The 72,089-nt window shown below is 39.8% G+C and overlaps 1 long non-coding RNA gene and 1 pseudogene across 2 annotated transcripts; both read right to left on the reverse strand.

Moving 5' to 3' along the window:
* Window positions 1-27,195: 27,195 nt before the first annotated feature.
* LOC127492701 (U2 spliceosomal RNA) lies at window positions 27,196-27,306 on the reverse strand (annotated as a pseudogene).
* A 1,552-nt stretch (window positions 27,307-28,858) lies between these two features.
* Window positions 28,859-56,076, reverse strand: LOC108177211 (uncharacterized). 2 transcript variants are annotated; one of them, XR_001794015.4, is made up of 3 exons: window positions 52,475-56,076; window positions 52,096-52,316; window positions 28,859-29,353 (listed from the first exon to the last, which is right to left on the reverse strand). It is a non-coding gene; the product is annotated as an uncharacterized LOC108177211 (long non-coding RNA). The 2 variants fall into 2 exon arrangements; XR_001794014.4 differs by lacking the exon at window positions 28,859-29,353 and adding an exon at window positions 42,044-42,308.
* Between the last annotated feature and the right edge of the window lie 16,013 nt (window positions 56,077-72,089).

Genomic DNA, 72,089 nt, shown 5'->3' on the forward strand with positions numbered 1-72,089 from the left:
TTGATAAAGAAAATAGATATTAAATTTGCCAACCACAAAACATGAAACTATGTGAGATGACTTTCCTTTGCTGGATTGTGTTCACCAAATCACAATGTATATATACATTTATCAAAATATCTTTTTGTACATCATAAATAATTTTTCTTTAATTGCATCAATTAATCACACTAGTAAGACTGGCTTTAAAAAAAAAAAGCAAGGGAAAAAAGAATGTGATTTGAGAAATGACTGTCTGAAGGAACCATAAATCATATAAGAAATCTGAAAGACAGACAATTGAGTAAATCTAAAAACAGGAAAAAAATAACGTGTATACTTGCCAAGCCAAAACTAACGCTTTTTATTAAACAAGAGAATTTACATACTGTATGGAATGTGTCATAGGGAATATAGCCTCCCCTTATTATCCTCAGTTGTAATTATATAATCATTGCTGAATTTCAATTTACCTTTGATTTAGTAGGTATTCCAGGCAGCAAACGTAAAATATGTAATGAATAAAGTTGCAATGTTTTCTAGCCCAATTACTGTGCATTACCTAAAATTTAGGAGATCAACACAGCTGTTTTCTACCTACTCCACAGTTTCTTTTTCTTTATTAGAGAAAAATTAGAGAACTGACTTTTGGATTATCACAGAAAGTGTTAACTGATAGCTAAAGAGAAAACCAATTCAAACTTCAAAATTATTATGACATTTCCAAGTTGATATCCAACCAAAATTTCAATGTCCAGTTCAATTATCAGTTGCATTTGTAAGTGAAATGTGATCACAGAAGACGAGTGGTGACAGAGCAGAAGTGAAATATTACCTTATTAAGGATCAGTTTTATTGATTCACAGTCTTTTATAACTAGTGTGATCTCTATGGGAAAATTACTGCAAAATGGTTGTAAACATATCCTGTGGACATACTTATTCGCTTCAAATGATAGAAATGGAATTCTTAAGTCCTGTGTTAGATACTGCTTGGTTTTAAGCTCTCGCAGCAGGTGAGGCTCAAACGACCACCCAGTGCAGAGCCATCTGCAGCTACATGTCTGAAGTCAACCCTGACCCCAGGACAAAGGGATTGGAAGAGCACAAGTTCATACTTGCAGAGAATTTATCAAGCCAATTTTGCTGCCTGCCTTTAATTTTATCTCTGGTTTTACTTTCTTGCCAGATTAAGTCACAGTGTTATCGCAATTCTTGACAATAAATGACTTTTTTATTTCTTGTGTTTCAGCCCTTATCTTGGCAGCCTGAATGACCTTCTGCCTTACTGTCAGTGATCTCCTTCCTAGAAAATGAGATTCTCCCCCTAAGCCCAGGTTAATGACCGCTGCCTCCATATGCCATTAACCTTGGAGATACTGTGTGTCTAACAGACTATTTCCTCTTTCTGAATTCCCACTACATTGTACTTTCCTGCCAGCATCATCCGTGCAGTTTGGATAACTTCCCATTGTCCACTGCCAGAATTTTGAAATCATATTATGACTACTGAAATAGATCTTATTACCATCTACAGCCAGATTATTCATCAATTCATTCAATCATTCATCCATCATTTTAGCCATGCACAGATTCATTTATTTATCCTTATATCTGTCAAAGATTTTAAAAATGCATCTTTGTGCTGGAATTTTGTTGGAATATTGAGGAGCATGAACTGAAGATAGTACAGAAACAGTTTATGAATATTGGAACAGTGTTAAACGTTTTTAAAGATGGGAGCACCATTAATAGAGGCAGAATAAAAGCAAATTAATTTAAGGAAAATAATGAAATCTATTTGAAATATTAAGTATCTAGAATGACCCTAGACCCTTGTTATGGTAGATAGTATCCAGGGACCAGCAGTATTGCCCTTGATTGGGATGTAGAATTTCACACTTTCCTTTATTGATGTACTTAATAAGAGTCTGAATTTCAACAAGACCCCCACGTGATTATTATACTTTTTTTTTTTGACAGGTAGAGTTAGTGAGAGAGAGAGAGACAGAGAGAAAGGTCTTCCATTGGTTCACCCTCCAATGGCCGCTGCGGCGGGCGCACCGTGCTGATCCGATGGCAGGAGCCAGGTGCTTTCTCCTGGTCTCCCATGAGGGTGCAGGGCCCAAGCACTTGGGCCATCCTCCACTGCACTCCCGGGCCACAGCAGAGAGCTGGCCTGGAAGAGGGGCAACCGGGACAGAATCCGGCACCCGACCGGGACTAGAACCCGGTGTGCCAGCGCCGCAAGGCAGAGGATTAGCCTAGTGAGCCCAGGCACCGGCCACTATTATACTTTTGAAAACTTGAGGGCTACTGTTTTTCTAAACCATTTGCATTAAAACGTTCAATAAATATCTTCAAATACTGGCCTCCAACTCAGAGACAAGAAAATGGAAGTAATGAACGCATTGATGTATGTGTGTTAGGCGAGCCAAAGCCAGTGTGTGAAGTGAGAGAAGAGCGTTGCAGACAAAACCCTAAGGCTGTCTCTTTCCTTCTGCCGCTGGGTCTTATTTCCTAAGGCAAAGGCCGGAGAACAGAATGCTGTAAAGTCAATGGTGAAGAAAACCGAGGCGGGCACCAAATCGGGTTGGAATCAAACTCGGTGTGAGAAACAGAACCAAAACCCCGACAGAAGATCTAAAAATAGCAGGCTGGTGTGCAGAACCCTTCCAGTGCTTTTCACCAACTGCCAAGAACAAAAACAGGCTTTTTCGAGCTAGGAGAAATAGATATTGTCTGAATTAGAGGGCCTGGATTTGAGAAGATATTTCACTTAGACACCTTCCTTTGCAGGTGTCTCCAATATATTTTAATACACTTAAATGAATTTTATTATGCTTGTATTCTCTCTTCGGTTGAGTGCCTCTGCTAATTGTTAACAATTGCATGATCTGGTCATTAATATAACTAATGACTATCGATATGTGGAATGAAATTTTTTTGACAGGCAGAGTGGACAGTGAGAGAGAGAGACAGAGAGAAAGGTCTTCCTTCCATTGATTCACCCTCCAATGGCCGCTGCGGCCGGCGCACCGTGCTGATCCGATGGCAGGAGCCAGGTGCTTCTCCTGGTCTCCCATGGGGTACAGGGCCCTAGTACTTGGGCCATCCTCCACTGCACTCCCTGGCCACAGCAGAGAGCTGGCCTGAAAGTGGGGCAACCGGGACAGAATCTGGCACCCCGACCGGGACTAGAACCTGGTGTGCCAGCGCCGCAGGCGGAGGATTAGCCTAGTGAGCCGCTGCGCCGGCTGTATAATAAAAATTAATATAATCTCTGCCTGGTTATAGTCATATTCATTTGCAAGTAGCTGAAGGTACATTTCTCACATTGCATAGATGCGTTCGTCCCTTCTATTTTGAAAACAATATATATATTAGCATTTGGGAATGGGGCTCAGAAAAAAATATGCATTTTCTTTAATATTAAGCAGGGAAACAGAGATTACACAAAGACTTTTATCTCCTGAATGCCAGTTTTCTAAAAACTTCCCATAAGGGGAAAGTGGTTCCTGTCAGTTACTGTGATTTTGAATGATAGTTCAAATTTATGAAATCATAACAAGGGGAGAATAAATCATGCCCTTTGTGTAAGTTTTCTACTGTAAAACATAAAGTTGTGCAGCTTTCTCCTATCATGTATAAAATCTATGAAATCCGAGCTGAGAACAAGTGAAAATATTGCTTGTCTCAAGAATATTTCGCTTGGATATCAAATCTTTCTTTTTTGAGAGTTCTATACAATCAGAGGATCGGGAGACAATTTTTAGTTTATGTTTAACCAAAAATAAGCAGTGATAGACTCAGGCAGAGAGACCTGCACTATCAGCATGTTTGTCAAAGAGATCGACAGTCATAAATCTCAAGTGTCAAAATGAGATGGATTGAACATCAACCAAGCCATCACATGATGGCATAGCACGGCAGAGTCACATGGAAAACAAACAATGCTGGAGCCCAGGGGAGATGCTCAGCTGATCGCTGACCAACCTCCCTAATCCCTCAAGAGGTCCTTCCCTTATGTTGCAAAAATCTTCCCTTTGGCTTTAGTTCTTTTTGTTTTTGAAGTCATTCTGCTTTTGTCCCCCTAGATGAAACATGCCCTTATAACAGCAATGCCCTATGGACTCAGCAGAAAGAGGGGCGTGTGGTTTGCTCTCTCTGCTTCTTGTTCCTCACAATATTCTTTTCTAGGGTATCCATGCTGTACTTCTGTATGACTTTCTTGTACCCCTCAAACAATAACTCCCTGTACCTTCCTCCCTCCTCCATTCTACTTTCCGGTGGCATGGATTTAATTACTAAGTATTTGTCTTTTTGTGACTGGTTTATTTCATTTAGCATCATATCCGTAAGGTTCATGCAGCTCAGAGCATATGTCAAGATTTCCTTCCTGCTTAATGTGAAATAATATTTTATCATAAGTACATATCATATTTGATTTGTCTGTTTATGCATCTATGGACACAGGCTGCTTCCACCTTTTTATTGTGAATAACGTTGCGATAAACACGGGTACCAAGACCCTGATTTTACATCCTTTAGGCAAATACTCAGAAAAGAACTGACTGATGAATCCCATAGTAATTTCACTTCTAATTTTTGAGCAACCACTATACTGTTTTGAATTGAGATTGAATAATTTTCAATTCATACTAATAGTGTACAGCATTTCACTTTTTCCAAACCCTCATTCACACTTGTGATTTTCTGTTTTTTGTTTGTTCATTAATTTTGTTATAGTGGTTATCCTAATGAGTATGAGATGATATCTATTTGTGGCTTTGAATTACATTCTCTGAATGATTATTAATATTTAGAAACTTTTCATGTGCTGATTGACCATAGATACATATTCTTTGGTGAAATGTCTATCCAACTCTTTTGCCCATTTTTAAATTGGAATATCAATATTTTGGTTGTTGAACTGTAGATATTCCTTATGTATTCTGCATGTTCTCTCTTTCTCTCTTTTTTTAAAGATTTATTTATTTTCCTTGAAAGACATCAGAATTACACAGAGAGAGAAGGAGAGGTAGAGAGAGAGAGGTCTTCCATCCACTGGTTCACTCCCCAATTGGCCGCAATGGCTAGAGCTGCACTGGTCTGAAGCCAGGAGCCAGGGGCTTCTTTCAGGTCTCCCAAGTTGGTGCATGGGCCCAGGGGCTTGGGTCATCTTTCACTGCTTTCCCAGGCTATAGCAGAGAGCTGGCTAAGAACTGGAACAGCTGGGTCTTGAACTGGCACCCGTATAGGATGCTGGCACTGCAAGTGGTGGCTTCACCAGGTACACCACAGCGCTGGCGCCCTGCATGTTCTCTCTTGTTTTTAACTCCTGTTGTTAAGAATTTTTCCTTATATTATCTAATAAATACACAATAACCATTTTCATACATACAGCACCTTCTGTTATTTCAATGGTCATATGACTGTTACATATTTGCCTTATAATTAGTCAACCCTTGTCAACCTTGCTACCCAGTTTCTTTGCTGATTCTCAGAGAAGTCTGTAAAATCTCTCCAAGCCAGAAATAAACAAAGGTTTAACACATTATAGCTTACTCTAATGCAGTCACTCAAAATGAATATTGAATTAAATGTGATACTCACCAGAAATTAATTTTAATGTAATGATTAAAATGCATCACTGAAAGAGAAAATCAAAATGGTAGAGGCCATTTTTACTTTTTTAAAAGATTTATTTATTTACTTGAAAGAGTGATAGAGAGGGAGAGACAAAGAAAAAGAGATTTTCCACCCACTGGTTCACTCCCCAAACACCTACAACAGCCAGAGGTGGGCCAGGTCAAAACCAGGAGCCAGGAGTTCCATCCAGCTCTCCCATGTGGGTGGGCCATCATCTGTGGCCTTCCCAGGAGCATTAGCAGGGTGCTGGATCAGAAGCAGAGCAGCTGGACTTGAATCAGCACACTGATAGGGGATGCCAGCGCTGTGTGTGGTGGCTTATCCCACTGCACCTCAACACTGGCCCCATAGGCTGTTCTTCTTTGCCTGTTGTGTTATTTCTGTTACAAAATTATTTCATCCAGGTTTGGTAATTTCATCAGGTTTGGTAATTCGAAGTGATATTTTGTTTTCAAAAAGTGTTAGATACACATGTGCATCATAATTGTTACCTGAAGAGGATGAAAGACGAGCCTAATTAACTATCTCAACTAGATTTCCTTGTTCCTTAAACAACAGACTGAGCAACCAAAATATATCCTCACATATACTATCAAGAAAAAGCAATAACTGCCTTTTCTTTTTCTGATAATAGTTGCAATGATAATAATAACAAAAATAATAAAATCCAAATACAGTTGTGGTCAAATCAGACCAGAATCCAGCAGAGCTACCCCCTTTTCAGGGCCAGAACTCTACATCACATCCATTGATGCTATCTCATTTAGGTAGGATTCTTGTTTGGGCAGTAACCACTTTATACTTGATACTGATGAACTCACTGGCAATTAAGATTTTGTATTTGTATGCCACATTTTCCCATCTTGTACTAATACAATTGGTTTTCCGTATTCAAGTATAGATCCTAGTATTTATTTCTACTTAATGTCATCTAATTAGATTAGTGAAATATTGCACTCTGCCACAATCATTTTGGATCATAGATTCTGTCACCTATCATACCACTAAATCTTCAGTTTGCCATTGTATTTAAATTTGGAAAAGATGGCTCCTTTTTCTTTGTCCCACTCACTGACCAGAATGCTCCACCAAGAGAGCCACAGGCAAGCTGGTGTTAATTAGCTCCATTTTGGAAAGAGTCATCTAAGTGTTGCTTTTCAATCTAACTGCTGTTGTATTTGGCCACGTTCCCTCTCTCTTGACCTTAAGAACATCATGAGAAATCTTCTTAAATTGCTGCTGAGGGCCAGATATGTCATGCTTAATACATTTCTCTGACCATCTGTTCAATAATCCCATCAAGTAAAGAAATGAACTATATCTACCATGACTTGTTCTAAGTACATACTTGCTGATTCCTCATAATCACTTCTTTCTTATGTGCTCAAAACCCATCCTTTTAATAATGTTCCCTAAAATCTTGTTGAGATAAAGCCCTTGTCATTGGTCTATTTTGTGCAGCATGCTGTCTTTCTCTGCTTGACAACAAGAACTTTTGCTAGCTAGCAGCCACAATAAAGGAGACAATGAAGAGAATTTAGTAACACTCAAGACTTAATGGAGAAAATTAGCATTCATATGATACAATATAAAATTATATTGAAGATGAAAACAAAAATTAGCTGGTTATGAGCCAGGGAAAGGAGCTTATCCTTTCATCAAAAGAATGAGTAGAGACTGATGACAAGCAAAGGAGAGAGAGAAGGAAAACCATAAATGTATGCAAAGTGAAAAGACTGCTCATCTAGTATTGGCAAGATCCAAAATGAGAGACAGAGAACCCAAGGTGTTAGAGTCGCACTTTATTATGGTACAAGAGGGAAATTTATTATATTCTCACCAAATCCCACCAGAATGGAAGAAAGATCCAAGACAAGAGATAAGCAAAACCACAGTTCACAACACACTCTTGACAATTCACGCGCGTGTGATAAGTCTTAAGAGGGCTAAGAGAACCGAGATGGTGGAGAAAGTTAGGGTAATTCTGATTTACTCTGAGCATCTCACCCCTACTCTACAGAAAACTAAGGAGATCCCTTCCAGGACACGTAGCGCTGATGGCACAGAGTGGCACACTCCGAAACTTTGCATGGATTATCTTCTTTAACAAAACAAGTACGTGGGGAGGTTTTATGTTTTGTGGATAGATAAATTGAAATTAACAAAGGCTTAGTAATTTTTCTCTAAGTTACACTCTAGTGAGTGGTGATGATGTCTTGTTACCTTAGATGATGTTCCTTCAGACTTTAGTTTCTTTATCATAAGCTTTGAACCCAGCCCATTCTACTTGATATTTCACTATTGCTTTTCCTTAAAATTAGGCATAACTAAACATAAAATGGTGATTGTTTTTTCTGAATGTGTACACCTAAACACTCTTAAAGGTAATCCAGATAGGAGCAATCGAGATACAAACATGTCACACAAACAAAAAACAAACAAACACCGCTAAAGAAGCTGGCTTTGTGGCACAGCGAGTTAAGACACCACTTGCAAAGCCCAGCATCCAACCTTGCAGTACTGATTCCAGTCCCTGATGTGCCTCTTCTGATTCAGCCTCCTGTTAATTCACCTGGGAAGGCAGCAAAGGATGGCTGAAGTACTCTGGTCCCTGACACACACATGTGGGAGACTCAGATGGAGTTCCTGACTCCTGGTTCTAGCTTGGGCCAGACCTGATTGTTGCAGTCATTTGTGGAGTGAACGATGAGATGGAAGATTCTCTCTCTCTTTCTCTCTCTCTCACACACATACTTTCAAATAAATATTTTTTTTCAAATAAGTATTTAACCCTTTTTTTAAAAAAAGATACCATGAGGGGCGTAGCAGGTAAAGCCGTCACCTGCAGTGCCAGCATTTCATATGGGTGCCAGTTTGAGTCCTGGCTGCTCCACTTCTGATCCAGCTCTCTGCTATAGCCTGGAAAAGCAGTGGAAGTTGGCCCAAGTGCTTGGGCCCCTGCACCCATGCGGGAGACCCAGAAGAAGCTCCTGGTTCCTGGCTTCAGATCGGCCCAGCTCTGGCTATTGTGGCCATTTAGGGAGTGAACCAGCGAATGGAAGACCTCTCTCTCTCTCTCTCTCTCTGCCTCTGCCTCTCTGTAACTCTGATTTTCAAATAAAATCAGTAAATCTTAAAAAAAAAGAGACCATGAAATAAATTTCTAGACTTTATACCCAAAAGCAGAAAGCAGATTCTTATAATGGTTAGGTGCAGTAGTTTCTCAGGCCTAAGTGGTTCTTCTTCCTGTATGAAAAATGAAGCAATAAGATTACCCTAAGACCCTATTTGCTCATTGCTCCCATCTTTAAGTATAGTAGGATTCAGGATATTTTGGCAATGGAAACTCTATTTATTTTGTGCAAGTCCAAAAAAATTTAGCCATGCCCAACATGTTTAGTGCTGCAGTTGCTGTAGTCCAGGGGGAGTCTGCCTGCCGTGGCAGATGCCTGGATGGTGAGGGCAGAGTGGGACAGTGCAGTCCAATGTTCCTAAGAGGCTTGAGATGAGCCAAGGCCTATTGCAAATTAGACTGAATCAGAGAAAGCTAGCTGGGCAAAGCCAAGTGAGAATCCTTCAAGGAGATATGAAGACACATAGATGGCCAAAAGAATGCAGATGCCAAGCTCAATTCCTTCACGATTTTCAGACTTCAAACTGGGTTATTACAAAATTCTCTAGAAAAGTGACTTCATCTCATAAAAATATTCAACTTTGACCAATTGGAATAAAACAATGTTTATGTTTCATCAGCCATCTCATTGGATTATCTGTTGATGATCAAGTCCTGGTACATTTCCTTTCATTGGGACAAACACTCTGAAGTTTGGATGCTAGCAGACGATTCAGGCTGTCTGCAGACTTTGGACCTACAAAAAATGGACTGGAACATTTTCAACAGCCATTTGTATTTTCTGGTCAGAATTGTAGTCCAACTTGTTTCCTGTTGGTCGGGAAATACCAAAAGGGCAGACTTTCCTGAGTTATTTGGCCATGTAGCTTCCAATTCTTGGCCAGAATTTAAACAGGCCAAATATAGGGTTGAGGGGGATACAGAAAAGAAAGAGTAAATGCCAAATATTTTAAAACCAGGACAGAGATAATTGGGTAATTTTGGAGTATGTGGTGAAGAATTCAAAAAGAAATCAGAAGGAGAGCAATCTCCCTTTTACACCATTTGGCTTAATCGAGGTTACCATTCTATAACACTGATGATTAAAAATATCAAAACAAATATTTCATAAATTCAAACAGTGAAATACGTCACTAACATGTCTTTGATATGATGGATCAATGTTCTTGGTCCTCTTTGACAGACAAGATGGCAATTATAGCATATTTCAACATAGGATAGATGTGATAATTGGATAAGACATTAGCTATTATTGACCTAAATCTTAGGTAAGAAAACCTAAAAGCAGAATCTTGAATGTTTCCCAAGCTTGAGCCATATCTAAACTTTTGTTTCATTTCTACCTGGAAGAGAGAGAGAATTAGGAGTGAAAAGTCTCCAACATGGTATGAAAAGGGCAGATTCCCAGGAAAATTCTGGATGGTAGACAGCTCTGGCCGCTCTTCAAGGATCAGGAATCTGGGAGTGACTGGCTAAGGCAGCGGACTGTGGTCTAGACACTGTGAAACTCAATCTGGCAGCACTGCATTTGACTTGGGACTTAGTTAAAACTCCTGCAGTGGGTGGTTCTGAAAATAAAAATCCAGTTAAACCATCTGGCCTTTTAGCTCTATAAAATAAGACAATGTGCCTGGCTTCCTCCTTCCACCATTCCCTCTGATGACTTTCATTGCTAGATTCTATTTTTAGCATTCTTATATCAGAAAAAAAAAGTTGAGCATACTGAATGCATCTCTCTCAACAGACATGGGTAGCAAAGCTTCTCACAGCAGCCATAGATAAATTACCTTGTGGGGAAATGCACACGCACACACAAACGTTATTCTAGATATTTTCATATTTCCTCTTACTATCACATAGTTCTATTATTTGAAATGAAGCTATATATAGACACGACTTAGTGCTGCGGTGGCTGGATTTTAAGGGTTTTATAAGCTAGCAAACCATTATGTAACCTACTCAAATAATAAATCTTTTAAAATGGAAAACAGCCCTTCATAAAGTGATAACAATACAGGGAAAGAAAATGAGTTCAGGTAGCATTCATATTTAATGGAGATAAACGCCAAGGGCTGTGGAATTCAATGCTAAATATAGTTAATCTAATTTGCTAGATAATCTTATCCTTTAAAGCAACCCACGCTTTCTTAGAGAATTAAATAAGTATTACATACGCATTTTTGGAATGCACAGTTTTCTTCTGTTAAATATGTCTAGAAAAACACACAAGTAAGGATTAACAGTTTAACGAAGCCAAATGGAATGTGTAGTTTAAGGAATTATTCCTTTTGATTTTAGACACATTTCTCATTTCCCCTGACAACTGTCTCTTGGCTCCTAAATATAAACATATTCAAACATATTCAAGGAATTGTACATTCAAACAATAAGAGATCCTTTAACACAACCAATTTGAAAAAAATATTTAAAAGAGCCTTAGTTACTCAATATTTACTGACCCAATGAAGAGATATGCATACCTATATACTGCTAGTAATAGTATAAAATAGTAGGAAATTCCTAGAGTGTTATTTGACACAAAATAAAAAAAAATTTAAAATAATATTTTTAATATTTTTTAAATAAATGATTCTTGATCAAGCAATTTCATGTCTCACATTTTATTCTAATGACATAGTGGGAGGAATGTGTAGACATATATATATTTATACATATGGCAGAAGAAGTTACTTTTTATGATACATGTATGTATGCACATATCTGTGTATATAGATTGATATTTACATATATACATATAATATCATTTATGTTGGAAAGTTAGGAATAAATAAGCAAAATTAAAGTGTGATTTACAATGCATGGCATATCCAAAGAAAACAATGGTATGAAGTGAGGAATAATTGTGATTTTACATTTATCTTATTAATTTCCGTTTTATGGATGTTGACAGTACGAAGCAAGGGGTATTTCCAGGATTTCTGGGCAGTACAATGATCTTCTCTGTTTTCGAAGTGCTTGTATGTGAATACTGGGGGAGGGGACCAGAGGAAACAAAACATGGGGGCTGAGTGACAAGTGCACGAGAGCCTGTGCTACACAGGCTCCATTTGTTCCTGTTTGAGAAATTTCATGACTGCTGTTTTTCAACTGAACACTACATTCTCATTTTCAGTAGTAATAATTTCAGGTGGTTGTGTTGTGAATGGTTTTCTCTGTTTTTGCTTATCATTGATACATGTTACTAGCAGATTTAAAAAAAAAAAAGATTTATTACTTTATTTGAAAGGCATAGTGTCCAAGAGAAGGGGAGAGACAGAGAGACAGAGAGGTCTTCCATCTGCTGGTTCACTCCCCAGATGGCCACACAGCTGGAGCTGGGCCAGGCCAAAGCCAGGATCTAGGAACTCCATTCAGGTCTCCCAGGTGGGTGGCAGAGGCCCAAGCACTTGGGTATAATCTGCTGAGGGGAGTTGGGTTGGAAGTGGAGCAGCCAGGGCTTAAATATCCAATACGGAATACAGGATATCACAAGCAATAGCAGCTTAAACTACCACATCAAAACACCATTCTCCGGTGGACTTTTTTAAGTGCAAAAATCAACAAAAATTAGAATTAGTTAGTTAACTTGTAGTTTACCCAAACCTGAGCTCCATCCCAGTGCCGTGGACATCTCAGCCTCCTCTCTCAAACTATCTTGCCATCCAAAGCCAACTCTCTCCCAGGGATAACTGGCTACAATAGGTTCTACTCCATCATACCTTTGGTTCAGCTTCAATCTCTTTGTAGCTGAAACCTTGATACCTATTGCCTGTCTACAGCTATGCTAATTCTTCTATTACCTAGAGCCAATACTTAAGTCTTAGCAATTTTCCTGGACTAATTTCCTTCTCCTTGTTGACTGAACATCAGCATTCCGGTTTGTGTTTGCGTGCTCAGGGACAAACACATATGCCTGCTTCCCTGCACCTTAGCCAACCCCCATCCTCTCCAGTCTATCTTCACACTTGACTCTGTCCTTTTTCTGCTCTGAACTTCTCCCCAGTCTCCCTGGATTCCTGACATCATTTATTTTTCTCTGGTTAAATATCTTTATCTGCTACTTAAGCCGACTGTCTCCATGGACTGCAGAGTTTTGGTGCATACCAAAGGAGACCATTATTAGCAGGGAAAGCAAACTCCAGTGCTTCAATTGTGAATGACTGGTCTAGAATTTTTGGACATCTAACATCCTCAGAGATGTAGCATATGTCCAGAGAAGATGTGGTTGACTCTGAAGCTCATCTGCTGGACTTGATTGTTGGATCCACAACTCGGGAGCTATGAGATTTTTAGATAAATGGAAGTGCCTCAATATTACCATAAGTAAAATGGGAACAATATTTGCTATGAAAAATAAATGAGCTAGTGCACATAAATCCCTTGAGACAATACTTTTCCCATGGAAACACTAAATTAGTATTGGTTCTTATTGTTAGCTTCAATATTCATTTTTAAGTCCTTTCAATATAGATAGTAATTAGTAAAAAGATTATCTGTAGAAGAAATTTGGAATGCATATGAAATAAAAGAATAGCAAAATCCAGAAAATTATGTTTTGAAGCAATGTGTGAATTTGATTATTCCTATAATAAATATTTATTGAGTTTCTGTGAAGAGGCAACTATTGTGTTAGATACTGGGCATATGATCGAGAATAAAATAAATGAAGGCTTTGCCCTTGTGGCACTCACATTTTAATGGAGCTTAAATTTGAGTTGATGAATGACTGCATCAATGGCTTTGTGAATGCCAAGGAATATGATTGTAACCTTTATTCTGAAGTGGCTTTCTCTTTGCCAGATAAGTAAATCCATCTCCTCTCTGGGTGTGTTCAATTATTTTGGAAATTGTACCTCTGTTCTTTGTGACCTTGAAAGCTGATTTATGATTCTTTATTTATTAATCATGTTACAGGTTGCACCCTCATTGTGTAAGATCTAATTTTAATAACATAAGCTGTTTATTAAAATCCTGTGTGAGGAATCTTGTAGCAAACAAATGCTAGTCTCCTTGTAATGTATTTAGCTTTTTTGTTTTTCTTACAGATTTCCACAAGAAAAAAAGAGTTTTATTATATGATTTTAATGGAACATATTTATTGACAAACTTTAATAATACAACGAAGAGTGAAGTAAAATGGCAATGGGCAGTTCCCATGAGATGAAACTGTTAATTATTGGTGATATCTTTTCATGAATCTCTTTATGTACACATATGCATATATAATATTGCATAAATGGGACTGTGCTGGGTGAGAAGCTTGAACCACGAATACCTTTACTTCCTTCTTTCCTTCACTTTTCTCTTCTTCCTTTGATTTTTTTGCCTTTTTAAACAAAGCTGAAACAAACATCTAAACATATGAAGAAACTACAAAAAATTGTGTAAAAACAGAATTAAAAGATGTGTATTTTGCAGCAAAGTTTTAAGCCTATGCATAGTTTTTTACAATGTGCATTTTCCACGAACACTTTGAAGTCCCTTTATATAGTTTTAACTTTTACTGAATCTGCCACAGTGCTTTTCGAGTGGTCGTGTCAATTTATCAGCACTTTAAGGGAGTTCTCATTGTTCCTCTATCTTCTCATCATTCAGGATGTTTAGACTTTTAAAAATTTTAAGTTTATTGAATAGAATCATATGTCATCTGAATTTTGACTTATATTTTCCTGATTTAACCTTCTCAGAATTGTCTTCTCATTTTTGAGAGCTTGATGAACTTCCTAAATTGAAGGGTTTTTTTCTTTCATAAAATCTGGAAGATTTCTGTAATTATCTGCTCTAATTCTGCCTGTCTCATTCCTGCTGTCTCTGTCTGGGATGCCATTGAATATGTAAGCTGCATTCAGTCCTTTTGGCCACTTAATCATTCTTTCATATTTCCCATCTTATTTATCTCCCTGTGGTATTTCTATCTAATATCTCCAGATTTCACTTCACTAATGATTTACTTGGTTATATCTAAGCAAGGATTTCCTTTCTACTGGTTCTCATTTCAATCCTTTTGATCTTTCTAGTAGACTTACTTGATTTTTTTTTTCAGATCAGCGAGTTAATTTTTAAATTGATCTCTTTTTTTCATATTGTCCTTAGTATGTTCTTTAAAAGGCAGAGATTCAGAGAGAGACAGACAAAGAGAGATCTTCCATTCAATTTTCATTCCCCAAGGGCCTGCAGCAGCCAGAACTGGATCAGACTGCAGCCAAGACACCTGGAGGGAGGGACTCCAGTGCTTGAGCTGTCACTTGCCACCTCCCAGGTGTGCATCACAGGAAGCTGGACTGGAAGCAGAGCTGTGTCTCAAGTGCAGACTTTCAAATATGGGATGTGGGTATCTTTTTTTTTTTTTTTTTTTGACAGGCAGAGTGGACAGTGAGAGAGAGAGACAGAGAGAAAGGTCTTCCTTTGCCATTGGTTCACCCTCCAATGGCCACCGCGGCCGGTGCGCTGTGGCCGGCGCACCGCGCTGATCCGATGGCAGGAGCCAGGAGCCAGGTGCTTTTCCTGGTCTCCCATGGGGTGCAGGGCCCAGGTACTTGGGCCATCCTCCACTGCACTCCCTGGCCACAGCAGAGAGCTGGCCTGGAAGAGGAGCAACCCAGACGGAATCCGGCACCCTGACAGGGACTAGAACCCGGTGTGCCGGCACCGCAAGGCGGAGGATTAGCCTAGTGAGCTGCGGCGCTGGCCCAAGCATCATCTTAACAGCTGTGTCAAACATCTGCCGTTCCTTTTATCTTATGTTCTGTGTATCTTACTATTTTATATTCTGTGTGCGTCTGATTTTGAAGAGATCAATTTGTTTGTAGTTGCACTAGTTGTTTTTTGAAAGATTACTGATAAGTGAGTCTTTTTCAAAAATTTTACATATATACTTTCATATTTTACATACTTAGAGAGACAGAGAGAGAGCAAAAAAAGTGAGATCTTTCATCTGCTGGTTTACTCCCCAAAACCTGTAACAATTGGATATGGACAGGCTGAAGGCAGGAGCCTGGAACTCAATCTGGCTCTTCCACATGGCTGGCAGGCACCCGGGACTTGAGACTCTCTGCTGCCTCACAGAGGGCATTCATGGTAGTGCAACTTGTTAAGCTGCTGCCTGGGACATTCACATACCATATTAGAGTACCTGGTTTGAGTCCTGGCTACTCTGGTTTCAGATCCAGCTTGCTGTTAGTGCAGCTGGGAGACAGTGGATGGTGACCCAAGTACTTGGTCCCCTGCCACCCATGTGGGAGATCCTGATGAAGTTCCAGGCTCCTGGCTTCATCCAGGTCCAACCCTGGCTGTTGTGGGCATTTGGATAGTGAACCAGCAGATGGAAGATTCTCTCTCTCTCTCATCTCATATTTCAAACAAATACTTTTTAAAAAAATATGTGTAAATGTAATTATCCATGCATTGCACATAACACATTTCCTCTTAAATTTCTCTATCTTATCCTCTCAAGAGAGTAATCACCATTTCCAAAAATAAACTACTGTGGGGAGCAACCCGGACTGGACTGAGTTACTGGAATTAAGACTTATTCTATGCATCTGCTCTCCCACAATATGGCGCTGGGAGAGGAGAAAACAGCTTCTACGCAGCTGCCTCTTGCCAGCTTGAGTGATGACCTCCAGGAGCTGATCCTGCTCCTGATTGGAGGAGAGCAGCGTACTCGGCGTGTGGGCAGCCGAGTTGGGATTGGCGGAGGAGGACTATAAAGGAGGAGAGAGACAACATGCACCAGGAACATCTATCTGAAGGAACACCTGTGCAGCCCCCGAGAGAGCCGGCCGGCGGTGTGCCGCTCCCCTGCGGAAGTGGGGAAAGTGGCCAGGGGGAACCTCCCTCCCACGGAGGTGGAAGGGACAGTAGCCAACCCAGGAAGAACCAGCAGCAAACCCGGGGAGGGCCGAGCAGACGAAAGAACAGCGCAGGGTCCTGTGTCGTTCTTCCACGAAGAGGGGGAGCGACAAACTACAACGGTTAATTAAGTATAAATCACTCAAAAATTGATAAAAATGACATTTAAATAACTGTGAATTCTTATTTAATTTTGAATAATATTTATTCATCATATAAATAATTGGTATATATGCTAGTTAAGGTAATTCTTGCTACTATAATCCACAATTACAATGTACACTAGTTTAAGAATAATAGAAGTTTCTTGCTCACTCATGTAAAATCCAAATCCCTGATAAGTAGGTACCTCTCCTCTCTGTAGTGATTTAGAGTACCAGGCACCTTCTATTTTGTAGCTCACCCTCTAGCATGCTATTTTTAATTTGTTCATCAATAATGAATGGGTGAATGAGTAAAAGCATGAGTAATGATATGCAGGAGGTTTTTATGGCCCAAGTCTGTAGATGGCAAACATCACTTCCATTCATATTGTGTCACATAGCCACATATCACTGCAGGAAAAGCTTGGAAGTAGTGTTGATCCGCATGATCAAGAACAAGAAATAGCTGATGAATAGCCAGCTAGTACCCAACAGTGAGTAATTCTAAATATTTTGTTGTACTGTTAAGAAACAAGGAAAAAATGGGGAATATTGATTATCTGCAAGGCATATGTATAATAACTGATTATCACATAGCTATTGAAATCACAGGGGGGGAATGATGGTGAACAGAAACATAAAGATAGACGCATTAAAGAATATGGAAGAGTGGCCTGAATTGCAAAGTTACAAAGTAAAAGGAGAGGGCGGGTTGAACCAACTGTGTCAGTGTCATACAAGAAGACACTGCCGGAAGTGTTGGAGAGCAGGGGGTGGGTCCTGCAGCAGAGAGCAAGAATGGCTACCCTTTCTCTTGTGGGTCAGGAAGAGAAGGAGCTCTAGATTGTAACAACACCTGGAAAGCCCATTTTCTTAACGTATGAGGGATTTCTAGGTGTGGTTTTGAGTAGGTTGGGGTGTTTGAAAAAAGACGGCATCACAGGAAGGTGAAGATTTTGAATGTTAGCCCCTTAATAAGGCGAATGTTTGCTTCATTAGGGTTGGAGATGATAACAAAAAGAGGAAGTAGAGATCCAACGGTGCCATGCAGTGGGTTTTGCCAATGCTTGGGGTGGCTACATCCCACATCAAACTGTCTGGGATGAAGCTTGTCTTTGTTCTGATCCAGTTTCCTGCTAATGCTCCTGGGAGGCAACAAGTGATGACCCAAGTAGCTGGGTTCCTGCCATCCACGTGGGAAACATGGATGAGGTTCTTGGCTCGTGCCTGTAGCGTGGTATAGCCCTGGCTGTTGCAGGTATTTGGGAAGTGACCCGGTAGTTGGAAAATCCCTCTCTGTCTGTTTCTCCTCCTCTCTCTGTCCCTCTGTCTTTCAAATAAATGAATAAACAAGTAAACAAACTTTAAAAATAGAGGAAGCAGGTTTTTTTGAGGGCTGCACTGTGTGGTGCAAGATGTATTAGCCACATATCTAGCCTTTACTCCCCAGTAGAATTATATCAAGAAAGCGCATGGAGGCTGGTGCCATGGCTCACTAGGCTAATCCTCCGCCTTGCGACGCCGGCACACCAGGTTCTAGTCCCAGTCAGGGCGCTGGATTCTGTCCCGGTTGCCCCTCTTCCAGGCCAGCTCTCTGCTGTGGCCAGGGAGTGCAGTGGAGGATGGCCCAAGTGCTTGGGCCCTGTACCCCATGGAAGACCAGGATAAGTACCTGGCTCCTGCCATCGGATCAGCGCTGTGCGCCGGCCGCAGCGCAGCGGCCACGGCGGCCATTGGAGGGTGAACCAACGGCAAAGGAAGACCTTTCTCTCTCTCTCTCTCACTGTCCACTCTGCCTGTCAAAAAAAAAAAAAAAAAAGAAAGAAAGAAAGAAAGCAAGAAAGCGCATTGAATCTGTTGGTGGGAGGGAAGTTATGGGGGGAAAAAGCCATTGTAATCCATAAACTGTACTTTGGAAATTTATATATTAAATAAAAGTTAAAAAAAGTAAAAAAAAATTAAAAATAAATAAATTCCAAAAGATTTATTTATTTATTTGAAAGAATGAGAGAGAGAGAGTGAGAGAGACCCCACCCATCCACTGGTTCACCCCCCCCCCCCCCCAAGTAGCCACATTGGCTGGGGCTGGGCCAGGCAGAAGCCAGGAGCCTGGAGCTTCATCCAGGTCTCCCACGTGGGTGCAGGGGCCCAAGCACTTGGGCCATCTTCTGCTGCTTTCCCAGTCACATTAGCAGGAAGCTGGATCAGAAATGGAGAAGCTGGGACTTGACCCAATGCCCATATGGGATGCTGGCACTGCAGATGGCAACTCAACCTGCTGTGCCACAGTACCAGCATAATAATTTAAAAAATGAACTAAAAAGAATAGAGGGAGTAGGATAATTTAAATTTGTTTTAATGGCTTAATCAAGTGACCTTATTTTGTGAGCCTACTCTGTGTTAGGTGTTTTGTTAATCACTGAGATAGATGGTATGATCTCATCTTTTTTTTATGCAGTAGATTAATTGCCACATGTCCTCTAGGTTGGTAACAGGTTGGGCTATAATTAGAATCCCACTCACATTGCCTTCAGAGTCATTTAAGCATTTCCTCAACCTGTTATCATTTTTTGTCATCTATTGGTCTGTTTTATTTTTATACTTTTTTTAAATTTGACAGGTAGAGTTATAGACAGTGAGAGAGAGAGAGACAGAGTGAAAGGTCTTCCTTCCATTGGTTCACCTCCCAAATGGCTGCCATGGCCGGTACTGCACCAATCCGAAGCCAGGAGCCAGGTGCTTCCTCCTGGTCTCCCAAGTGGGTGCAGGGCCCAAGCACTTGGGCCATCTTCCATTGCCCTCCCAGGCCACAGCAGAGAGCTGGACTGGAAGAGGAGCAACCGGAACTAGAACCCGGCGCCCATATGGGATGCCGGCGCCGCAGGCAGAGGATTAACCAAGTGAGCCACGGCGCTGGCCCTGTTTTGTTTATTTTTAATCAAGTCAACTAAGTGACATTGACTACATAAGTTGTTTAGAGAATACTATAAAATACTGACACTATGAAATTATTTTCAAGTTCATTAACATCAATCAAATGCAGAGCTTAAGTTGCAATTTTAAGGAGGAAAAATAGGAACGATTAAGTAGAAAATGAGTGGCTGAGAGTACTTGATGCTATCATTCTATTTTTCAGCATGATTTTTAAGTTTGAAACCTTCACTCACCAAGTTTAATTTATAATACAGCAGTCATTGCACAAAATGCAAGTTGTGCATTTACAAAATCATCTGGAAATAGAAAATGTCACTAACTCAACTTGGTGAATTTTCATTGGTACATACAATCCTAAAGATAAATTTTTATTAAATAATTAGTTTTGGAAGGTATCACACCTAATATTTAATTGCTACTACACACTGAAAACTTTCAGCTTTTTCCTTCCCTTTAAAAATTATGTTAGCCAAATGTCACTAAAGTAATACATATTTTTTAAAAAAGAAAACCTCTACATTCTAATTAAGGGAAATTGGGATTTAATAAAATGAGTTTCACAGTCCTTTTACATTTAAAATATTCTTCCACCTTGAGAAATATAAAAATAAAATGGTTTCTACAGTTAACAATACTCTAGTGTATGCTTGAAACTTGCTAGGAGATATTATTTGTACCATTAAAAAAAGAAAAAGACACAAAACAAAATAGCAGATATGTTAATTAGGTTGATATTCAAAACATCAACTTGTAGACTGTAAATATATATTTTTCGTGCTTTCCAGGTGTACCTGAATAAAGCTGAAATTTAATTAATCAACAATTTTATAAAGGACAAGTAAGCTCATTTGAAATGTCTAGGATACACTTCTGCCTTCCCCTGTCCTTCGCTGGCAAATTCCTTCAGATTGAAATCTGAATGTCACTTTGCTCATATACATTACATTTTTCTGTAGTCTACCAGTTCTTAGTACCTAAGATAAGCACCTGGGGAACTGGAGACATTTAACATGGTTCTTGAATGGTGAAGGCTTCTTTTGGAAAAGTATAACATTGGCTTTGTTTCTTAAACATTTGGAATACCTTCTCAGAGAAAACACTGGGTTTTACAATTTTCTTAACGGACTGTTTTTTTTTTTTTTTCTGCTGACTTCATTTATTGAAAGTATTTATACAGACATCTGGCTTTCTATTTCTTTAGAGCCAAATTTAGTGAGATACATTTGCCTTGGAATTTGTCCTACCAGGTAGGTAGGAAGGGACCCTAACTAAAGTTGCTCATGCTATCATTCCAAAGATTGTTACTGTTTTATAGATTAACTACACTGATTGTTTTTGTTTTATAGATTAATTGAATTGTGGTCAGAAAAGATATTTTGTATGATTTTTGTACTATGCCAAGATTTGCACTGTAGCCAAGAATTTTTTTTTCCTGTTTTTGAAAACCATAAGCAAATTTAGTCAAACTATATTAAATGACAGGTCATAGCTGCTGAGGTTGAACTCTTTTATTTTTTTCATTTTTTAATATAAAAATGATTTTTACCCTTGTATTGTGGGAATTCGTGTTGGCTGGGTATAGAATTCTAAGTCTTTCAAAACATTTCACATATTCCATTAAATCTGGCTTCCACTGTTGATGCTAAGAGGCCAGCCCTAAATGTAATAGTGATTCTCTTTGCAGCCTGGCTGCTTTAGATTTTGTGTTCCTTGGTGTGTGAAATTTCCTGGTGCTGCTTGGAGATGCAGATCTCATATCACTGATCTGCCTGTTCTTGGTTAGGATTCTTGAGCCTGTGGATTGGTGGCAACAGCCATGGAAGATATTCAGTCATTATCTTTTCAAAGCCCAATAAAAATGAGATGCTTGACTTTCTGTCTGAATAATCATATAGAATATCTTTCCACTTCATATTCTGTCTCCCACTCCTCTGTAATTTTCAACATTTTCTCTCTCAGTGTTGTATATTAGTTTATTTTTGTTGATATGCCTATGAGGTTTTTTAATTATCTCATCTGTACTTAAGTAGTTGTTTCGATTCTCTTTTGGATTTTGTATTTTCCTATTTTTTTATCTCTAAAATTTTCTCTAGTAAACACTCTATAAACATATAAAGTACTTACGTTGCTTTTCCTTTTGTGTTGCTTGCAGATATTTTCATCCTGTATTTCCTTCGCTTAAACATGCAGGCATGGTTGGTTTAGTGCTCTCCTATAATAACCTGTATCTGAATATGAACATTCCCATTAGTTAGGATTTTTGTCTCTTCTCATTAATGGTGCAATATATCATTAAGTGCTTTGTTATATTTTATTTGCTGTTTATCCTTTGTGAAAAGAAAGATCTTCTTTGACTTTGAAACTAAGATAAATGTGCCTCCTTTCCAAAAGGATTTGCGGTCACCTCTGTGGTCTCCCTCCGTGCAACTCTAGCCCACACCAACCTTCAAGCAAATACAGAGCCTGTGATTCCTGGACTGTCCAGGCAAAGGGGACTTGTGCTGAATATCCTGCCAGGGCTGGCTGGGTTTCGGTCCACTCCCATCCTTTGGTGCAGCCATTGCTGTCCTGAATATAAGCAGAGGAGCTTCTGCTCTAAGCATCCTTACTGATAAATCCTCTAAGGTTTTGATTTATTCCCATTTCATCAAAATAAAAATTCAAATTTGCCGTGATGGACCAATGTCCACACTGTAAAATTCATGCTGCATTTACCTCTCTGCATTATAGTTTAACCTCGATTGTGGCCTGATAATTTCATTCTCCTCTGTCAAACCATAGCTCCAGGATTTAAAAAAAAAATACTAATTTTCATTTTTACTTGAAAGGAAGAGAGAGAGAGAGAAAAGAGACAGAGACAGGGGAACAGGGAGAGATCGTCTATCCACTGGTCCCCAAATGCCTGCACCATCCAGGTATGGCCGGAGCCCAGAACTCCATCTGGGTCTCCCACATATGGATGGTAGGGATCCAAGTACTTGAACATTCACCTACTGCCTTCCAGGGTGCACATTAGCAGCAAGCTAGTCAAGACTTGAACCAGGCACTTTGAGTTGGGATACAGTAACTTAAACTTTTTTGCCAATCACTCCCTCTAAGCTTTTAATAAAAATTTTACCCAGGGTATTTAGTTCTTTTCAGGAGATTGTGGATGTGAATAGCTTAGCCTTCTTTTCAGTGGAAATAAAATTGTCTTCCAAAGACTTTACCTACCATTCACTCTTGGCCCATGACTACATATAGGAAAAATTGCTATTTAAAACAAGTGTTTTTTTTTTTTTTTTTTTTGACAGGCAGAATTAGACAGTGAGAGAGAAGAGACAGAGAGAAAGGTCTTCCTTCCATCGGTTCACCTCCCAGATGGCCACCATGGCCGGCGCGCTGCGTTCATCTGAAGCCAGGAGCCAGGTGCTTCCTCCTAGACTCCCATGTGGGTGCAGGGCCCAAACACTTGGGCCATCCTCCACTGCTCTCCTGGGCCACAGCAGAGAGCTGGACAGGAAGAGGAGCGACGGGGACAGAATCCAGAGCCCCAACTGGGATAGAACCCGGGGCGCTGGCGTTGCAGGAGGAGGATTAGCCAAGTGAGCCACGGTGCTGGCCTAAAGCAGTATTTTTAAAAAATAAGGTGGGAGGCTGGCTTAAGCTTCCTCCTGCAGCAATGGCATCCCATATGGGAGCCGGTTCCAGACTCAGCGGCTCCACTTCTGATCCAGCTCTCTGTGGCAGAAGATGCCACCTGCCACCCATGTGAGAGACCCAGAAAAAGCTCCTGGCTCCTAGCTTCTATCTGGCCCAGCCCTGACGAGCAAAATAATTCACTAGGTTCCATGGTACTATTGGATGTATTCCTTTGCTACAAAATCATTTCATTGTGAGGATTCACAGATGGGCTGCTGTTTGCCCAACAAATATCCCTGCTTGCATTTTAAGGGCACCGACTGGCTGCTGAGTAATATAAGGCGTGGGAAGTTTAGTACAGTTGGTAAAACAACCTCATGATGATTTGCAGCATCAGCTCTGTGACTGGAAAAACAGAGCTCACTGAAGCAACGCAGCCTTTAGCTGACACAACAGAGAGCCAAAGTCACCGCAGCCAAGGCTTCTAGCTGGAACTTGGATTGGTGGAGCTGCTTGCTGATGTTTATGTTCCCTTAACAAAAGGGAGGCCCCCATTGCCCTGTGCAGCACGGATACTGTCTTTGATTTTAAATGCCTATAGATGGATTAGGACAAAGACGATATTGGGGAAAGTGTTTTCCTCTCTGGAAAGGCAACATCTCTCCTGGAGGGGAAGATGGAAGAGAAGTGACATTTGAAACATCTGCAACGCCCTGGGATGATCTGTTGACTGCGTTTTCTGTCTGAAGGAGTTTGATATAATGCAGACGATGGATTTGTTTAGCTGTTTTCTCCAAAAGTGCTTATCTTTGAGTTTGGGCTCTAAGGAAATAATTGACTAGGCAGCTGAGGCGTCAGATTGATTTGTAGAGAAAATAAACTGAAGTCTTTAACTCTGGAGACAGCACAGCTCAAGAGGACCCTAATGGGAGCCGTTTCTCTTTCTCTCCTTCCTTCCACCTCTTCCTCCCTCCCTTCCTTCTCCTTCTCTATCTTCTCCTTGAACATGGGTCAAGTGCTTATTAGAAACAGCATAAGATATTAATGTTTCATGAAAATAGTAACAGATCATGCTGGTTTCAAGAAAGTAAATAGGGGATATTTTGGTACCCATTGAGTGTGTACTTCTCTCTACGATTGGAAAAGGCACCTCCACTCTCAACTTATTATGCACAAACTAGAATTAGGAGCAACTTATGAAATATCCAATCCCAGCCACCACCAGTCTTTGATAAAGGATATGAGGTGGGCTACTGGAGCTTCTATATAAGAATCTATTTGACATTTTCAAATTCTTCAACTGTATCTCCATTTCTGGGGAGAGGGAATTTGATATAGACCATGCAGCTTTGGGTGCCTCTCCTGTGACAAAGTCTAAGCCAGCGGGGAATCAGAAGCAGCTGTCCTCAGTGCCATTCTGAGGACATTTATGTCTGACCAGATGGAGCAGCATGGAGCAGGAAGAAGCAGGATGTCAGATTCTCACGGCCTTTGCATCCATTCAAACAGAAGGAGTTCCTTCTCTGAGATTTTGAAACTTTTGTCTTCTTTTTTGCTTAAATATTGGCTTGTGGATTGGAGGGTGATTCAAGGACCGTTATGCCTTACTTACGTTGCTGCATAAAATGGATCAATGACAAGCAGTCTCATTTTGAAGTATTTTGTGCTATGAAATAAAAGTAACATGTTACATTAAGAGCAAAAAGATACTGTCCTGTAGGAAGGAAGTGATCTATCTACCCATCTTTTTATCTAACAAATACCTTCTTATTGCCTGAGACATCCTGGCTCTGTGCTAGGCTCTGAGTGTACACAAGCTGTAAATTACTTTCTGCAAACTGAAATAACGTTGTGGCAATCTTGTAGATTCCGCTCATATAGTAGAATCTTAGCAGCATCAAATAATGCACATCAAGGGATAGAACAAATGAGTTAATAATTCCAACTGGAGAAGAAAGCCGAGAACAGGTCACAGCAAATGCTGAGAGGTGGCCAGGCTAAGAGAGCTTTAACTTGTGCTTATCTGATTAAATTGGGATGGTATCCTGAATTTTCTGGTCTTTGCATATTATTTCAGCTTTCTGAGCTGTGGTGGATATGAAAAAAAAGTATATACTCAAAGTTTATATATGTAAAAAATTATGATCTGAGCAAAAATCACTACGTAAATGCTGGCACGGGATCAAAACTATTGCATTTATAGGTGTATTATAAGAGAATTTTCCCATTTCCCATTTCCCTGTAGCTATCTAGGTTAGTTATGGCATAGAAAAGGCTCGGGTGTCACGAGTTACTATGGCTGTGTTCATGGAAGGCATTGACAATCAATCATGATATTCTATTCTCAGATTCTCACTCAACACTGTGTACTAAGCAGCCAATAGCTATGTATTAGAGGTGGTAATTGAGATGAGAGAGAGAGAGAGAGAGAATCTTTCATCGACTGGTTCATTCCCTAAAGCCATCACTGGGCCAGGCTGAAGCCAGGAGCCTGAAACTCCATCCAGGACTCCCATGTAGGTTGCAAGGCCCCAAGTCCTCAGTCCAATTTCCACTGTCTTCCCAGTTCCATTAGTAGGAAGCTAGATAGGAAGTGGAGCAGCAGGACTCAAGCTGGCACCCATATGGGATCATACATCGTAGGCAGTGACTGACCCACTACACTGCAATACTGGCCTAATATGAGGTCATTTTATCATCTTAACCCTTTCCCCATATATTTAGTTAATAACAAGAAACTGTTGTGAGAAGAGAGAGATTTTCTCAGGTCAAAAAACAAAATGATGATTTCCAATATTTACTGGTGTTTGGGCAGTGTTTTGGGCTCTGTGTTTGCATTTCCTGTCTGACACTCTGTATACATGAACTTCCCCAAGAGTCTCCTTCCTACCACCTCTGTCCCAAGGAAATGAGTGAGCCCCTCATGTTAACTCAATTTCCAGAGCAGGAGATTTGATAAAGGAAACTTCCTGTTTGCATCAAATTCTTGTGCATAAATGTAGCCACATGCATCTGGTACATTGTTACACTTATTCATGCAGTAGACACGAAGGCCTACTGTTAGACAATTTGACATGCCTGATGAGCGAAAGATACATAAGGCATGGGAAATTCATTCATATAGGACACTCAGTACCTGTTTCCTTGTTTTTTTTTTTTTTTTAATATTTACTTTATTCACTTGAAAGGCAGAGTTACAAAGAAAGAGAGAGAAGAGAGAGGAGGGAGGAGAGAGAGAGAGAGAGAGAGAGGTGTCTTCTATCCACTGGTTCACTCCCCAAATGGCCACATTGGCTGGGGCTGGCCAGGCTGAAGCCAGGAGCCAGGAGCTTCATCTGGGTCTCCCATGTGGACCCAGGGGCCCAACCACTTGGGCCATCTTCTGACACCACAATGTCAGTTCCATCCTTATTTTTTTAAACTTTTTATAAAACTTTATTTATTCATTTGAAAGGCAGAGTTACAGAGAGAGAGAGAGGCAGAGACACAGAGAGAGAAGTCTTCCATCTTCTGGTTCACTCCCCAAATGGCAGGAATGATCAGAGCTGGGCCGATCTTAAGCCAGGAGCCAGGAGCTTTTTCTGGGTCTCCCACGCAGATGCAGGGGCCCAAGCATCACAGGCAGCAGCTTTACCTGCTACACCACAATGACAGCCCCTAAATATTTCTTAATTGAGGTTTTCTTATCCGGGTAACATAAAGGATGTTAATTAAGCTAAATTAAGTCACTAAATAGCGCATATTGCCAACATTCTCATATTAATTTGTATGTGTATTTGAGTGTTCAGGTATACACAGGTATTATTTCAAAATCTTATAACGTATTTATAAATAGAAATAAGTGTTTATGTAGTATATGTGATACAATATGTTGGGAAATTTTGAAACATTTCAAATACAAAATTTCATTTAGTATGAATTAGCATTATTTTCACAATTAAACTAGAAAGAGCAGATACTACACTTGATCTTAGCCAAAAGACTGAGAAACAATTTATTTTCAGAATTAAAAGAGTCATTGAAAGATTTAAGTGAACACATTGATTGACATTATGTACAAATTTGAAATTCCAGGGAGCAACTTCTGTGTCCTATTGAGATTGTTGGTGAATTCAGGAAGTAATGAAAAGGCACCTTTCATATATTTTTCCTAACATAACCCTCCCCTTACCTTCAAGGCAGGTTAAGCTTGCATTCAAAGATATTGTTCTAGAACTAATTATTTTTTAAAACAGCAACTTTCATTTTTAATTCCATTCATTCTGCTTCTCTTGTGAGCACTCAATGGATCCTGAGTGTAAAGATTGTTTTACACTTTCTCCTTAGCTCCTAATGTGAGAAAATTTAAGAATATGTGATCTATTTTGCTCTTTATTACTCAAAAATGTATAGATCCATTTGCCCAAGATTTAAAATAACACTTTAGCTGGCGCCGCGGCTCACTAGGCTAATCCTCCACCTTGCGGCGCCGGCACACCAGGTTCTAGTCCCAGTCAGGGCACTGGATTCTGTCCCGGTTGCCCCTCTTCCAGGCCAGTTCTCTGCTGTGGCCTGGGAGTGCAGTGGAGGATGGCCCAAGTGCTTGGGCCCTACACCCCATGGAAGACCAGGATAAGTACCTGGCTCCTGCCATCGGATCAGCGCGGTGCGCCGGCCGTAGCGCAGCGGCCGCGGCGGCCATTGGAGGGTGAACCAATGGCAAAGGAAGACCTTTCTCTCTGTCTCTCTCACTATCCTCTCTGCCTGTCAAAAAAGAAAAAAAAAAGCTAAAATAACACTTTACCTAAAACTAAGCTTAGAAAATTTCATTCTGAAAATAATCTTGGGGGAAATAAATAATCACAAGAGGAAGAAAATGAAAATGAATATTTCCTTTTTGTGAGTGTCCCCAAATTGCTAAGAGGTTAATATCACCCTCAGCTGTAGAGATGATGTTACATGATGTGAGTGTAAAAAAGAGAGTAAGAAACTAACAGGCTTCTTGGTAGCAAAGAAGAATCCTGGAAAGCTGAGATTTCCACAGGAGTTGGAAAAAGATACAGTTGGTGAGAGGCTTCATTCATATCCAAGAGTGGCTTCTGTCACAAGATGAATCAATCCAGGAGTGATTCTTGAAGTTTCAAACAGATTTAAATACCAGGAGTTCAAGAAAGAGGCTCAAGAGGAGGCAGACTGGTAACTCTCTGTAAGGAAAGAAACTCTGTGGATAGTCTAAGGGGAGCGTTATGAGACTTGCTTAAACATTCCGGAAGGTCCTTGAGTAGAGGGTGGAGGGTGCCGAGGTGCTCTGCAACATTTGATGAGGAGCAGCAAGACTGACAGCTTCAGACTGAAGGAACCCCATGCTGTGAAGGAGCCCCATGCTGTGAATTGTTAGGGTGCACTGGTCAAGTTCAGACATCAACTGTTCCTCCAAACCCAAGCTGTTGATTAGGACATGGATATGACCCTGGGAAACTCAATTGCCAACATCACTCTTAACATTAGAAAATGCTGCCTTTCTGTGTTACATAGATAGCTTTTATTTGGTAAGTTTTAGCCCTGTACCAAGCAGTAGGTTAAGGAGTAATGTGAGGTATTTGGAGTGGTCTCCATGCACTGTTTTTTCAGTTCCTTATTGAAGCATGGGAGTAAATGTTCAAGGTCTTGGTTGAAAGATGAGGGTTCCACAATGTTTTCTTAAAAGAACCTAGCAAGTAGAGTGATCAAGCTGCCTTTTTCTAGAAATTGTTAACTATTGTCAAAATGAGAAACCCAAGAAAAGACTATGCTAGAATGGTAGAAAATAAGTAAGAATAAGAAAGAAGCTTAAATTAGCACAGAGGTTAATATTTTATAATTTAATCACTATTTTCCCAAATACATCTTTTGAATGTCATATATGTGAATTTGTAAAAAGACTTTATTTTTCTGAACCCCTTAAAATTTATACAAAACTTGAGAAGATAGTACAGAGATTTTCCATATACTCAGCAATAGTCCAGTGGATTTAATAGTGAAAAACAGCAGTTTCTTTTCCACACTTCTGGCCAAATCCCTCCCTGTAGAGGCAAAAATATCAAACTTTGTAAGTTGTATTTATTTGTATCCCACGACTTTCAAATTTATCTCCATATCCTCTGTTTTAACTTTCTAAGTTTAAATATTATTTGTTAACTGTCAAAAAAGGAATATTTAGCTACATTTTTCTTGCCTTGACTATAGTAAATAAGTATTTAGCCCTGATACACTTTCTCTAGCACCATAAACCAAGTATTCCAATTTCTGAGAACTCAATATTCATTTTAAATATTATATATAAAATTATATTATATATCATATATAATATTATATATAAATTACATAATATATATAAATTTTATTTTTATATAAATATTTATATAAATTGTATATAGTATATAAAGTTCACAGGCAAGCTCTGCACTGAACAAATTCCACTGAATTACATAAAACCATTATTTTAGGTCCAAGAAATTACATATCAGCTCTATTTTACCTTCTAGAGGGAAATAGAGTATTTTTCAGACTGAAAAATGCTAGAAAATTCTTTGCCAGCAAATACACATCCTGGGAAACACTAAAATATGAGGGAAATGTTGAAAGTTCATGTAAAAGTGGAATGAAAAGATAAAATGTTAAAATATAACCTGTGTTTCTCAACGTAAGTTTCATCAAGGTCAAGAGACTTTTGTAAAAGATGATACAAGACATTTAGTACATCCTGAATTTAGCTATGTCAATACAATCTTTTTTACGTTTTTGCCTGAAGAAAAATGATAACTCTTTAAGAATTTCTTAAATATTAGGAACAAAAAGAAGCCAGAAGAGCCAAGTCAAGACTGTAAGGTGGTCATCTAATGACTTCCCATCAAAACTCATAAAATAGCTTTGATTTAATGATGAAAATAGCAAAAGTATTGTCATGGAGGAGAAGGACTCTCTTGGGAAGCTTCCTGTAGGATTTTCTGCTAAAGATTTGGCTTTCTCAAAACACTTTGGTCTTTCAGAAAGTCAATAAGCTAAAGTCTTTGATCAACAAAAATGTTTTTAAATGCTGTCATACTCTGTTCTTGATAGCTTCTCCTCCTCTTGAACCAGACCGCTTCCACCTCTTGGTAGCCATTCCCTTGATTGTGTTTTGTCCTTGGGATCATACCGACAAAGCCATGCTTTATCTCCTGTTACAATTCTTCTAAAAAGTCCTTCAGAATATTGATCTTACTAGTTCAGATTTTCCATTGAATCCTTTGCTCTTATTGGTAGCTAATCTGAATGAAAAGTTTTGGCACCCATTGAGCCAAGGGTTTGCTCCACTTTATATGTTCAAGTGAGTTGCATAAGCTGATCCAACTAGGAATCTAGGGTGCCAGCTCTTGCTTGTGCTGTTAATTGATTTTCCTTCACAAATTAATGCGAATAGTTAATATTGGTTCATCCCTTCTTAAAATGAGCTATCCATTTCTAAACTGATTTATTTCTTCAGTGCATGATCCCCATAAACTTTCCATGAATGATTTCACAATTCTTCTATCCAAACTTCACCATAAATTTGAAGTTTTTTCTTCTTTAATTTTAACAAAACTCATAATTCTCTGATAGGGGCTCTTTTTTTTAAGATTTATTTATTTACTTGAAAGTCAGAGTTACACAGATAGAGAAGGAGAGGCAGAGGCAGAGAGAGAGAGAGAGAGAGAGAGGTCTTCCATCCACTGATTCACTCCCCAATTGGCCATAATGGCTGGAGCTGTGCAGACCCAAGGGCAGGAGCCAGGAGCTTCTTCCGGATCTCCCAGGCAGGTGCAGGGGTGCAAGGACTTGGGCCATCTTCTACTGCTTTCCCAGGCCACAACAGAGAGATGGATTGGAAATGGAGCAGCTGGAACTTGAACCGGCACCCATATGGGATGCTGGCACCACAGGTGTGGATTTACACCACAGCACAGACTCCAGGGCTCTTTTCGAACTGGTGTCTCAACCGCCTTAGTGTCTCAAACTAGATCTTGTTCAGACATGTCATAATAGCTAGAATGAGGGTTTTTTCTGGGGGGGTGCGATTTTAAAAATTCATGCTTTTATGATATGGACTTTCTATAAACTTTTTGAATATTTCTCATAAAGTCTTTAGACTTAAAGAAGACAAGCCCATATACAAATAGAGAACTGTTGAAAGAATAAAGAGTATCAAAGAAAGTAAAATGTAGGGAAATAAAAAACAATATTATATATTTAAAATAATAACTTATGGGCTTATAAGATAGGTGGAAAGAAAATATTTAGATAAAAATTACACAAGGGATGAAGTGGAGGGTATGAGTAAACTTCTTTGACACTTCATATTCAATAAGTGATCAAAGCACTAGTTTATGATCAAATGTAATCAATGTAAATTATAATCTCTATGTTGATCATTAAAAGAATAATACAATCTTGTGACTAAAAATATAATAGAGCAAATAAAATAGTAAGTAATTCTTGATTAATAAGAGAGCAACAGAAAGGAGAAATAAAGGGACAAAGAATAGATGATACTATGAGAAATCAACGTAGTAGATTATTTAAATTCTACTGTATCAACAGCATTTATATAAATATATATGTATATATATATATAAAGAGAGAGATTAAATAATGCAACTAAAGGACAAAATTTTAGATTGGATTAACTACCAAAGAGGGACGATCCAATTATGTTCTCTTTGTGAAAATGAACTTTAACATAAGGACATAGGGAAGGTAACAAACATTGAAGAAAGTGTACCATGTAAATATTTACTGAAAACATATTTTTGCTTTATAAATATTGCATAGAAGGCAAGAACAATTATGAAAGGGAAATGGGAAGCTTTAATATCTTTAGGTGGAAAATTCATGAAACAGGAAAGACATAAGATAGCTAAGTAGACCTGTTCAGCATTGATATCCTCCCCCACAGAAAAGAATCACAGTGCAGGTAAATAACTGGGTTTTGAGTTGACTGCTCAAGGGAGAACACTGGAACTCAGCAAAGGACACAGGAACCCCCCAGTATACAGAGACACAGGATGGAAGCATAAAGAGAGGAAGAAAGTGTGCCAGCAGCCACTACCCTGGGCCCAAAGTAGGGAGGAATCCACCTTGCAGGGGAAAGATCCCCATAGAGCTCATCTCCCGGGACACTGGACATCAGCAGTGGTACCTACAGGAGGAAACCGCAGTTACCATCCCCCAAGCAAAAGCAGCTCCCTGAAGTGACAGAGTAGCTTTGCCCCAGAGAAGGAACTCTCTGTCCCCTCCCTGACGCCCAGGGCACAGGCTGTGGCAATGCAGTGCCGTCTTGAAAAAGGAGTCATTGTCAGAATCAACGCTTCCCTAAGAGACAGAAGCTCCTTCATAGCCCCCATACTAGCCCAAAGCACTGCAGCCTCAGAATCCCAAACAGACTCTCCAGCAACAGTCACCCTCTCACCTTAGCCCAAGCAGCATCCTGCATTACACAGCACAGGTGATTTTGCACAGCAAGGTGGTTCCCACTCCCAGGACATTAAAAGTGGAGGCACTCTCCTCTGCAGACTTCTCACCCCAGGGCAGTACACACCATGGCAGCCTTGGTCCTGCTCTATCACAGCCCTCTTCCGAAGCAGCCCCCCGAATCCAGCACAGGTGAATGCAGCAGTCATGCATGTTAATTGGGGAAGTGGGACAGGCACTGCCAAGACCGCAGCCACCATACCAGGACTCACACACATTTCTGGTACAGAGAGGATCCCCACACACACACTCACACCCCTGCCACACTGCCGTCAGTCACAGGGAAAGATGGTGAGGAGATCACAGCTCACGGTCCTGCTGGAACTAAAGCCCAAGAAGTCAACCAAACCAACACCTGAAGGAAGATTCGTCTGCAGAAAAAAGCTTTTCATCCAAAAAGCCACCCTTTAAAGGGGAAAGAAACAACTGATTCACCAGATGCATAAATATCAAGAATTCAGATAGACAAATAGAATTAGGAAGTCAATGAATGTTGTACATGAGAAATTTGGCAAAGAGATAGAAAGCTTCTATCTGACACTGTAGAAATGAAGAACTTGGGTCCAGTGTTGTGGCATTGTTGGTAGAGCTGCCAGCTGCAATGCCAGCATCCCATATATGTGTCAATTCTTGTCCCAGCTGCTCCACTTCCTATCCAGCTCCCTGCTATAATGGTCTGGGAAAAGCAGTGGAGGATGACCCAAATGTTTGGGTCTCTGCTACCCACATGGAAGACCCAGATGAAGCTCCTGGTTCCTAACTTTAGCCTGGCTCAGCTGTGAGTGTTGCAGCCATCTGGGGAGTGAGCCAGCAGATGGAAGATCTCTGTCTTTCTGTCTCTCCCTCTTTCTCTCTAACTCCAACTTTTGAATAAATATAAATAAATATTTTTAAAAAGAAATGAAGAACTCAGCAAAATTTTAAAAACACAGTTACAAGCCTCAATGACAGGCAGATTAAGAGGAAGAAAGAATATTTGAACATAAAATGGTGTTTGAAATATCTACCAGACAATAAAAAATAAGATGGGATGATGATAACCTCTGAGAACTTTGGGACCATTAAATGAACAAATATTCAAATTTTAAGAATACTTGTGGGAAAAGAGAGAAGTGATGGTATAAAGAATCTATGAAATGATAGCTAAAATCTTCCCAAATCTGGGGAGAAACATAGACATCCTAGAATAGGAGGTCCATATGACTCTAAACAAAAACATGAACAGAAGGTGGCCGGCGCTGTGGCGCAGTGGGCTAAAGCCCTGGCCTGAAGCTCCGGTGTCCCATATGGTTGCCAGTTTGAGTTCCAGCTCCTCTTCCAATCCAACTCTCTGATATGTCCTGGGAAAGCAGTAGAAGGTGGCCCAGGTCCTTGGGCCCGTGCATCCATGTGGGAGACCCAGAAGAAGCTCTGGGCTCCTGGCTTTGGATTGACGCAGCTCCGGCCATTGTGGCCATCTGGGGAGTGAACCAGTGGATGGAAGACCTCTCTCTTCCTCTGTCTCTACCTCTCTCTGTAACTTTGTCTTTTAAATAAATAAAATAAATCTTTTAAAAAAATGATCAGAAAAGATCTTCACTATGACATCTTGTAGTCAGATTCTCAAAGTACAACCAATGAGAGAATTCTAATATCTGCAAATGGGAAGTGCTAAGCCACTTTTAAGAGAATTCTTACCAAAACAATAACATACTTTCAACAGAAACCTTACAGGTTAGGTGGGAATGGAATGATGTATTTCTGTACAAACCAAGATAAATTGACCCAGCCAATCTATGTTTCATAAATGAAAATGAAATGAAGGCTTCCCAAGATAAACAAACACTGAATGAAGTCACCAAAGTCATTACCATCAGAACTGCCTTACAAAAGATGCTTAAGGGAGTTGTACACACAGAAACAGAGAAAGGGAAACTACCATCATGAAACATGTAACAGTATGAAATCCATCAGAAAAAAACAACAACAAAGGATGTTAAAAATAAACAGAACAATTTTCTTTTAGTAAGAGAACTACATCACTATTCATTAATAATAATTTTGAAAGTAGATGTACTAAACCCCCCATAGACTTACTTAAAAGATAAAAATAAACAAGACTTATTGATACTCCATCTGCAATAAACTCAGTTTACCTGTAAAGCCACACACAGGCTGGAAGTAGAAGGATGCAAATGATACTCTATGCTAACAGAAACCAAAAGGAGTAACTGAACACCAATAACCAGTATGAGGTTGAATCAGTAACAGAGAAGTTCCTGACAAAGAAAATCCCAGGACTAGATGCCTTCATGCTGTATTCTAGTAAACTTTAAGGAAGAACTAACACAAATTTTTATGAAACTATCCCCCCAAATGAGAAGTGTGGGCACTCTTTATATTCATCCTATGGGGCCAGCGTTACATTGATTGCAAAACAAGACAAGACACAGCCAAACAAGAGAACTATAGACCATTATTCCTGATGAACATAGATGCAAAAATTCTCAACAAAACACTAGTAAATCAAATCCAACAACACTTCAAAAAGATCATGCATCATGATCAAGTGGGTTTCATCCCAGGGATATAAGATGGTTCAACATATGCAAATCAAGAAACAGAATACTTCACATCAACAGAATGAAGGATAAAAATCATGTGCTCATCTCAATTGCTGCAGAAAATGCACAAAATTGATTCCAAGTGGATTAAGACTTAATATGAAAGCTAAACTTTATAGCATCCAAAAAAGTATAAACAAATTATCTTCATGACCTTACAAGGGTAGAAGAAGTGTTCATATAGAAGGGAAAATGAATACCTTTGACAATATATACTTAAGAATTCCTCTTTTGCAAACACCCTAAGAGCTAAAGCAAAACTCACAAAACAGAAGCTGTGCAACACATATGACTATCAAAACCACAGTATAGGGGTCAGCATTATGGTACAGTGGGCTAAGCTGCTGCTTGTGATGCCAGCATCCCAAGTTCCCATGGAGAACTAGTACAAGTCCCAGCTGCTCCGCTTCTGATCCAGCTTCCCACCAATGCACCTAGGAAGGCAGCAGAAAACCGCCCAAGTGCATGGGCCCCTGCCACTCACTCATGTAGGAAGTGAAGATGGATTTCCCAATTCCTGGCTTTGGTCTGGCCTAGACCTGGCTGTTGCAGCCACTCAGGAAGTGAATCAGTGGATGAAAGATATCTCTCTCTCTCTCTCTCTCTCTCTCTCTCTCTCTCTCATATGCTGTTGTTCAAATAAATAGACCTTTAAAAAAAACACTGTGTAAAGGGCACTGAGTCAGTAGTTAAAAAAATCACATAGTCACATAAAAATGGGAGAAAGATCTGAACAATTACTTCAACATAGAAGAAATGCATCATTGCCCAACTGTATATGCCACTCATTGTGGTTTCATGTGGTGTAACATGCCCTTGTCCTCTCAGATGCATCCTCATATGCTCTACAAATTATTTGTCCATCACCCGATCTTTTTTATTTTCAAACCTACCCTTCATCTCCAACTTCTACTATATCTGAGGCCACTAATTTAATAGCCTCTCTGTATCTTCACCAAATGAGTTTCCCTGTCTTACTGGCTGGTCCAGCTGCAGGCTTCATCTTTCTGTTCCTCTGTTTTCCATTTCCCAGAGTGGCATCATCCATCTCCTCTTCTCTTTGTCCTTGTGAGTTTACCATACGTTATTTCTTCACCAGCATCCCAAGAGAATGAGGACAAATCCAGAATAAGTGATTGCAGTCAAAGCCCATGCTTTACCCAAAGTGCTCATTTACTGTGGTCGGTTCATCACTTAAATGCCTGTTGAAACTACATCCACTGTAGAAATCCTTCCCAACAAAAGCAGGAAAGAGATAGTGACGCCTACCAAAATGAGTGTTGGGTCATCACCCTGATAAATATATGTTGCTTTTTGCATCTGTGATCCCATATATCTGTCAACTTTATTGCTTTTAAAGAATGTTTTTCAGAATTAAACTGATTTGCTGTGCGTGTTGTATTTATTCACTGTATGGGAACTGATGCCTGTAAGACAGGAGCCTGTGCCACATGAAGAGTTTCATTGATTAGTGTGTGCTTGTGGGCCTCCTGCATAAAGAGAGGTCTCATTTAGATGGTTACAGCTTCTGGGGTCACAGATGACATGTCTGAGATTGATGACAATGTGCCGTTTTCACTGTGTTGTTTCTCCTCATGATTTTTATTCACAGTAGCATAAATACAGAATCTGATTAATTTGGTAAAAATCTACCCTTTTTTGCAAAGACGGAAGTCCAGGTTCTGGGGTCATAAAATAATAATTGGATGAAATTATTTTGATTGTTTTCTGATAGAAGACAGGAGTCATGTTTTAATTTGGGAGGGAGGTGTTGCTATTGCCAAAGAAGGGATATTTACGAAGTATTCAGGATGCCTGGTCACGATTCTCTCGTTGAGTGGAAGTACCTGTGTCATTTTAAAAGACACTGATGAAATGACACCATTCTTCCTCCCTCCAAGATTTTATCCTCTCGGTATTAAAGACAAATGCAGGAGGTGACTTATCCAGGAAGAAATGCAGTCATATCAGCATTTCACCTAGGTCGAGTGGGTACATCTATTTCAAGAAAGAGTTTTTGTGAACAGATAAGCTTCTTTGGGAGGTGAGACTTTCATGAAAGAATCTTTCTCTGCTGGAAAAAAAAAATTTCTCCAAAATGAAGCCTTTACAATGGCTGGATTCTTCATTTCTATTTTACTAGCATAATAAAAGGATACTGGAAAAGTGTCATTGAGAGGGAAATCGATAATTGCTTTCTATACACTGACATTATGCCCTGAGGTTCAAACACAGTCTGGAGCCTTTAACTGCAGTACCTGTGCTCCCAAGAGGAAAATAAATCTATCTCTACTCATTTCACAGCAGTCTCTATCTGGGAGAAAGTTTTCTGCTCCAGTCCTGAGAGGTAGTCCTAGGGAAGGATGAATGTCTTTACTTGAAATATGTTGAAACTGAGAACAGAGAGAATTTAAATAACATGAATAAAATCCCTTTCTCTGTGGCAGGCTAAACACTGAATGTTGGCTTCCTGTTTCTTTTTTCTTTTTTTTAAAAGATTTATTTATTTATTTGAAAGTCAGAGTTACAGAGAGAGGAGAGGCAGAGAGAGAGAAAGGGGTCTTCCATTCACTGGTTCACTCCCCAGATGGCCGCAACGGCCGGAGCTGCGCCAATCCAAAGCCAGGAGCCTGGAGCTTCTTCTGGGTCTCCCATGTGGATGCAGGGGCCCAAGGACTTGGGCCATCTTCTACTGCTTTCCCAGGCCATAGCAGAGAGCTGGATCTGAAGAGGAGTAGCCGGGATTCAAACCCACGCCCATATGGGATGCTGGCGCCTCAGGCCAGGGCTTTAACCCACTGTATCACAGCACCGGCCCCAACTTCCTGTTTCAACGTTGGATCTCCTGCACTGGGCCTGGGAGAAATCTAAGCACAGCGACAGAAAACTGCTATCACGACAACCTTGGGCAACCTCTTTGTTTCTGGCTGTGCAAAGAGCTCATATCTTCCTTGTACTTCCCAGGGAGGGCGCTGGACTTGGAGAGTACACTCTGCACTTCCCTGTTGGTGACTTCTGTCCCTATGTGCTTGAAGCAATGGCAGTGATCTAGAAGGTGCCTGGTCGTATGAGGCTGGGAGCAGAAGATGAGCTAAAAAGGAAGCACTGATTTAGTGTGACTGAATTGGAAATAATGAAATATGTAAGAAGAAGTAGTCTAGCCAAACACTGAGTCTTCTATTAACAGAATTCATTAAAATAAAATAGTAATGGATTTGTATTATGCATGGACATTTACTTTCCGTACATCTATATATTGTATTTGAGCTAATCTCCAAGAAGTTTCTAGATAGTGGATGTTATCATTGCTAATTCTATAAATGAACAAATGGGCTCAGAGAAGCTAATACTGTACTCAGTATCATTCAACCATTGAGTGGTGAAGAAAATGATTAGTCTTTTAAAGTTTATATTTATTCATGTATTTATTTTCTTGTTACTTGAGGAATGGACAAAGATCTCTTACTTGCTGCCTACAATAGCCAGGTCTGGTCCAAACAGGTACCAGAAACTCAGCCTGGATCTCCTTTACAGGTGATAAGAACACAACTACTTGAGCCATCTCAATGAGCATTTGCAAAAAACTGGAATTAGAAGCAGAGACAGGAGTTGAACCCAGGCACTCTGGTATGGGATGCAGACTTCCCAAGTGGCATCTTAGGCACTGCATCAAACACCTGCCCCCAGACCCAGAAAATTATTAGTCCTAATGGAGGGCTCAAATGCACATCTTTTCTTTCCTTTTCTTTTTGCAATAGAAAAGGACGAATGATAGAATAATGTTAGTAATGGTGGTTTTTGAGCAACAGGGCCATAATAACCTCATTATGCTTTTAATGCTAAGAGGAAATTGAGTATAATATCAAGACAAGTTGAGCATCATCATTAAACATATTGAATAGAAAATACGATCCTTCCTTTGGGCCATTTATGATATTACAGAACTTGTACTCATGCATATCAGCCTAGACACTAGATCATTCACCCCAGTATGTACATATTGGGAACATTTTTATTGCCAATTGCTCTAATGGCTTCCAATCTAAAACTTGCTTTGTAATTACTTCATCTTTGGAACTTCTTGGCATTCCTTAATTGCATGATGTGCTTTTTTATTAATGAAAATACAAGGACTTCAAAGAAGATAAAAATTGTGAGAGGATGTGAGAGAAAAGATTCATTGTGGATGTATCAGGACCTTCCAGATAAACAGTAACAATTCCAGCATAGTCACTGAAAAGTGTGCCATTAAGCAGGAAGCCATCCAAACCATCAGTGAAGCAACTGAGATAAATCATATAGGTGAGTCTTCCATAAGCACTTACTGGATGAATGACTATGTAACATCTTATTCATGAACTCGACTTTGAGGATCAAACACTGCCATACTATATATTATTTTTTGTAAGACAAAATAGGTTGAATATACTCGGCCTTGAACTATTGAAAGATTTAATCATTTTGATCTCTTATTTTCAAACTTGCAAATATCTGCATCTCCTGACTGATTTTTCTGGTACAATCATACATAACTTTGAGAAATGCACTGTCAGGCAATTTTGTCATTGTGTGAAAACCATAGACTGTACTTAAAAAATTAGATAGGATATCTTACTTCATACCTAAGTTGTGTGACATATGTGATTTATCATTGATCAAAACACTGGATTTTTTTGAAAGATTTATTTATTTATTTGAAAGTCAGAGTTACAGAGAGAGGGAGAGACAGACAGAGAGAGAGAGAATCTTTTTGTATCTGCTGGTTCACACTCCAAATAGCCACAATGCCTGGGCCTGGGCCTGCCTGAACCAAGATCCTGGAACTCCATCCAAGTCTCTCATGTGGGTGCAAGGTCCTCAAGGATTTGGACCATCCTCTCTCTTCTGGTTTTCCACATGCATTATCAGGGAGCTGGACTGGAAGTGGAGCGACTGGGACTCAAATTGGTGGCCATGTGGGAAGCCAGCATTGCAGGTGGTGACTTAACCCACCATGCCACAGTACTGGCTCCAAAACATTGTTATGTGTCGTGGTAATACACATAGGCTCTTCTTTAAACAATAATAGTAGAGTAGGCATTTAGCCTAGTGGTTAAGACAACCAAATTCTATACCAGACTACTTGTCTCCAGCTCTTGTTTCCAGCTTCCTATAAATGCAGACCCTAAGAGGTGATGGTGAAGGTGCAAGTAATTGGGTTCCCGCCACCCACATGGGCAACCTGGATTGAGGTCTACTTCCTGACTTTGACCTCAGGCAGGGGCCATTGCAGGCATCTGGGGAATGGTCCAGCAAATGGAAGCTTTTTCTCTGTGTGTCTCTGTCTCTCAAATAAATAAGAAAATAATAATAATAATAGCTTTCATTTTCCAAGCACTGGGTGTTTGCTAGACAGGTTTACATAATTCCTTGTTTAATAGCCACACTAAGCCAGTAAATGGTTATCCTCATTTTATCAATAAGGACACTGAATCTCAGAGGTAACTCACTCTGCATAACACAGCAGTAATCAACAGGTCTAAGATTTCAATCAAAATCAAAGTCCTTGAGGGTAAGATAATATCTCTTGTAAATCTTCTGTATCAGTGATTTGGAGGTCTTCTATATCATACATGCACCTGAAAAACTGAACATACATTCCCACTTTGTACCATCTGGAGATTGCGATTCAGTTCATCAAGGATGAAACATCAGGTCTACATTTCTCACAATTTCCTTGGCCCGCTTCTACTGCAGCCAGCTAAGTATATGTCATCTGGTATTATTTAGGGTTACCATATCAGTATTTTCTATATAATGAAAATATAACTTACGAATTTAATTTTTGAAGTGAATTCTAGATATCAAGCAGGAGTTCATGTTTTATAAAATTAAAAAAATTTTGATGGTGGGACATAACATACATATGGTCAAGGAGATAAAAGACAAAATTGTTTATTACATCTGGCTCAGAAAGATATACTATTACTAGGCAGGCCCTAATAAAGTCTTTCACTGAAAAATGTGGTCACAGCAAGTTAGAATTGTGTGAGGCAGCTGATGAATGGCAGGTGCGATAAGACTAAGCAAGGTTTCCTAGGACTCCCTGTGGGTTGACTAATTTGGATAATTTTGTGGACTCCAAAGCATTGAAGCTGTCCCTACTTGTCTGGTCCCTGGTTCTGGTGGTTAGGGCCGGTGTATGTGGGTCTTGAGTGTGACAGCTCGCAAGGGCAATGCTTGTTGGTATAGACTCAGGAAGAGAGGACTGCTCTAACTGACCCCTAGCCAGTCCTCCAAACTGGATCAAGACAGCACAATTTTATATACATTGAACTGTGTTTCTGAAGATCTTGCTTAAGATTGGCTCAAACCTCCAGTTCACAATTTCTAGCTAGTTAAATCCTCACCAATACACCTGCAGTTTCCAAAGGCAAGGTGTGGAGGAGGTAAATTATGCCTCTGGCTATTTCTGGCTGCCACTTCTAAACCGAGTTTCCAAACTTTTAAGTTTTGAAGCAGTGGTTGTCTGTCCTAGAGTGAACCTTAGCACTTCACCCTATTTTACATGTTATAAAACATCATAAACATATTCAGATACAGACACAATCATACAGAAGCACTTACTGAAGGCATTGCGTGAATACCAGACTTTAATGAAGTTTGGAATTTATGTTAAACAGAGCTCAATTTGCTGCAACAACCATTTAACAATAATCAGCAGACACAGCCGTTGCTTGGGCAACTGGACAAGGTTGGTCAGGCATTCACTCTTCTTGATGTTCTGTTCTCCGGAATGCACATGTCTAAAGCAAGGGGTTTTACTATGTCTCTGGTTCACTGGACTTCCTCTAACCCTCTTTGCATGGTCTCATATTCCACTCCGTGTAAGTTATCTGAGTATTTTCTGAAAGACAGAATTTTCCACTGGTGCTCATTATTAATAGTAATATTTACTTTCACTCTGCTACTGAAGACATTTGCCCTCTCGTGGGAAATCTGCATTTCCCAAAATGATGTCATGTAAGGTCTGCGATTTAAATTACTCCACCAAGTAGGTATCATTCTGAATTGCTTTACATAATAATTATAAGTTAATTATCATGCTTTCTATTCAATAACCTCTGGGAATAGAAGAGTGTGTCCAGAGTTTGACGACTACTGCTCCATCTACTCTCCCTTGTAAATTCCATGTATCCTGTAGAACATGTAGCTCAAAACAGAGCTCATTGAATTCTTATTTCATAATTTGTGGGACCAATGATAAATCTTGAGAAATAGTTATATCAAATACAATATGTATATAAAATACATGATTAGAGGCTCTAACCAGTATGAAATAACTGATAGAATAAGGAGGGACAAAAAATAAGTAACACACTACATTTCCTTTTGCTCAAGTGAAACATGAAATAGGATCCCTTCCTCAACCTTGCCCTCTCCTGGATCTGTCTGGGAATTTTCCAGGGCTCTGTTCTCAGTCTAGCTCTCCTCTGTGTCCACACGCCATAGATGGCCTCAGCCAGTCCTGTACTGCAAGGCCCTCTCCCGAGGAAACATCCCTCTCCTTGCCCCTTCCCTGACCTCTGCCCACTCTACATCCCCCTGGGGGCCTAATAAGCACTTCAAGGGTGCATGAGCAGGGCAGAATTCTTGATTTTTCACTCTTTACTTCCCCAGTCTTTCTCAAATTAATGGTCCCTATCATTTATTAAATGTAACTTAGACCTTTGCTTTAGCTTACATTCTGTGAATCCATCAGCAAATCCTGTTAACTCTGCCATCAATGCACTCTGAATTCTATCACATTTCACTATCTGCCACTAGCACAGGGGCAATTATCTCTTGCCTCAGCTACTGCAACCAATACTTCAGGGTTCTACTTTCTCTTTCCATTCTATCCTTCACAATCTGCCACTCAACTGTCAGAGCCAATGTTCTAAACACCTAAGTGAAATCACAACATTTTATGATTCAAAGCCCTCTAATACCTGCCTATCCTTTGACTAACATGGAATTGGGTTATTATGATCTGAAACTCTACATAATCATGACCCTGATTCTCACTTAGACCACAGCGTTTGTAGCTCAGCCCTTCCCTTCCTCAGCCACAGCATCGCCAGAATTCTTTTTTTAAATTCTTGAACATCCCAAGCTAAGAGACTGTGATTCTTGCACACTTGACCTGAAGTAAATGTCCCAAATCATTTATTTTCATAAAAACATGCATCATCACATGATTCAGCCTCTCTCTCTCTCTCTCTCTCTTCTCTAATTTATGGCATTTCTTCCACTATGTTGCATTCCTCCTGGCGGCCCGGACTTTGGGTTCTTCATCACATTATAAACCCAATCCCAAAGAAGTACCTGTCACATACTCAATGGTGAATGAACATTTTTTAAATGAATGCAGTTAAATGAATCTATTTCTCAAATCCAAAGTAAATAGAAAAGATTATATATACTCAGCAATATGTGTATAGATGACAATGATTTTCTGAAACAAAAATTCTCTATTCATAGTTTGTATAACATAATTGTCACGACCAGTATTTATTGACTGTTTAGTATTCCTTGCACATTGAGCTGTGTGCTTCATGGGCATCATCTCATTTATTTCTCCAAACAGCCCTCCGAAGGAGAGTTCTTACTTTTCCAATATTACAGATGAGCACACTCAGGTTCATAGAGGTGAAGTGACTCATTTTCCCATTATCAAACGACTTGAAATATTGAAGTTGGTACTTCAACCAGTTCAAACTCCAATGCCTATGCTTGCAATTACTGCATTATACAAAGGCGACAATGCAGCTCTATTTAAAGCTGAACTACATGAACTCATGTCTTCATTACTTAAAAATACTGATAACTCCATGATTCTGTAAAAGAATATGTAGGAGAAAGCACATCTATACCGTAACCACACAAAGAAATATAATGGAAGTGCATAGTTTGGAGATAAGAAAAAAGTGTGTTCTAGTTTCATGTAGGCTAGTCTCCAGTTTTGAAGAGTAGACTCCATAGCCTTTCCCATGAAAGATGGAAGTTAGACTGAAGTCAAAGATTTAAATTGGGTAGTGCTTGAGCCAAATTCAGATCACAAGCATGTTTTCTTAGGCTGTCTTTCTCCTTTCTTTAAAAAAATATATTTAAGCATATGTTTAGAATTAACAACTAAAATTGCATGTATTTTCTGTGTATAGCATGTTGTTTTGAAGTATATATATACATATATATATATGTATAGTGTGGAATGACTAAATTTAACAAATTAGCATCTGATAAGCACTTTTACATGTACTTTTAAAAGCATTTTTCTAGAATACAGCATATTATGTTGTTTATTCTTTGTGAAGGAGATAGAGACAGAGATAGATACATGAAGAGAAACAAAGCTCCCATCTGCTGGTTCACTCCCCAGGTGCCTGCAAAGGACAGGGTTAGGCGAGGCTGAAGCCAGGAGCAAGGAACTCAACCCAAGTCTCCCATGTTGGTGGCAGGAACTCAACTATTTGAATCAGAACTGCTGCATCCCAGGATTTTCTTTAGGAGGAAGTTGGAACCAAGAACTTGAGCCAGGACTCAAACCCAGGTACTTCAAATTTGGTTACGGACATCTTAAACAGCATCTGACCATAGAACTAATGGTCCACCTCCAGAATGCAATATATTGGTAACTACAGTTGTAGAGTGACCTCTTGAATTATTCCTTCCCTGAACTGAAATTTCATATCCCTGGCAAGTTCTCCTCACTTTTTTAAGTGTTTTCATCCCTTGTGTAGGAAATTAGTCAACTCTCAGCCCCTTGGAGTTCCTGTTGTCTTTCATCCAGCTAAATTAACCTATTAGTCCTTTCTCTCCAGGTTTCTCAGGGCACATGGTTTTGTGTAATCTTGGCCAGACTGCATGGTGTTGCTTCACTTTCCTACTCAAAGTACACTGGAAATACACAGATCTGGAATCACTACTAAAAACCTTCATTTAAATACTTCAGTGTTCGTCAATTCTCAAAGAATAAACTAATGTTACTCTTGTCTCGCTTATCCATAAAAGGGTGAAAACACACCAACTTATAATACATTTCTTTAATATTCACTCTCAAACATCACCTTTACCTTGACTAGACTGATGTGTGGGAGATACATAATTTGCTTCATTGCTGTCACGTTAAGATCTTTGGCATCCTAAAGAATCATGGCAAGAAATGACTGTTTATTATAACAGCCAAGAAAATGTGCCTGTGATAGCAAAACATCCAGATGCATAGTGGAAAATCCAGCCATGTGATGTCTTCTTTATAGAATGCCAAACATCTGGAGCTTTGGGGAGAACTTCAAAATTACCTAAATATCACGTCTCAACTGCAAGTTCACTTCCCGGTAGCTGAACTCTGATCTGGCACTTTGTCAGAAAGTAAGAAATAGGGTGTGAGGATTGTTGAATTCCAGGGAGAAAGCTCTGTTTCTTCTCCAAAGAATTATTTAAGATGTTACTGTCTAAAATGTTTTTAAAAAGAGCTTTAGTCTGATCAAAGACATGTCTTGTCTTTTGGCAGTCTATTTTTCCATTTTTTAGTTTATTTTTTAAATTTTGAGAGTTAGCAATTTTTAACGTTTTGCCATATTCACTCATGTGTAGATATTATATACATTCACATGCATACTATTTGCTTGGAAACAGGAACATTAATATCACATGTGAGATTTGTGACAAGGATCGGAGAGTGAGGAGAGATGAGTAACATCATCATGCAGATGGTATAATTCAAGGAAGACAATATTTATAACCATACACCAGAAAGCATGGCATTCACATGATTTTTATATTCTATATATTAACTTCTACATTGAAGAGAAAAAGTGATATTTCCCTTTCTGTGTCTGGCTGATTTCATTTAAGCAGAATGATCTCCCATTCCATCCACATTACCAAGTCAAAGACAGTCCTTGAGCATATAATTCACAAAGTACAACCCTCAATCATGAAGATGTTCATTTACCTTTTTTATAATAAGAAATGGTGCAGGGAACAGAAGAATTGTAATTGCATAATACATCTTGTATTATTAAACTTGAGATAATTCATCATTAACCTAATTACAATGTTGTTTGTAGAATATGCACATTAAAAGCATTGTAAAGAAATAAAGCAACTGTCACTTTCTTTAATAGAATCTTTAGGATTTGGAAGGGATTTTTAAGATCAATTTTCTATAATGGTTAATAGTCTTTTAAAAAGGAGACTACAATAGTTTAGTCTTTAATGATAATTGAAAATATTTATGGATTTATTTTTCATGAAAAGGAAAATCTCATCTTTTCAAAGTCATTTTCTATCCTGCATTCCTGATCAACTGTTTCCTATGATCAGTGTTCAAATTGCTGGGAATCTGAGTAGGTGGGAGGCTGCTAATATTTAGAGTGTGTGGGTATCCAATATCAGGTCAACAGTGTAATACAAGGCTTTTACCAATGAATGGAGACAAACATTTTCAGAGCAATGGACCCTCCAAATACCACATGTACAAATTACTCAGGAATTTTATATAGCAAGGGTTAAGAAACAATGTTTTAGAGAGAAAGAGAGAGAGATTGTGAGAGAAAAAAGTTTTCATCTGCTGTTTCACTTTCCAAATGCCCTCGGTGACCAGAGCTGAGCCCAGCCAAAGCTGGGAGAAAGGAGCTCAATCTACACGGGTGGCAAGAATTCAATAATTTGAGCCATCACTGTTGCCTCCTAGGTTCTATGTTAACAGGATTCTGGAGTCAGCAGCTAGCACAGGCGCCTGGCAGTGAATCAATGAGAAAACAGTAGTATCATCAGAAGAACGACTTGCAAAATGATTTCCTAAGTCTTCTATGATAATTGGCAAATTCACTCCCTGCAGCAAACTAAGCAACAATAAAACCAAGAAAACTACAGAGCATGTCATCCCAGTGGATCATTCATTATTGTACTTGGGCCATAAGAAAATACCATAGACTCATGGGTAATTTAAGCAACATAAATTTATCTTCTCATAGTTCTGGAGGGTGGAAGTTCAACTTCAGGGAGTCAGGAAGGCTGAGATATGGTGATGGTTTTTTTCCTGACCGCTGCTCTCTCACTGTGTGGTCCCTTTCAGGGGTGGAGAACACCGGGCCCATGGGCCTTCTATGACTGTGAAATCCTTTGGTCTGGTCCTGCCAGGGCAACCATAGATGGGACTGGAAATTCAATACATCTATAGCAGGCTAATTTTTAAATTGATAATTTTATGTGGCCTGTGAAAGATGTTATAAATATTCAAACAGTCCTTGGCAGAAAAAGATTTGCCACCTCTGCTGAGCTTAACCTGAGTGTGAGTGAGTGTGTGTCTGTGGGTGTGTGTATGTTGGAAAGAGGAAGTTTGATAAAGCACCCACTGGCCTAGTATTGCTATATATGTTCAGAGTAAGACTCCAGGATAGAGGTGAAAATGATAAGACTACTAAAATGTTAGAGTGCCAATTGGTAAGGTTCTCCATCAATCAATGAATTTACCTTACTCTAATACTCAAGATATGACAAGTACAGTTTGGATCAATGGCAAATTCAGACTCAAAGGGAAAAAAAATACAGATCCATTTCTTACAACTTGCTTCTCACAATAATTTTTGGTACCCCTAAGTGTAAGTTTCCTAAACACCATCGAAGTACATTTAAAGCTTTTCCTTCATCACCTGCTTCAATGGGAATGAATAAATTGATAAAAATACAAATGAGTACATCCAAAAATGATTCACAGATTATTGAAAAGACAGAAGATGACCCAAGTGTTTGTGCCCCTGCCATTTGTGCGAGAGACCCAGATGAAACTCCAGATTCTTGGAGTCAGCCTGGCCCAGCCCTAGACATTGAAACCATCTGAGGAGTGAACCAGCAGATGGAAGATCTCTCTTTCTCTGTCTGTCCCTCCCCCTGCCTCACCTTACAGCCCCCAGTAACTCTGACTTTCAAATTAGTGGATACACCTTTTCCAAAATGGTTTCAAGTTAGAAGGCTGCATTCAAAGTAAAGAACATCAAAGTTACAATAAAACTTTTAAAAGAGCAAAATACTTAACAGATATGTACATATGAAAAATAAGCATGTAACAAAATGTTACTGAGGAAGTACAAATTAAATCTCAGCACACTGTTGCTATACACTAAACAAATGGCTAAAATAAAAGAGAACAACCATATTAACTCCTGGTGAAGATATTGAACAACTGCATGATTGTAGTAGCGATGGATATTGATATATCCATTCTAGAAAGTTTGGAAATTTCCTAAAAAGTTAAAACATACACTAACCATACAATCAAACCAGACCATACCTAGGTTTCACAAGAAGGAAAGGAAAGCATATGTCAGCACAAAACTTGAACACAAATGTTAATAAGAGATTTCTTTGTAATTGCACCAAACTGAAAACAACTCAAGTGTCCTTCAACAGGTGAAGAGAGAAACAAATTGTGATCTATTCATACAGTGAAAAAAAAATCACAGCAATTAAAAAGGAACAAAATACTGATGCACAAAACAACCTGAAAGAAAAATTATGCTGAATGAGAGGAAGACTTGAGTGTAGCAGTGAATATGCCCATATTTCACATCCTAGTGTTTGGGTTCAATACCTGGCTCTAGCTCCTGACTCCAGCTTTCTGCCTATGCAGGCCATTTCAAGTAACTGGGTACCTGCCACCCACATGAAAGACTTAGATTGTCTTCCTAGCTCCAAGCTTTAGCCTTGTTCCAACCTTGACCATTCGAGGCATTTGGAGGGGAGGAGGGGATGTGTGAACCAATAGATGGGAGTTCTCTCTATCTGACCCTTTCCTTCTCTTTCTCTGCCTCTCAAATTATAAAAGAAAAATGTGCTGTGTGAAATAAGCCAGATACCCCTCAAACAAAAAGAGCATGCCTATGTATGATTATGGTTTCAGAAAATTCTAGAAAGCTCAAACTAATCCTTCCTGATAGAAAGCAGATCGGTGTTGCTTGGAGAAAGGGGACTATAAAGCTAAGAAAGAAAACCTAGGGGTTCTGGGCAAGCTCATTACCTTTATTAGGTGTGATCAGTCAAGACTCATTAGCAAGTAAATTTTCAATATATGTAGTATAATAAAGTCAATTATATCTTACTAAAGCTATAAGTGTAACTAAAATAAACACAACCCTGTACGAATAGACGTCAGGTAGTGGTTACCCTTGGTGTGCATGGGTAGTCACTGAAGGTGGGGCATACCAATATTCTTAGTGGCACACATGCGTTCACATTATGAAATTAGTTGGCATTTAGGATGTGCATACTTTTATACTTGGGTGTCATGCTTCTGTAAACATTTTACTTTAAGATTACTACATACAAAGTTTTCCCTTATCAGTATAGAGAAGACCAACATGGAACATACCAAGCAGGTTTTTGAAAACACACGATGGTAGCCGGCACCATGGCTAAAAAGGCTAATCCTCCACCTTGCGGCGCCAGCACACTGGGTTCTAGTCCAGGTCGGGGCGCCGGATTCTGTCCCGGTTGCCCCTCTTCCAGGCCAGCTCTCTGCTATGGCCCCGGAGTGCAATGGAGGATGGCCCAAGTGCTTGGGCCCTGCACCCACATGGGAGACCAGAAGCACCTGGCTCCTGGCTTTGGATCAGCGCGTTGTGCCGGCCGCAGCATGCTGGCCGCAGTGGCCATTGGAGGGTGAACCAACGGCAAAAAAGGAAGACCTTTCTCTCTGTCTCTCTCTCTCACTGTCCACTCTGCCTGTCAAAAATAAAAGAAAAATAAAAGAAAAAAAATAAAATAAAATAAAACACACAATGGGGACAACGGGGTTGGGGGTGGGGAGGAGGAAGGCTGAGAAAGACATAGACAGCACTGTAGGCTAAATCTAAACCCTACTTCATTGAAACATAGCATGAAACTTCTCCCCAGCTCCTGACTCTACAGGGACCTCTCATTTCCAAACTAGCTATCTTTGTCAAAAACATGGTATTTTTTTCTTATATCCCTTTCTCTGGGCATTATTTCTAAATGTGGGTTTTTCAGAAGTGTTCTTTAGCAGCAGAAATTATCTGGTGCAAAGTGTTGCATGGTTGAAAATGTTAGAAACTTTCATGTTATTAATTTTTATTTATTTGAAAGGTGGGGTGAGAGGAGACAGAGAGTATGTTCCATCTACTAGTTCACATTCCAAATGCCCACAACAGCTGAAGTTTGGCTAGGTGAAAGCCAGGAGCAAGGAACTCCATCTGAGTCTCCACGTGGGTGGCAGGTGCCCAAGGACTTGAGCCATCATCTGCTGCCTCCCAGGGTATACATAAGAGAAAGCTGGATCAGAAGCAGCGGTGGGACTGAAACCCAGGCACTTAGATATGGAATTCAGGCACTACAAGTAGCTGCTTAACCTGCTGTGCACAATGCCTCCCGCGAATTTATATTACTCAAGGCTAAACTGTGTTCCTCCCTAGGGTACTTTAAAAACAAAACTTTAATATATTAAAATATGCCGTGAGTCCCATACAAGGTTATGCAATGTTTCTCAAACTTATCTATTCATAGAATCTCCTTTTTTTAGAACAGCACTTAAAGAACTAATATTCTAAGAAATAAACACATAATTCTGTAAATTCGGTATCCAGCGTGGGCATTTACTATTACAGTTAAAAGATGTACTCTCAAATAAGATCATCTGTGTCTGAATCCAGGGTCTTTTCCTTTGTTACTTGTGTGACCTCTGAGTGCTGAGTTTATCTCTAAAAAGGAGATGATAAAACTACAATTTTTGCAGGGAATAAAATGACCAAACAGGTGCTCATATGTATAACAATGCTTGCTACATAAGTGAGCATTGAAGTTCACTGTTAAAATTATTTTTAAAAGTTGCCTAGGGGGCAGCGTTGGGCCTAGTGAGTAAAGCCACTGCCTGCAGTGGTGGTATCCCATATGGGTGCCAGTTCAGGTCCTGGCTGCTCCACTTTTGATCCAGCTCTCCGCTGAGGCCTGCCTGTGGGACAGCAGTGGAGGATGGCCCAAGTCCTTGAACCTCTGCACCCACATGGGAGACCCAGAGGAAGCTTCTGGCTCCTACCTTCGGATCTGCACAGCTCTGGCCATTGCGGCCAATTGGGGAGTGAACCAGTGAATGGAAGACCTCTCTCTCTCTCTCTCTCTCTCTGCCTCTCATTCTATCTGTGTAACTCTGACTTTCAAATAAACAAATAAATTAAAAAAAAAAAAAAAGAAATTGCCTAACCAAGAACTACAAGGGCAGAGATCCTGTTCCATTATTGACCTTGATAGACTGGATTTAGTTTCCATCTTCCCGCTCTTTATCAAAGTGGCAAAAGTCAGGCAATAGAATCATGATAACCCCCACCACTAGTATGCGTGATTAAGACACGAACTCCTTGAGCCAGAGACCATATCTGTCCATCATCTTCCTTTCTGAGGGTTAGAATTGAGCCGAATCAGGCTAAGAACATTAGGAACTCTGAGATGCCTAGTATGAGGGAATCTAAACCACTGGAAGTAACCGTGAAGTTGATCTTGAGCCAAGATGATCTGTGCTCTGGATCAGCAACATGAAAATGTGTCAGTAAAATATGAGAGAGGACTGCTTTGAAACAAATTTTACTTGGGTTTACTGGGATGATGTAAATGAGTCCCAAAGTCAGGATTCTACTTACCAAACCTTCCCAGCAGATGACAGCTGTGAGACTTGAGGATTGTAGCCAAATGGCTTTAAGTGTTTGCTTTCTTGTGAGAAGGATGTCAGGATTCTGTTCATCCTCCACACTGCCTGCTGTTTAGTTGCACATAGTAGGTGTCACCAATGTTCTTTTGAGCATGTGGCATGATCAGAAAGGGGAATGACAGTGGTAAGACCAGCACTGTCACTCTCCCACTCCTGTTGCAGAAGGAAAGAAAACAAACAAGAATGGTGAATGCATAAAGCAGAGAGAAAGGGAGAATTTTCCAGTAGCAAAACAAAGATGACTCCCCTACAGAAAACATGTTTTGCATCTCAAAGAACAGAGACACAAGGGAGAGTAAGATACTGCTTACCTTCCAAGATTTCTTCAAGGGTTAACTTCTGTAGGCGAAATACTCTGAAGCCACGGGGATGAAAACTGCTTGAATAGAAAGTCTCACCATGGTGACCTGCTGCATTATGGAGCTGCTATTTTTAGCCCAAATTCGTGCTGCTCTGGGTCAGAGCAGGGGACATCTGTGGAGAGAGGAATGAATTGCTTGCAGCAAGACAAGTTCTGATGAATAATTACTTGTGCTATAATGTGCAGTCAGGGCCAACTCCGCAGCACACACTGAAAAGTGAGCCTTCCAGGAAGTAAACATGAGCAGGTCCTCAGCGGCGGCTGTGGCTTCCAGCACTAATGATACTTGGCAGTACTGCCAGGATGATCAAAAATTAATTGATTTGTTGTGAACCCTACTAAAGGTTAGCGCTAACGCTGGTGTTATACAATGCAGCTACATTTTCAAAGCACTTTATAATCAGTAATTATTTTTGTATGCCAGCGTTCCAAGGAAGTCAAAGCTACTTTTCATTGTAATTTTAATGTTATCTTTTCAACCTTATAGTCACAAACTCTAGACTTTTTACTAAGTGCAAAGGCACGTTCACAAATTTCATGCATCAAGAAACAGGTAAAATTTCTTGGTTTTATGCACTTATAGCTGTTTCTTTCTTTTATGCACTTATAGCTGTTTCTTTCTTTTTCTACTTTCTTACAACCCAATGGTGCCAGCACCTAGCTAACTCTAGCTCCTAACACCCATCAGATGGTCCCAGTAGGTCAGAAGAGGCTTCACCACTGAATCTGGATCCAGTTTTAGGGCTGTCAAGGCTTAACTTTATCCTTTATTTAAAAAATAATTCATCAATTGTGGGTGCAGCAGGTCAGATGCCTGAATGCTTGGATACAAGTCCGGACTCCACTTCTTATTCCAGCTTCCTGTTAATGTGCAACCTGGGAGGCAATGCTGATGGCTTAAGTAACTAGGTCCTCACCACCCATGTGGGAGACCTAGATTGAGTTCTAGGTTCCTGATTTCAGCTTGGTCAGCCCTGGCTTTTGAGGGCATTTGGAAAATGAACCAGCAATTGGGAGATCTCTTTCTTTCTGTCTGTCTCTGTCTCTTTCTCTATGTCTCCGCCTTTCAAATAAACAAAAATAAGTAAAGGTACTGGAAAATAAAAATAACTAATTAGACACATTAAATGAGTATCTAGAAAGTGTTAGAAATAACTTGTAATATTTTTGAGGATTTTGTTTTCATTATACAAGTATCATTTACTATACAACAAATTAGAAAAAAATGTAACTCAACATTTTGATTCATATCCTTTGTTTTTAAAATGCATTTATGCTTATGTTGTGTCCAATCATTGGAGCCTGACTTTTATTTGATATTTTCTGAACTTTCCTGCATATATACATTCTCAGAAAACATGTCAATGCCTCTTAATTATTTTTCTATAAACATATCTATTTAGAGATCTGGATAAACACAATTCACAGTATCTGCCTTGTTAGTGAACGAAGTAATAAGAATAGACTTTACTTATCTAGTTGGTAAAGTGAATAAGTTCTTTGTAATTGTTGACAACCATGCACTAACCTCTCCAGCACTCTGTCCAATTTAACAGTAGTACCTGGAATCTCATTTTAGGGTAGAAAACTAGAAAGGTAGCATCACATGGCCACTTATTCAAGTGCCTAGATGGTAGCATTCACCAGAATTCAGCACAATAAATTCATATAGACTAACCTTCTATTTCATAAACATTATGCATTGTGTAAAAAAATAAATCCTTCATACCACTACTACTTTCCACTCCAGGGAACTCAATCAATTTTCATTTAGCATATCTCAGGTTCCTAAGTGAAAAAAATACAAACAATAACAATGGCAGGAAATAATTTATTCTCTCACCATGTTCCAGACAGTTCTGTAAGTTTCCTACTATTCTAAGATTGGCAACTTGTGGTATTCCTGTGATTTCTGGCTCTCCCATAGTCCTGGATGTACAACAATTGTTGAGAGCATGGTCCTTGGAGCCAACTGTTTGAATTATTATCCTAATTATGCACTAAGTAGCTGTATGACCATGGGCAATTACTTAACCCCTTTGTACCCCAGATTCCTTATCTATGAAATGGAAATGATAATCAAATTTACCCCATAAATTAGTTTTAATGATTAATTAAGAAAATATGATATTATTAGGCAATAATAGAGAAGTTCTTCAAATAAGAAGTTGAACCAAGTCATCCTTTAATACATTACTATTATTTTCAATGTTGCTATCTTTTTATATTTATTTTATTTTTTTAATTTTTTAAACTTTTATTTAGTAAATATAAATTTCCAAAGTACAGTTTATGGATTACAATGGCTTTTTCCCCTCCATAACTTCCCTCCCATCCGCAACCCTCCCATCTCCTGCTCCCTCTCCCATTCCATTCACATCAAGATTCATTGTTGCTATCATTTTTACTACTAGTTCCATACATTGAGCAAATCACATATCCTTATTCTATGTGTGTAGGCTGAAAGATGTTTGTATGTCTTATATGTGAATATTTCACTAACTACACACATGCAATTTAACAACTAAAGTGCTAGAGTTTTAAAAATATTCTTGGAAATGTGTCGCTCCCCCTCTTCGTGGAGGAACGACACAGGACCCTGCGCTGTTCTTTTGTCTGCTCGACCCTCCCCGGGTTTGCTGCTGGTTCTTCCCGGGTTGGCTACCGTCCCTCCACCTCCGTGGAAGGGTGGTTCCCCCTGCCACCTTCCCCACTTCCGCGGGGGAGCGGCACACCGCCGGCCGGCTCTCTCGGGGGCTGCACAGGTGTTCCTTCAGATAGATGTTCCCCTTAGATGTTCCTGGTGCATGTTGTCTCTCTCCTCCTTTATAGTCCTCTTCCACCAATCCCAACTCTGCTACCCACATGCCGAGTATGCTGCTCTCCTCCAATCAGGAGCAGGTCCTACAGTTTGTTGGTTGAACTGGAGGCAGCTGTGTAGAAGCTGTTTCTCCCTTCTCAGCGCCATATTGTGGGAGAGCAGATGCATAGAATAAGTCTTAATTCCAGTAACAGTCTAGTCCGAGTTGCTCCCCACAGAAATGGAGCTTAAGAGAAATCTAAAGCTTGCCAAGTAAATTCTGGGGGTGAGGTTCAGCAATGTCTCTTCTTACAAACTCTTCCAATGACACTGATGCACACTTTAAGAACTGTGATTTTTCATCTTGCTGTCAAGTTTGATTGTTTTCCTGTCTGAACTGAGACTTGGTACAGATTGTAATGTATGTTATTCCTAAGAACTCAAGATCTGGGGGCTGTTTTCAAGCCTAACTCTCTTCTGAGGGATGCACGTCTTGTGCATCACACCTCATGGGAGCTGCTGTAATCAAGACACAGAGTCTGTGCTGATGGACTTGCCCAGTTCTTAATACATCCAGAGAAAAGAGTTGGGAACTATAAACAAAAGAAATACAAATGGACTTCTGAAGAATTAGTGTACTGATTATTCTTCCATTTTCCATCTATTTTCCTGATATGCAGTTTTTTAAAGATTTATTTATTTATTTAAAAGTCAGAGTTACAGAGAGAGAGAGAGAGAGAGAGAGAGAGAGAGAGAGAAAGTCTTCCATCTGCAGGTTCACTCCCCAAATGGCCACAAGGGCTGGAGCTGAGTTGATTTGAAGCCAGGAGCCTGGAGATTCTTCCGGGTCTCCCATGCAGGTGCAGGGGCCTAAGGATTTGGGCCATCTTCCACTGCTTTCTCAGGCCATAGCAGAGAGGTAGATGGGAAATGGGGCAGTCAGGACTTGAACTGGTGCTTATATGGGATGACAACACTGCAGGAGGCAGCTTTATCCCCTATGCCACAGCACCCACCCCTCTCATGGGCAGTTGCTGCAAGTTACTATGAATGACAGGATTAAGGAGTCTTGGTATCCAATATTGCGTAGCTGAAGGGATAAATACAGACATCATCTCTAGCAGCAAGCTTTTCACCCACATGTGCCTCCTTTACAGGCTGTGTTACCTTGGTGGGGTAAACAAGTGCTAGTTCTTGGCTTTGTGGGATGAGAAATATGAACTTATGCCTTAAGTTTATCAGTCTTTCTGTGATTACTTCATCCTTACCAAACTCAGATAATGCTTGTACTAAATAGAACAGCAAATGAATAATCAATAATAGAAATGACTTATGTTTTCAATTATTTGGGATCTTCTCTTCAAAGCACACAATCTCTGGTATAAGATATTTTAGGAAATTAAATGATGATCAAATGGTTTCTTATCTTCCTGTCCTGATGGGCTGATACATGATAGCTATTTATCACTAGACAAGCTCAGCATGTATGAGCTGATTTTACTAATCTAACTCTCAGAGAGGAGTTAATCCTTAGGCTGTCTCACTTTAAAATAATAACATTGAGAAACCACACGTTATCTCATGAAACCTCAGTGATCCTGTTGGCAATGGCAACATAGCATCAGAAGACTTCATTGTCTTTCTTTTAACCAAGTACCAAGTATTTATATTTACAATGATAAGTACTGAGAATACAAATAAATACTCAAAACACAAATAAGAAGAGTAAACACAGTCCCTGCCTCCTAATATTTACTGTCTAGTAAATGGTGTGTACATTAATATGTAAAAGGGAAATTCAACTCTACATGAGAAAGTCCACAATAGAAATTCTCACCACAGAGAGTTAGGGGGACCCCAAAGAGAGGCATATGTGAGAGAAGAAACTGGGGTTCAGTAAGTAGCTCTCTTTCCTGTGGCCAGTGCTGTGATGTAGCAGGGAAAGCTACCACCTGCCATGCCGGCATTCTATACGGATGTTCCGGCTGCTCCACCAATCCAGCTCTGCGCTATGGCCTGGGAAAGCAGTAGAAGATGACCCAAGTCTTTGGATCCCTGCACCCACGTGGGAAGACCCAGAAGAGGCTCCTGGCTCCTGGCTTCAGATCAGCACAACTCTGGCCTTTGTGGCCAATTGGGGAGCGAACCAGCAGATGGAAGACCTCTCTCTCTTTCTCTCTCTCTCTCTCTCTTTCTCTGTGCCTCTCCTTCTCTCTCTGTGTAACTCTGACTTTTAAATAAATAAATAAATCTTATATTTAAAAAAACCTCTCTTTCCTGTACTTAACAATGAAATCTGGTTTGGGATAGCCTTAGTTTTATAACAGCCATGTTTCTTATCTTCAACATAAATCTGCATCAGGGATATTTCTGAATATAGTCCATTCTTTAGAATGCTTATCAAGTGAACCCTGTGTGTAACTTTAAAGTAAATAGGTCTAGAAATTGATTATGTATAAAATGTTAGAGCACAGAATAGTGAATACAAATTATTATCTATTAGACAAATTATGTAATACATAACAACAAAAAAGCGTGCTTTGTCTCCAGCCATTGCAGACAATTGGGGAGTGAACCATCGGATGAAAGACCTCTCTCTCTCTCTCTCAGCCTCTCCTCTCTCTGTGTAACTCTGACTTTCAAATATATAAATAAATCTTTTTTTTAAAGAGTGCTTTGTGCTTTTAAGAGTCTTGTGCTTTGTAAGTAACATGAAATTAACTGAATGTTGGCCAGTGCCGTGGCTCACTAGGCTAATCCTCCGCCTTGCGGCGACGGCACACTGGGTTCTAGTCCCAGTCCGGGCGCCGGATTCTGTCCTGGTTGCCCCTCTTCCAGGCCAGCTCTCTGCTGTGGCCAGGGAGTGCAGTGGAGGATGGCCCAAGTGCTTGGGCCCTGCACCCCATGGGAGACCAGGAGAAGAACCTGGCTCCTGTCTTCAGATCAGCGTGGTGTGCTGGCCGCAGCGCGCAGGCCACAGCGGCCATTGGAGGGTGAACCAACAGCAAAGGAAGACCTTTCTCTCTGTCTCTCTCACTGTTCACTCTGCCTGTCAAAAAAAAAAAAAAATTAACTGAATGTATTGCTGTTAAAAGAGATGTACTCTTATATGCTTTCTTTCCAACAGGCAAATAGGTCAGTTATACACGCACTTGAATTTTAACACATCTAATGTCCGGCTAAAGAGTTAGAGTCTATTAATAGCGTCACATAGCAATTTAATCAAAGTATGTTGTCCCAGTTTACTCAAACAAAAGGAAGAATTGCTGAGACTTTTTTGTGGTTAACTTGAGCACCTATCCTGTACTCCCATCCACAAAATAAAACAAAATATATATTTTAATCAAATAGCTTTAAGTAAAAGGTGTTCAAATACACAAAGCCAACTCCTCTGACACCAAGAACATAAAAAGCATAGAAGATATCTGGGCATCATATGATATTTCAATTGACTTTTTTCAAGCAAGGTCAGTAGTATGTGAATCTCTGAGGTTCGAAGGCTATTCTAGGTAGCTGACCTGGAGTCTCTCGCACATGCCTGTGCATTTAGCATGCCAATAAAATCCAAAAGTGATGAGCAAAAGGAATGACTAAGAAAGAACAAAAGGTATCAAGAAGAGTTCAAGGCAAATAGAAAATTAAGGTATGGAAAAGGGAAAGTAATGGGGAAGAAAATTGTGATAATCCTAGAAAAAAGAGAAGCACATTATGCCTTTAAGTTTTATTATTTTCTTGCAACAGAGGGAAGGAAAGAGTGTGTCTCATTTGTATTAGCCTAGTTACTTAAGCTATTTTACTTCTAATGGCAAGAAAATAGGTATCTCTATCTTCCTTTTAAAAAGTTAAAGCTTTTGTTAGGTGTTATAGTTTTTTGTTTTGTTTTGTTTTTTGACAGGCAGAGTGTACAGTGAGAGAGAGAGAGAGAGAGAGAGAGATAAAGGTCTTCCTTTGCCGTTGGTTCACCCTCCAATGGCCGCCGAGGCCCGTGCGCTGCAGCTGGCGCACCATGCTGATCCGATGGCAGGAGCCAGGTGCTTCTCCTGGTCTCCCATGTGGGTGCAGGGCCCAAGCACTTGGGCCATCCTCCACTGCACTCCCTGGCCACAGCAGAGAGCTGGCCTGGAAGAGGGGCAACCGGCACAGAATCCGGCGCCCCGACCGGGACTAGAACCCGGTGTGCTGGCACCGCAAGGCCTAGTGAGCCATGGCGCTGGCAGGTGTTATAGTTTGTGATTTCCAGTGATTTAAGAAGAGAATCCACTAAATTAAACTTTGCCCAGATTATAACCCTGAATAAAACTCTTTGCTATAGCTAAGGAAAATGAAGGACACTGGCTAAAATGGCTACAGAAACAAAACTATAAAGATATTTTTGCCATTGGACATTGCAAAATAAATACACAATTGGAGAAAACACCAACTCTGATCCAATTATTTTAATGTAATATTTTTATAATGGTTTGAGAAATATAAAATAAAATCTGAGGGCAGGGCAAGGTGGAAGAGCTGAAAAAACATTCTTGGTGTTATCAAAGTTGTTTGATGCACAACTTTCCAAGCATCATTGTGTATAGCCATGGGCTGTCGGGGATAAGTATTAATCAATTAAATGAAGGCAGCAGGCAAAGTGAGTACCATTGTAAGCACTGTGAAGTGTTGGCCCTTAAAGGGATGGTTTTACACTGACTTTCTATATTACATCACATACCCTCCAGTAATGGTTGCCAGTAACAGAGGAACATTTTCTACTCCACAAGGCAGCACAAATCACCGGGGCAAGTAGAATTGGATTGCATCAGCAGTGCACAGGTACAAGGCAGTAGCCACCCACTCTTCCCTGTGCATTTGTATTAAATATTAATTGGGATTGCATCTATATTTTATTCAGGATCTCAAAATCCTATAGGAGCAGAACAATCACTTTGAGTTTGAAGACTGAACTATATTAAAATGGGATAAGTGCTCTTACTATGTATCTTTCAGAAGATGTAATATCACAGCCATAACTGAGACTTTGGATTCAGATCAGGTTATTGCAGTCTCTACTGACCAATTTGTGTGCAGTGCCCAAGAAAATCCCTTGTGCATCATACTGCAAAGTAAGTGTTAGTAACTATTATTATTATTATTATTATTACAAGGAAAGCCATTGTTATCATTAATATTGCATTACAAGATAATGAGGTAAACATTAAAACAATTAAGACATTTTATAGCTACAATAATCACCTATGTTTCATCCTATAAAACCATTGTTTTGAAATGGAGACAAAGGAAGAAACATATATAAGAAAAGGACCTAATTTTTCTATTTGAATCTTAGAATACTTGAAAAAAGATGTTATGGATTTGATTCATCTGAAGGAGTTCTTGGGGAGGAAAATGATACTTGAAAGGCCCTACCTACAATTCATGAGAAATTAGACATTAAAGGAGACTAAGCAAGATGCAGTGAGGTTAAGGTGATTAAGATGGAATCACTCAGCCGAATTCAGAAATGAGGTGTGGATTTCTACTGTCTCAGATACTGCACGAAGCCAATGTGCTCATATTGGGGCTAAGTCTGAACCTCACTCACCAATTAAATAATTGTTAGACCTTGAGAAGAGCACTGAATTTCCATGTGTCTCATTTCTCATGTTCACCAAAGGTGAGTAATGGTATCTCCCCACTTTTGTAATTGTAAGCATTAAGTGAAACAGTGCTTACAAAGTGTCTGACTCATCCTGGGGCTGAGAAATGTGAGTTCCTTCTCTTCTATCAACTTAGGGAAAGTATGTTTATGAACTCAAGAGACCTGGGAAGCCCTGACTTTAGACATCTATGGAATAGTGAATATTCACTTTTACTAAAATAGTCCCATATGTAATTTGTGGTGCAGTGGGTTAACGCCATGGCCTGAAGCGCCGGCATCCCATGTGGGCACCGATTCTATTTCCAGCTGTTCCTCTTCCAATCCAGCTCTGTGCTACAGCCTGGGAAAGCAGTAGAAGATGGCCCAAGTCCTTGGGTCCCTGCACCCACATGGGAGACCCAGAGGAAGCTTCTGGCTCCTACCTTCGGATCTGCACAGCTCTGGCCATTGCGGCCAATTGGGGAGTGAACCAGCGGATGGAAGACCTCTCTCTCTCTCTGTCTGTCTCTACCTCTCTCTGCAACTCTGTCTTCAAATAAATAAAATAAATCTTTAAATGATTTAAACATGACTTCTTGAGTAGAATCTTGGACTGTGCTTTGAGAGACTAGAAAGTGAAGATTCAAAAAAAAATCCTACACTCTCTTGAATTATAAACAATGACAATGATTTCTGTTTTGGAGACTCACCCTTGGCTTTAAAGAAAATCCTCTTTTTTTCTGCATTGGATGGGGCTATTAACAGTCAGATAAGGCTGGTCTTTTCCCTTGCCTTCACTTCTTCTGCAGGCCTTGATGCTGTGTAGAATTAATTTCATCCAACCTCCATTCTCAAGGTAACATTCAGATTCCTATGACTGGCTGATCCAAGAAAGGCAATCTGGCCTTGGTGTAAGGGCCTAAGGGATGACATATCTTTTTTCAATCTTTTGGGTTGCAAAAAAGGAAGAGCTCTCCTACATATTCTTGTCTGGTGTGTGGACATCACCAAGATGTTTCTGACTCTTAGTAGCTTTGTGAACTAAACTAACAGGGAATGACTCTTCTCTTGCTACTACAGTAGGAATGTATTGGAAACACAATTGGAAATATCAGACAGCATGTATCGATAACAACAAAATTAAATTAAGTTTCAACTGGAAAAGAATTTTATGAGGGGATCTTCAAAAGATTTATGGGAAATGTGTATTATGGAAAGAAAATTGTCTGTATTTCAATTACTTCCATCACCAAAATAAACTTATCTAAAAATTCCATTTTCCATGAACTTTTTGAAACACCCTTGTATGTGCGCAGCAGGATCATGTTGGAAGCTCCAGTGAGAGAGGTGCACAGAACTTGGTGCTGCAGTGTCCTGCAGTATTTGTAATTCAATAGGTGCAGCTTACAAAGACTGGGGCTGGGATTTCAATGCTATTTAAGGGGCGATGGAGTGCTAGAAACCTGACTTCCTCTTCCATGAGAAACTCTAACTACAGGCCCAAAGAATTGAGACACTTTCCTTACTTCAAGGCTTTTACTGATGGAATAAAGCCATCCCTGGCTAATCAAGAACCTAAGCTTATACCATACAAGAATTGCTTGTGTGAATGTTATATACAACCAAGTTGCAAGATTAGAATAAATATCAATTTGGGACTGGTGAACTCCCATGCTCCCTTTTGCTGTGGCTATATGGACACAGTCCATGGCCCAAGACACTAAACACTGGTGAAATTCAGAGAGCAAAATTCCTTCAGAGAAGTTGCAGTCACCAAGAGGGAGCAGCAGAAAGAGACAGGGGAGGAGGAGGAGGTGGCTAATCAGATGAGATGGAAATGCAGCAGAAATAGGACCATGGAGATCATAGAAGAATATGAAAGAAAATGATAACAGACATATTTCAAATGAATGAACTCGAGAATAAAGAAGAAAATTCAAGCCATGACTAATAAAAAAGGTACAAAGAGGGAGAAAAGGGGACAAGCAGATGTGTATAAACCAAATTGAACCTCTAAAGTGAAAGCTTACTAGATCCAGCTGAAAAATAATGTGAACTGAAACATACAATAGGAGAAATCATAGAAATCAAGTCAAAGACACACAATGTTTTAGAGTCAGGGAGAGTAGAAGGAGAAGCCCAAAATACCCAGCAGGAATTTTAGAACAAAGCAATAATGTTTAAAGACATAATGACAAAAGACATTCCAAAATTGAAGAATTGAAAAATTTTCCATATCTACCAGACAGGACAATCTGAGCCGAATAAGTGGAAACAGATTTGCACCTATGCCCATCATTATTAAACTTTGTGTATCAGAGACAAAGTGAAAATCTCAATGTCTCTGACGGCAGATTTTTCATCAGCAGCTGGCTGCCTTCCCAGTTTTTTCGTAGCTCATTAAATGGTAGCACCATTGCCCATTGTTCAGAGCCAAAACCTCTGAGTCATGTTTCACTCTTCTAGGTCCCTAACATCCGTATCCAGTCATCAGACTAGGTCTGTTTATCTTCTGAATGTCTCTGGAATCTGAAAACTCTGCCCACCTTCCAGGCCCGCCCTCTAATAACACAAGAGCTTATCCTATCTCATCTAAAGAACTGAAATAGCCTCCAAATCATCTTCCCCTACCCTGATCCTGACAGTGACATCTCTTCATATCCCCATCTCATTCAGAGCCAAATCCAAACTTTTCCACAGCCCACCAAGTTCTCCAGGATCTCTCACTTCCTCCCAATTATTCTCCTGGGTTGCCAGCTCCCTGGCTCCAAACTGGAAATAATCTAAAAAGAAAGAAAAAAAATTGGTATAAAGTGACTGAAATTCAGTAAGGCAAAGCAAATAAAATTGTATTACATAAGGTCAAATGTAATAATGTTCATAACATCAGAAGACTTAATTGAAGTGACTAGGACTTTATTGATAGATAGCATTTAACAGATACAGCCAGGGAAAGGAAACTATTTCCAAATGGAAGAATTGCTTGTGGAATCAAGGGGGTTTACAGCACTTTGAGAGGACTAGGAAGCCATCCAAGCCAGTGGAAATATAGACTGTACATGGTATTGGTAGACTAAAGGTGAATGTAGAGAGTTTTAGAAGCCAGGTTGATGAAAATAGAACTTAACAGGCAGGTGATGGGATATGCAGGAGGTCTTAGGGGGAGAATCGTACCAGTATAGATCATACTTTGGAAAAGTTTAATTTCCTGGGGATCCTATGCGCTCAGAAGAGGGCCCCTAGAGTTCTTGAAACCCAGACGGATGAGTCTTGGATGACTAGTGTGGTGCTGGGAGAGGCTGCAATAGCAGGAACGCAGTCTCATCTGGCCACAGAGAGGTGAGCAATGGCATTGTCATATAGAGATTGTGGGCAGAAGGATTGATCACCAGCACACTCTCCCAGAGAGAGGCAGAAGGAGAGAGCGAAGAAACATAGCTTTCCATGCTCTTTTGTCTAACACGCACCCCTACATTCTGATAAAGATGAAACCATGCTATGCATTTCTACTCACACCTCTGTGCCAAGAGAAAAGAAATGCAGAGTCCTGTGAGATTTTACTAATTTTGAACCATTAGAAAAGTGACCTTTTAAGAACGCATAGCTTAAAGGTGAATATCCCCTGCTTTCCATCACTGAGAATAAAGAAATCTCTGTTTTCACCACTGAATGGAAGGTGGCTAAATGAGATGAATATTGTTCTGAGTTACTGAACTATGCAGGATATGCTGAGTAATGTATTTACATTCAATTTGCACAACTCCTTAATTAGTTCTAAATATCAAGTTTATCCTCACTGACATCTAAGTTTTAATATTATCTGATTCAAGCCAAGTAAGTGGTTTTGAATTTGCTTTGCAAATGGTATGTTCTTTTGGATTGCTTATATAGCAATATCTTGATCTCAGTTGCTACATGATCTATCTTAAGACTTCCAACCATTAGAATAGTTAATTCTATTTAACCACAGAAGTAGAATCTAAGTTTCTAAACAGATCTGTACAGAACATGATTCAGAAGATTATATTTATCTGCTTTGGAAATTTTTTCTAAATTTCATTTCTGTTATAAAGATATATCAAATAAATATTTATAATTTAGCTTCCTCTGAAAATAAACACATGCAAACTACTGCAAAGGGATTAAAAATAAAAAGCAAAATTCACGAAGATGAGATAAAGAGCAGATGCATCCATTGTGCCCATAGCTGTTGTGTATGACAGAGGCTGGGATGAGGGCCAGGGAGACAGAAAATCCAGCTTTGTGCTCTGCCCTCACCACAGGACACTCGTGTCCTTCTAATTCATACAGTGATAACTGGCCTAGCACACCCAAGGAGGCCGCAATGAAAGCTGGCAGCAGGAAATTCAAATCACCAGCAGAATTTGTATTTCGACAAGCACAGGCTCAGCAGCAGTAGGGGCACCAGGGATACAATGCAGTCTGGCAAGCTGGAATCTTTCCCACACCACTCCCCCGGGGAATTTTGTCTCTGCATCTCCAAAAGTCTGGAGGTTTGGGCCCCTGCTCATGTGAAAAATGAGGCTTGGAGAGGGAGAGAGAGGGAAGTACCATTATCACCTTAGAACTATACCTACGAAGCATTTGAAATCTGTTCTGTTTATATTAATACAATTTTTTAAAAGAGAATCATCTCTGTCCTGGAGATCCCAGAAAGAATTCAGAAGTCACATCACTGAACCTGGGAGATAAAGTGGCCGTCAACATTCAAACACAATGCGGAACCATCACCAGCCTTTCTCCTTCAGTTGACTGACAGAATTCTGGAACTCCGCGACGATCCTGAGCAATCCTATGGCCTAAACTCGTTGACCTCAGGAGTTCTTGAAAAACAGCCCACTCACTTAAACCTCAAGGGAAACTGAAATGCTACAAAGATTGCAATTCACTTTTGTCTTCCTCTCTTCTCAATGAGCAAAGTAATACATTTTAACTGACATTGAAGAGAAAGATGCCTTTTATGTGGAATGAAGTAATAAACACTCAAAAAGGGGGCAAAAGCAAGTTGAATGAGACAGAGATCATGTGATGCTAGAAAATGCTGATATGACAGGATGTGGGGAGAGAGAGATGTTTCCTAAAATGTCTCAAGTTAGTTCAGCAAAATAGAGAAATAAGAATTTTGGAGAATTTAAAATATAATTCAATTCAAATGTTAATAGAAGATGGATAGTTGAAAACAAAATTAGTTTAGGCAGTCCAACACCCAATGGGTTCCTCATATCCTCTTTCTATTTTGGTATCTCATTTACTGCTAATATGAAGCATATGTATTCTCTCTTGAGAAATCCTTCATTCAATTTATTTTATTTGTTTAAAAACCGGAGAAGTGTCCAGGGGAGAGGTCTCCCATCCACTGGTTCACTCCACAAATGCCCACAGTAGGGAGACTAAGCTAGGTTGAAGGCAATCCAGGTTTCCCATGTCGGTGTCAACGACCTAACTCCCAACTACTTGAGCCATCACCTGCTGCCTGCCAGGGTGTGCGTTGTCAGGAAGCAGCAATGGAGAGCAAAGCCAAGGCTTGAACCCAGGCACTCAGATGTGGGATGTGGGCCTCTCATGTGAATCTTTACTGCTCTGCCATATTCCCACCGCTTGAGAAATTCTTAAAGAGATAATGTTGTTTGGATAGCTGTAAACAAAATTTGAAGACCATCAGTCTAATGAGCTGCTCTTTATAACTGAAAGCTTCGCCTCTATATGCAAACTAAAGAATTATACGGGCATCACACCCACTTACAGAAACAAAATCATCCACTCTGCAAACCTTCATCTAACCACATCTGTGAAGCTCTTGCCTCTGTATTCAGATTATGTCCCATCAGTGTGCCATGACTCACTGCCATGTCACCACCCATGAGATTGCATTTGTTGGCACATAGAGAACATTCACTAAAATTGTATTGAATAAATATTAAATGCATTGCATAAACATTTATCTAGTAAAATGTTATGCTTTACCTGATATATAGAGAAATTATAGGTGACTCAACATCAGCAGCTAAAATTCAGTTGTAAAACTGGACACATGATCAAAGGTTCTCACATATTTACTCTGAATCTGGTCTAATTAGACAATGAAAAGCTTATTAAATACCGCCGGTGCCGCGGCTCACTAGGCTAATCCTCCACCTTGCGGTGCTGGCACACCGGGTTCTAGTCCCGGTCAGGGCGCCGGATTCTGTCCCGGTTGCCCTTCTTCCAGGCCAGCTCTCTGCTGTGGCCCAGGAGGGCAGTGGAGGATGGCCCAAGTGCTTGGGCCCTGCACCCCATGGGAGACCAGGAGAAGTATCTGGCTCCTGCCATCGGATCAGTGCGGTGCGCTGGCCGCAGCGCGGCGGCCGCGGCGGCCATTGGAGGGTGAACCAACGGCAAAGGAAGACCTTTCCCTCTCTCTCTCTCTCTCTCTCTCACTGTCCACTCTGCCTGTCAAAAATAAAAAAATAAAAAAAATTTAAAAAAAGCTTATTAAATATCAAATAAGACAACACCAACTGTAGAGACAATACCTGTGGAAGCTATCTTCTCACCAAATCACTACTGGTGTACCAGACGCTGTGTCTACCAGCTGGAATACGTGGTTCCTGGAAATAGGGTCAAAGTAGGAGTGACCCCTTGTAATGTCACTCCCAGTGCCACACTTGCATCTCTGAAATCTTGGGCTTATGAAGTGAAACGCTAATTCCATGGGAAATGCTTCTACCAGGAAGGGGGTAAGGATTGCCCTGAGTCTAAACCTCTAGCTGGTGGACAGGTAGCCCCCCCATCCCCTAAAAATCAACATATTGTCAGAGATGATCAACTTTGACTTGAATTACCCTTAAGGAATTGACTAATATGCAATAGAGCCAGGAATGAGTACATCTATATACATGAAGACTTTATTTTATTGTATGTTTACTATAAGTGGCTAATTATGGCATTCTTAACCCAAGAAGAATAAAGCAATCAGAGGCTCCAGCTGCTTAGCTGGGTAATAACAGGTTGCCCTCTTGGCAAGCCTTCCAGATGCAAGAAAGTACTGAAAGCATGGTAGATGGAGGTGATGAAGATTAACTATGGTATTGGGACCATTTACAGCCCAGAGGCTTGTAGCTGGTACATGGATTGATTCTTTTGGAAAGTTTATACCAGTCTCCAACTTGAAGACTCTGAGAGCCTGGACTTGATGTAGACAGTGAGAAGCTTGTGAAGGCCCTGGTAGTGTACTGTGCCCAATCAGACACCTCTCACCGGTTACACCACACTCCCTCAGCCCAGTGTTTACGCCAGCAGCTACTGAATAAGCAAACACAAGGAGTATAACTCTGTGCATCTGTGTCCAGCTGGGTTTTCCTCCCTTTCTGCCCAGGGATTTTCTACCACCATCACAGGGTTGTGTGCTAGACTTCCTCAGCTATCCCAACACAGAATACATAAATGAGAAAAGGCAAAGAATTAGACACTCTAAAGCAACTGGCATATAGCAGATGAGAGCTAGTTGACAAACAGTCCTTTGCTCCATGGGCAGGCAATTCCAAGATCCATAAACAGATCCATAAATGGTCTGTGGTATGATTGATGGCCAGTTGTCCACGTTTGTGATCCATGTGCTCAGCAATACATTCCTGGGCTGGTTTTCCCTCCTCTCCTGTTCTACTTTCTACTCCTTCCTTCCAGCTCATTTGAGTCTCTGAGCAAAATGAACACCATGCAAGCCCTTGTCTCCAGGTATGTTTTCTGAGGGGGTAGTAGGTTAATTTATTAGGACATACTCATGGAAAACAACCCAGCATAAACAGCACTATTCTCCAAGAATTATAACTATTAAAAAAGGAAAGATATTCTCTTTGGAAGTAAACTCAAAGGGAGAGTCTATTACCTGATTTTTTCTCTATGAATGGTACCAGAGTTGATTTTTAGAAGAAAAAAAACCACTATATTTTGCAGGTATATTATGAACAGATAATGGGGTTCAGGGTATTATTTAGGATCATTTGATATTTCAGTAATATTTCTAACCTTTTTCCTAATACATTTTAATTTTAATACATATTATAGCCATTCTTTCTGATAGTATTATAAATGTTAAATTCTGGATGAACAATAGTGTTGAAAGAATTACAGGTAAACTAATCTAAATTACACAGAAACATTAAAAGAGAAACCCTATTATTGCAATAACTAAAAATACTACAAATTGAAAAGATTTTTTCACATATGCACTACTTACTTAATAAGATAGTGTCTATGTTTTTCCAGATGTCTAGATATGGAATTTTAAACTTTTAATTTATGTCATACACACCAACTCCAATTTATGACTGGAAACTAAATGGGAACAATTGGGCTGTACTTAAGTACTCTGTAGTGAAACAAGAGAATCATGACTAGAAGTAATAAGGTCTTTAGACAGTTTTGTCTTCCTCTAAATTGTGTATGGATTAAACATTTAGAAGATTGTTTCTATGTCAGTATTAAAAGAACAGAAAAAATACGGTTTCAGTTGTGAATGAGTAAAATGACAAAAGATGACAGATGTAAAATATAGGGGCCAGCACTGTGGCACAGCAGGTTAAGCTGTTGCTTGCAAGGCTGGCATCCATAGCACAGTGCTGGTTCAAGCCCAGGCTGCTTGGCTTCAGATACAGCTTCCTGCTAATGTGTCTGGGAAGGCAGTAGATGATGGCCCAAGTACTTGAGCCCATGCCATTCAAATGGAGACCAGGATTGTGTGTCTGGATCTTCAGCCTGGCATGAAGTGATGGCCATTTGGAGAGTGAACCAGCAGATGGAAGATCTCTCCTCTCTCTCTCTCCTCTCTCCCTCTTTCCCTCCCCTTCTCACTTTCTCACCCACTTTCTTTCAATTTCTTCTATCCCCCCAGTCTGCCTTTCAAAAAAACAAAAATAACAAATCTTTCAAAAATAGAAGTAAAATATAATCACATGTATTCAATATGATCTTTTGCACAATACAATTACACCTTGCTTTAAAAAACAACAACAACAATGGGAATACGATGCTAACCTGGATCTGATCTTGGCAGGCAGAATTCTGAAGGCACCAAGTGTCCTACAGCCTGGTGTGTATTTTCTTATAACGTCTCTTCACCCTGACAATAGGGGGCGCTCTGAACATACTGGAACTCACACCTGTGATCCTCAAGTTACATGACAAATGAATACAGCGCACACCTACGGAGAATATCCTGGGTTCTGGCACAGTCAGGTGAGTCTTTAGGAGACAATGCACCCTTTCTGAAGGAAGAAACACAAAGCATGAGAACAATTCTCATGCTGACCCCAAAGACGCTAATCTCCATGTAGAGAGAGGACCGGCCTCGAGTTAGAAACCTAAGGGCTGCCTCCATTTGCTGAGAACAGCACCCAGCCAATGGCTAGCAAAGAAGGGAGGCCCTCAACCTCTGCCAAAGACACAGAAGTGCCCGAAACTGGACTCTGAGCTCCACACTGAAAGCAGTTCCCAGCTCACTGTTCTGTGAGCCCCTAACACAATCCAGCTACTCCATGACCAGACTCCTGAGCAGAAGTATGAAATCGTAAATGGGTATTGTTTTAAGCCACTAAGTTCCTGGTAAATTGTTACATGGTCATAGAAAACTAATACAAAGATAAACTGGAACACAATATTTGGGCCTTTTATTCCAGCTCAAGTTTAGCTCCATAGGCTCTGAGGATAATAAATAAATAAATACGACTATCTTCAGAGTCTGGAAAAAATTCAACTTTTATTTTCAGAGTCCTGTCTGTATGAATTTAAAACTCACACTCTAAAATTAATTCAAATGAATTGTTTTCTGAAAGTGGGAGACTAGATGAAAAATGTTGCACTATCCATTTGAACTTTTAATTTGAAATCAAGTACATGAAGTGATGTGAACTCATTTTCCTTATTTCAGAAATAATTTTTCTTGTGCGTGACTTTGATTTCAAAAATGTTGCAGTGATATTAGACTCTGGTGTAAGAATTCATTACTCATTATAATCAAGGGAGGAAAATGAGACTTCTAAGTAAATGAATTCAATTGGCTAAATGAATAATCCTAAATATATCCAAAAGTAAATAAGAAGTTAACATGTTTAGCACTTATCATATGCTCAAGGCTGTACTAATTGCTTTATGTAAGCTATATCCCTCATTGCTTGCAAAAATTCTGAAAAGCAGATATTTTAGACATTACAGACCTTAAAACTCAAGGATTTGAGTAATTTATGTTATGTAATATAGTTATTAAGGGCAAAGCCAAAATCCTAACCCTGGTCAATCGGACTCAGAAGTTCACCATCACACTTGGTTGGCTTAAATTCAACCCTTCTTCCCAAGGAGGTCAGCTCTCTCCTGGCTCCTATTCATCTTCATATTAGTTCTTTCACTTTTGAAATTAATTTGGTAATTCTAGTTTGCTTCATTTTAGAAATCCCTCTCCTGTTATTTCCGATTTTCCCATTCCACTCACATCCCCAAGTCTACCCTTTTCTTCTTGATATTCAGCAGCTGATCCTCCTACCTACCAGGATGGCATTTAATGGGTGAGCCCCCTCAACCACCTCCACTGACTGTCTAAAAATTATTCATATGATTACAAGACAAGCCCCTTGGAGGAAGTGAAAGATGCTACGAGGATATCAAAGGAAAATATTTCTATTTTTATCTCTTTGTATCTCTTTGTTTTCCTGAGCCAATCAATGTTAGTGTTTTTCAGTCTTGCATGTTCTGCTCCTGCATGATGCCTCTTAATAACAATAAAAAATACATTCCCATGACTGTATACATTTAGTTATTTTTATTTCATCAAATAGAGCCACAACAGTAGAATCAAATTAGAAAGAGTAGAATGCCATTACAAACTATTATAATCTATTTTTGACTTGAGACCTTTCTCAAAATTCTGAAAATATAAAAACACACACACTAGCACATCTATAAATAGTTTAAAAAGACAAGCATATAAGATGCTGAAGGATTTTAGGGCAATACCTACTTTTTCAGTCCTTACTGAACACACCTCATCTTTCTCCCTGCAACTTGCCCTCAACATCACTTCCCTGGTGGTCACCTGTGTAAACAACCTGAAACACCTATCCTTAAGTTTCACTGATTGTATAGGAGATAGTTGAGAATTGG

Source organism: Oryctolagus cuniculus, chromosome 16 (assembly GCF_051225735.1).
Source record: "Oryctolagus cuniculus isolate XC-2025 breed Fujian yellow rabbit chromosome 16, ASM5122573v1, whole genome shotgun sequence".
In the NCBI taxonomy this organism is placed as follows: domain Eukaryota; kingdom Metazoa; phylum Chordata; class Mammalia; order Lagomorpha; family Leporidae; genus Oryctolagus; species Oryctolagus cuniculus.